The 72,089-nt window shown below is 38.0% G+C and overlaps 2 protein-coding genes, 2 long non-coding RNA genes and 1 other non-coding gene across 5 annotated transcripts; 3 read left to right on the forward strand and 2 right to left on the reverse strand.

Annotated features, from left to right (window-relative positions):
• The first annotated feature begins 23,312 nt into the window (after window positions 1-23,312).
• LOC127103852 (uncharacterized) lies at window positions 23,313-23,906 on the forward strand. The gene has a single exon (XM_051041093.1). The coding sequence runs from the start codon at window positions 23,313-23,315 to the stop codon at window positions 23,904-23,906; it is 594 nt and encodes a 197-aa protein (XP_050897050.1).
• Window positions 23,907-33,143: 9,237 nt separating this feature from the next.
• On the reverse strand, window positions 33,144-34,698 carry LOC127106466 (uncharacterized). The gene is made up of 2 exons (XR_007795400.1): window positions 33,689-34,698; window positions 33,144-33,459 (listed from the first exon to the last, which is right to left on the reverse strand). It is a non-coding gene; the product is annotated as an uncharacterized LOC127106466 (long non-coding RNA).
• Window positions 34,699-35,171: 473 nt separating this feature from the next.
• Window positions 35,172-38,328, forward strand: LOC127105071 (uncharacterized). Its single transcript, XR_007794897.1, has 3 exons — window positions 35,172-35,324; window positions 35,410-36,084; window positions 36,181-38,328. It is a non-coding gene; the product is annotated as an uncharacterized LOC127105071 (long non-coding RNA).
• Window positions 38,329-47,339: 9,011 nt separating this feature from the next.
• Window positions 47,340-48,062, forward strand: LOC127103853 (proline-rich receptor-like protein kinase PERK12). Its single transcript, XM_051041094.1, has one exon. It carries the CDS (start codon window positions 47,340-47,342, stop codon window positions 48,060-48,062), a length of 723 nt encoding a protein of 240 aa, XP_050897051.1.
• A 22,308-nt stretch (window positions 48,063-70,370) lies between these two features.
• On the reverse strand, window positions 70,371-70,477 carry LOC127109336 (small nucleolar RNA R71). The gene has a single exon (XR_007796649.1). It is a non-coding gene; the product is annotated as a small nucleolar RNA R71 (small nucleolar RNA).
• Window positions 70,478-72,089: the final 1,612 nt, after the last annotated feature.

Raw genomic sequence — 72,089 nt, forward strand, 5'->3', positions numbered from 1 at the left:
AATTCATGATCATGGAGTGGTTTTGAGTGAGATTGAACGTGCATCTTGTGGATTTCTGCTCAAGATCGTGCATGCTTGAAGCTTGAAGATGTTCATGGCAAATTCAAATTGAGTTGGATCTACACGTTTCTGAGCTTCAATTTCTTCATCAATCATCTCTACAAGCATCCTGGAAGTGATCTGGATCGTTACAAGTGCTGGATTGTGCAAAACCATAATATGCTCTTCAAGAGGTAGGATTTTCGACCTTCACAATTCTCCAATTCATGTACATATTTGTGTAGATCTTGTGTTGCTGATCATTCTGGTAGAAAAATCGTGTGAAATGGTGCATTATTCCTTGAGTTATGCGCGTTTGAAGTTTGAGATGCAAAAATGTTTTCTGTCGGTTCTCTTTGATCTTGGTGTTTTAAGCTTAGATGTTTGTTGATCCGTGCTCTACATAGCGTGAGCTTTGATTTGGTATGCGTTTTGTTGAAATCTGGACATTTCGGGAATTTCTGGAAATTTGATATGAACATCCATCATCTTCATCATGAAGAAGATGAAGATGCATGCGTAGCGTCGGTTTTCTGGACATTAGTGACGGATCCTGGTCATTTTCCACGCAGCTTAGGGTTTTGAATGGAAACGGTGTTGTTTCATGCCTTGGCGCGCGCATTTTAAATCTGGACCAAGTTCGAGTTCTGGCGAGCGCAGTTTTTCAAATCATTTCATGTTTTAGTGCTTTCCCTCCACTTTGCCATGCCTTGTTCATGTTTGAATTTCATTTTGTATGCTAACTTGTAAAAATCATATTAAATTGAAAAATGCATCAAATCACTCCCAATTTTTTGCAAAATGATCCTTGTTTTGTCTAGTTTTTTATGATGATGAGTTTGAAAGTTGTGCCTGGCTGGAATTTTATTTGCTCTAGGTTTATTGATCATATGTGCATGTATGACCTTGCCTTGCTTTTTCTATCATGAAATGCTTGATTTTAATCCAATGGACATGAAATTTTGCATGATGTTTCTTGACATATTGATGGATGTTTTAGGCTTGGTTTGGTATTTTTCCCATTTACCATTTCTGTTTTATGGACATGTTTGCATGGTGTGACAATTTGTGTCACACATTTGGTTGTCTAACTTGTGCAATTTGATTTCCATGCCAAATGACCTCTAATGCTTCTGATTTTTTGTATGATGGATGTCTGGGATGTCTTGATTGCTCATGAATTTTTCTAGAATTATTTGAATCATTTCCGTTTTGATTGGAAATTTTCATTCTTAATGTTCAAATGTGTTCCTTGAATTGGTCATTGACTTCACTTGCCTATTACATGGACTTGCATATTGATTTTGCTTTGGTCCTTTTTAGGACTTGTTCTTGATTGATTAAATATGATCCATGTTGAATATCAAGTTCTGTTTTGGGTTTTTGATCCACTTTTGACCCTAGGCTTTGAGCTAGTGGTTTGTTACTTACATTTGAGTTGTGAGTTTCAGGTTCAAGTGTGCATCTCCATGATTGATGTTGCTCCTTCATTTGAGCTTGACCATTTGTTGTTATTGGCTAACATTTGCTTGTTTTGTAGGCTTTGAGAACAATTCACCTGTGCTTATGGTTTATGTGTTGCATATTGGGTTGTTTGTTTGATATTGATTGTTGACTGTTTGTCTGGATTGTGTACTGATTGGTTTAGATGTTTCCACAAGTACCTAAGTTGCTTTAAGTTCATTTGAACTTTGCTTTGCTTCCTTGTGGTTGGCATACCACTGAGGTATAATTCCTTGATCTTCATGTAGTCTGGAAGACCTGTCATGTTACTTTGGCAGGCACCTGTCTGAAGCCCTCCTTAAGAGGCAATGTCTGTGGATGTTTAATTTTGTGCCAAGAAGGTAAAGATCTCTTAAGAGGCAATTGGCAGATAAAAGGGATGTGCAATCCATCCCCTGCTATTTAGTTGTGTCATTCACTTTGCTCACACCATATGTTGATGCATTGTGAATAAGAACCCAAGATCTTGTTGTGTTAGTCATGTGGAGAAGAGTTCCTTCATTCTGAACTCCCATACTTTCTATTTGAGTCAAGCTCTCCCAGGCCAGGGATAAGAGCTGTGAGGTCTTACCCTCACTTCCCATTTCATCTGCTTCACCCTAACTCTCAATGTTAGGGTTAAGAGCTAAAAATACCCCATTCCAGTTGGCTTGTTTCTACAGCCTAGCCTTGTATGAGCCAATTGTTTGCATATAGTGTGTGATACTTGTGCTTGTGTTTTGCTTGATGTGCTGTTTAGGATAGCTTGCTTCCTGTGCAAGTTAGGATAGAGACCTCAAAATAGGGATCGTTTGCATGACAACTTCTATCTCCCTAGTAGTCTGTTATCTCCCTAGTCTCTGGTTAGGACAGTTCTTTCCCTGTTAAGGGGAACTACGTCGCCCTGATCCTCATACCAGATGAGGTACATAGGTAGGAGATTGAGTTGATCTCTTTGGGCACTTTCTTTTCTTTTTGTGTGTGTTCGTTATCCTTTTCTGGTTGGAGTCTGATGTAAGTCCAGCGATTGGCAGTCGGTTTCCTGTGTGAGATTTTGGTTTGGAGTCTGACATAAGTCCAGCGATTGGCAGTTGGTTTCCTGTGTGTGTTTGTTGGTTCGGAGTCTGATGTAAGTCCAGCGATTGGCATTCGGTTTCCATGTTTGCCTGTTTGTGTCTGTGTTTGTTTGGCGTGCGTTAGCCGAGCTACGAGTGCTCTGATTCTTCTCTGGTTAGAGAAGATACGTATGCATAGGATGCGACATCCTAGTGAGCACGTTTTCCCCTGTCCCCGAACTACGTCGACTCTGATGTTTGCGCCTGACAAACTACGTAGGCCCAGGATGCGATATCCTGCCGAGTACGCTTCCCCCGTCTTTCATCTGTGTTTCATTCCAGTGTGTGTGCAGTTTTGAGCAGTTTTAGCAACCCTTCTTCTGTTCTTTTGAGCGTGGATCCCGTCGAGTACGACGGATGCGTAGGGGTGCTAATACCTTCCCTTCGCATAACCGACTCCCGATCCCATCAATCTCTAGTCGCGAGACCATGTCCTTTCCAGGTTTACTTCGAGCGTTTCCTTTCCCTCCTTTGGGATAAATAACGCACGGTGGCGGCTCTGTGTCTTTTCCCGCCGGTTTTTCACGTAATGCGACAGCTGGCGACTCTGCTGGGGAAAAAGAGAAGTTGACCTCTTGCTGGTCTATCTTCCCTAAGCGAGTCAATCCTAGCGCTCTTTAGGATGGTTGTGGTTGCTTTTACTGCTTATTTATTGCATTCATTTTTATTATGCTGTGATTGTATATACTTGCATAGATACTTGCATGCATCATACTGTTATCATATTGGATTCTGTACAGGTGGGTTCCTCTGATTTGGGGTGGGTGTTCTGAGTGAGGCCCAATACCCAGGCCTGAGTATACACCTAGGATTAGCGTGGTCTCATGTTTCTTCACATGTTGTACGACATGATGAGGAGACGTGTCACCACAGCCGGACGAGGTTCATTTGAGAGAGTCCTTCCGTTTGGAGTTATTCCATTCAGGTTGGGTTATCTCATCTGAGCTATTGACTTCGGTGACCGTTCTTTCCCGGATCTTTGGTTTCGATAATCTCAAGAGAGCTGCAACGGCATACCCGAAAGGGCAAACCCGTTGAGTATCTTTGCCCGATTGCCGAGACCATTATCTGCCTTAGGATGACCTTGTTAGAATTCACCTGTGAGGGGAGGGTTTGATTCTTGCCAGTACAGTGTCTGCCAGTGATGATGTGATGGTGATTTTGGTACAATGGATTTTTGGATCTTTATTTCTGGACGCCGGAGGTTTGTCCGTGGTATTTATCAGCGGGTTCCGTTTATTTCGGATCCTCGGGTCGAATCCAAGGCTACTTGTTCAGAGGATCTGGTTGTCATCCGTTCAGTGGATTTCCTCGATGATGGTGATATATTCCCCGGTTCCCTTTATTTCGGAACCTCCCAAGTTGGATTTATGGTTACTCGGGCCCTCAGATGATTGTGATCAGTTCAGAGACCGGTCCAGTACAGTTAATCCTCAGATGACTTGGAAGATGGCACAGTGACCTGCCTACATGCATTTTGCATCATTCCCATTTCGCATTCATCTGCATTTAACCCATGTCTATCCGTACTCAGGGTCCATTTTTGATTGAGATTCTGGTCAAGAGACATCCTGATGTCAGAATGTTATAGATGAAATATTATCCGTCTCGAGGAAGCCAGAATCAGAAGGACAGAATATTCCTCATACGGATAGACATTGCATGTGTGAGTCATATTAACCTGTTTTCTGTTTTGTAGGTGTTAGTATCTAATCGGTGCGCATAGCTCTTCCGTTCAGACATCTAAGCTGATGGATCCACCCAACGCCGACATTCTCGAATTGAAAGAGATGATGGGGGAGTTGTTCAAAGTCGTGCAAGGGCTCGCCTTGGGGCAGAAAGCAATTGCTGAGAGGTTGGAGAGGATTGAAAGCTGGATGATAAAGGAGAAAGTTCAGGGAAAGGCTCCGTCATCCGTAGTAAAGAAGCCCTCTGGCAATGGTCAGCCCAAGAAGGAGGTTGAATAAGGTGGTGTGCCTGCCCGAAAGGAACACGGTAAGGATCGTTACCACCCTTATGCTGCCACTGTAACCACTCCTGCTGGTAATCCATCTGTACCACAGCAACAACCACCACCTCAACAAAAGGCACCGAAAGCTAAGGGCCAAGTGAAGAAGGGGACGACGGATCGTCAGTTTGATAAGCCACCCGTGACTTATACCCTTCTGTTTAAGAGGTTGAGGGATCTTGGGTTAGTTCGGCCAAGGATATTGGTTCCTGTAGAACTGCATCGGAGGCCTGCAAACTACGATGAGAATGCCAAGTGCGAGTTCCATTCTGGGGCACCAGGACATAACATTGAGGGTTGTAGAGCTTTTAAGCATGCCGTCCAGGACATGGTGGATTCTAAGGCCATCAGTTTGGCGCCAACACTGAATGTTAACGCTAACCCCGTGCCAGGTCCCGTGGGGGTGAAGGTGATGTCAAAGGACAAGAGAGGAACAGAGGTGACTGAGGGGGATCAGTTAAAAACTTCAGTGTCTGTGGTCCCAAAACATCTGATGAAGAGAGGAGCTTTCCCTAGTGTTGATAATTGTTGTGCGGCTGTCACCATAAAGGGGTGTATAGTGATGGGGGAAACGATCCAGAGAACGATGGAAGTAGAAATGGACGGTGAGAAATTCGAAACACCAAGTCAGGCAGTTGAAACCGTCAAGGTAGAGGATGCCATTCTAGCTGAGAAAGAGAAGAAGTTGTCCATTTCTTCTTACAAACAGGCCATGGAAGTGGTGAGGAACGGAGAAGCCCTAGGCTGGGGAAAGATCATAGACATTATGGTGAAAGCGGATATGTTCGGGATTGGCTATCAGCCAAACCAAGACTCGTCTAGACAAAACAGAGGACGTTGTCAACCGTTCACATTCGTCAGTGCCGGAATGCTGGATCCAGGTCACGCCTGTACAGTGGGTGAAGAGATTGACAGTGACTGCGAGCTTGACTCGTGGATAAAATCGTACGTACCAGGTGTAATATCCCAAAATTTACCCTTCATTTTTCCTGAAAAAAAAAACGAAAAAAAAAAACGAAAAAAAAAAACGAAAAAAAAAAAATAATAATAATTTAATTAATTAATTAATTAATTAATTAATTAATTAATTAAATAAATAAATAAAATAAAATAAATAAATAAAATATAACAAATTATTTTGGACTTGGGTCTCCCTCATTTGAGCCCATTACCCACGAAAATCAGTCTATAAATACTGAAGTTTCAGTAGAGGAAAACACACTTGGAGTTACACTTGGAGTTACACTGGGAGATTCACTTGAGAAAAAGGGAGAGAAGCAAAATACTCTGAGGTTTCCTTAGAACAAAACCACGAGGAAAAAGATAGTGAGAGAAGGAAACCTAGGAACTACTCTGCAGCAACCTCCAGGCAACTCTGAAAGGTTCATTCTGACTCACAGACTTTCAGCTCAAGCAAACCCTGCCATTTGATTTTTCTTCTCCAATCAGGTTTGCCCTATATCCATCATCTTTATGCCTTTAATTTGAATGCTTTAAATATATGAGGTATTATGGGTGAATTTGATACCCTTTTGATGCATGTGTTTGACAAGAGGTTTAGGCCTCCTACCCTTTATTGCTTTTTGTGAATTGAAAGGGCATGATTCATGTGGTTACATTTTGATTTGAGGGCAACTCTTGGTTACCCTATTTTGTTTCACTAACCCTTTTGTTGAGTTTTTGTGAAGGCACATGACTTTTGTAGGGATAACTTGCGTGGTTTCCCACTTTATTTGTGGGATACCCCTAGAGGTTTCATTCCGATTACCTGTACTGACTCACTTTCTTTGATGGTGTTTAGCTTGGAAGGATCCCTGGGTTTCCCATTCCTTTAATTGCTGTAACTTCGGATCTTTATCCGTGTGGTAATTTTTTCCCTTTCTCATACTTTATCGCTTTCTTAGCTGGAAGACCTCGATAGGAGGCAATGTTTGAGCCCCTTGGTGGCATTTTACTTTGAGATACATGTTTTGTGTTTTGTATTCATATCCCCACATGTAGCGCGGTTCCTTCGTCAAGGACTGCCTGTTTGCCCTCGAGCATCCCAAACCCTAAAACCCAAAGCAACACGTTTACTCCTTCTACTACAGGCGAGTAAGTCTCCAAAGGTCGAGCATCCGGTAGATTGCGTAGTGACGTCGTTCGTCCAAAACCCAATCCATAACCCCGTAGTTAGCCGAACTACGGCTTGCTCTGATTCTCATTCCAGATGAGATACGTAGGCATAAGACGCGATGTCTTAGCGAGCACACATCCCCCCAACCCATAGGTCAGCCGAGCTACGAAGACTCTGATTCTCATATTCAGATGAGATACGTATGCAGTGGATGCGACATCCACGCGAGTCATTTTCATTTAACCCCTTTTTTTTTTTTTTTTTTGGTAAACAGCACAAGATAAACTCACACCCTTTAGACAAGAACTACAAAAGTGGATCCCGTAGAGTACTACGAATGCGTAGGGGTGCTAATACCTTCCCTTCGCATAACCGACTCCCGAACCCAAGATTTGGTTGCGAGACCTTGTCTTTTCCTTTCCTCTTTTCAGGTTTACTTCGAGCGTTTCCTTTCCCTCCTTTGGGATGAATAACGCACGGTGGCGACTCTTCTGTCATTTTCTTTCGCCGGTTGTTTTTTTCGCACACTGTATTTTTCAGGTTGCGACACCAGGGAACTGGAAGGCCTCAAGGATCATCACTGTCACTCATCATGAAGAGCAGTATTTCTGTATTTCAATTCTGTTTGCATGAAAGCCATACGTTTTGCCCGAAACGTATTGGTCCATTGTAAGGGCCATCTCATGTGTTTCATTGTGCAACATTTTGCATCATTAATAAATGGATGTTTTTGTATTAAAAGCGATGTTCCCTATTTTTCATTTATTTTTGCAGTTTAAAAATAAAAAATAAAAATGGCAATGTTTATTTTCATTTTTCTTTCCTTTTGATTTGCCTTGTTCCGACCTCAAAAGTGACTATCCTCCTGATCTCATTGGTAACAATTCGGTTACACCTTTGTATGACTTCGACAATCCGATATATCATGCCGAAGAACAAGGCGAAGAAGATTGTGATCTGCTGGAATTAGCCAGGTTGTTGAAATAAGAGGAGAAGGTGATTTAACCGCACGAGGAGCGATTCTAGATTGTTATTCCAGGCACCGCCGAGGTCAGAAAGGAAGTGAAAGTTGGGGGCCGCTTCAGGGGCTAATATAAAGAGCGGAATGGTAGCACTGTTAAAAGAGCATGTGGATACCTTCGCCTGGTCGTATCAGGATATGCCAGGGTCAGATACCGATGTCGTTGTGCACAAGCTACCATTGAGAGAAGACTGTCCTCTAGTGAAGCAGAACGTCGGTGCCACGTATCAGAGTGACTTTGTTTCATGATATGATTCATCATGAAATCGAATGCTATGTTGATGGCATGATAGCAAAGTCCCAAGCAGAAGAGGGGCATCTGGTGGATCTGGCTAAGTTGTTTGACCGATTGAGACAACTCAGACTGAGGTTGAGTCCGAATCAGTGCACTTGTGGAGTGTTGTCCGGTAAGTTGTCGAGACTTATTGTGAACGAAAGAGGAATCGAGGTCAATCCTGCTAAAAAAATAAGAGGAAAAAAGCGATATAAGAAACGCCTGAATCGAGAACAGAAAAGAAGGTTCGTGGTTTCTTAGATAGATTGAACTGCATTTCACGGTTCATATCTCATCTGACAGCCACGTGGGAACCCATTCAAATTGTTGAAAAAAAAAGATCAAACAGTCAAGTGGATAATGATTGCCAAGGGGCATTGAAAGATAAAAGAATAAGTTGCAGGAACCTCTGATTCTGATGCCTCCCGTGGAAGGAACAATTGTTAATCTGGTACTTGACAGCCCTCGAGGGGTCTATGAGGTGTGTACTGGGACCGCATGACGAGTCTGGTCGAAAAGAGCATGCAATTTACCTTAGCAAAGAGTTTACCGACTGTGAAACAATACATTCACTGCTCGAGAAAACTTGTTGTACTTTGGCATAGGCTGCTCGCCGACTGAGACAGTATATGCTGGTTCATACCACTTTGTGGATGTCCAAGATGGATCCGATCAAGTATACGTTTGAGAAGTCAGCATTGACCGGACGGGTGGCGAGAGGGCAAATGATGTTGACTGAATACGATATTCATTATACCTCTCAGAAGGCAATCAAGGGAAGTGTATTGTCCGGTTATCTCGCCCAGCAACCCATTGAGGATTATCAACCGAGGAAGTTCGAGTTCCCTGATGAGGATATCTCGAGGTGCTCAAATCAAAAGATTGTGAGGAACCGATCCCGGAGGAGGGGCCTGACCCTGAATCCGAACAAATTCTGATGTCTGATGGGGTTAATGTGAATGAGTTAGTGCTGCTTTGGTTATGCCAAAGGGGATCCCACATTCCTTTTGCTTCCCGACTGACAGTTGAAGACACCAACAATGGTGGCTGAGTACGAAGCTTGTATCCTGGGTATCGAACCTCGGTGCGTGCATCTACTAGGGCAACGCCTTCCTCGCGGGTGTATGAGAAGGAGCCGGTACTACCATTTGAGGTCCAGATTTCTTCATGGAGAGTCCTGGTGGGCGTAAAATTGGAGAAGGCTGAATGGATAAGGACTTGGTATGACGCGTTGAGCCTGATTGAGGAAAAGGGGCTGGCAGTTATTTGTAATGAGCAGTTGTACCCAGTAAATGAAACGTGCTTGTGGCTGAAAAGTCAACTTCGTGCGTATCATGTGGGAGACGCGTTGTTGAAAAGGATCCTTCCTCCTCAACGATCGTAGGGGCAAGTGGACACACAATTATGAATGCCCATTCGTGGTCAAGAAGGCGTCCTCTGGCAGAGCCTTGTTGTTGACGACCATGGAGGGTGAGGATTTTCCATCCCCTGTGAATGCGAATGCAGTTAAAAAATACTTCGTAAAAGAGACCCGCTGGACGAAAAGAACAAAATAGTCCAGGCAAAAAAGGGCATCCCGGCGAACCAAAAGAAAAGGAAAAGGTTCGGGCAAAAATTAGGGATAAAAGGAAAAATTGTACACCCGGCAAGTCGAAAACCCCACAAGGTCGGCTTGGGCAAAAAAGGGTATCCCGGTGGATCGAAAACCTGAAAGGGCGGTCCAAGCAAAAGAGGGATTGAAACGAACAACTGCGTCCAGCATAATCGTTGATATTTTGGTTAACACATCATGGATAATCTCCGAAAGAGATCGATCGGAAGCGTCTTGTTCAGAAGACAGAAAGTGCGGAAAGTCTTGAGGACATATGGGGTGTAACCGAGTTGAAACCCGATGAGATCACGGTTTCACATTGCCATTAGGATAGATTTTTCCTTTTGTGCGCGATCACCTCTTTTCAGGGATTGCTTCCTGTGTGTTGCTCGGTTTTGAGCCACCTTTTTTTTAGTCAATAAATGCATGTTCAGTCAAATAATTTTGTTTTTGTCTTCATTACCGCTTTGATTGCGAAAACATCCGTTTATTTGTGATAAGAATATTTTCATTTTGAAACATAGAGGTCCCTTCCGATGCATGCTTATAAGATTGGAATCTGGAAATCTTATTCGGAAGTTTGAGTGACCTAGGTGTTGAAATGTTGGCACGCCTGGGGCACGCTTTTATCTAACGATCTCTTGTGCAGGTGCTGTTAGATATCTTCATTCACTTGCAGTTTGTGATGGGTAACATTTTGACAAAAGATCCCTGCAGAGTCCAATCAGGGGCAAGGGATAGAAGAACGGTGAAAAGACGGTGAAAGAATTGCGACTACGATCCTAGAGGGTAATCAAGAAGACTCTTCAAAGTTTGAAGATTGGAGAGTTAGCCCGGATATGAGGAGATCGATTGTCTCAAAGCAAAGAAAAGACGAGAATACTAGGTGATGAATCAGAAAAGACCGGACGAGTCTGGGAGTCCTCAAAAGTGGAAAGTTGACATTACGGTCGGACGATGAAGGCCAGTGTTCGTCGAATCGAAGGGTGTTCCGTGTCAAATAAGCCGTATCTCCCCAGTGGATTTGGGAGTGTTATCTCCACAGCAGATTCGAGATCGGTGTCTCCCCAACGAGCCTGAAGGTTGCCATATCCCCAGTGGAGGTGTCGGTGGGTAAATTGTTCCTAAGGGTGGAGAGATGTTTTTCCCCAGCAGGGTTAAAGATGTTTTTCAGCCAGGTCGGCAGGTGGTCTTTTTCCCAGCGAGTCTGAAGACTGTTAGTTCCCCACTGAGCTTGAAAGTTTGCTATGTCCCCAGCGGAGTTTTCTGTGGGTGGTTTGTTTCTCAGCAGTCGGGTCTGAAGTACCGTGATCCCCAGCAGGTTCTAAGCTCCTTTCCCCAGCAGAGTTGTGTTTGTTTTCCAAGGCTGAGGTGGGTAGTCTTCCTAGCGGAGGTTCGTGTTGATAGGTTTTCCCCAGCGAAGTCCCTAAGCGGATCAGGTTTGGTGAAAATTATCCCCAGTAGAGTTAATCCTGCCCGGGGGTTGGCCGTTATCCCCAGTAGAGATAAGCATTGTTTGCTTCCCTTAGCAGGGTAGTCCCCAAGCAGATCGGGTTCGGTGGAGATCATCCCCAGCAAGGGTTATCTTTCCCCAGTAGGGTGGAAATTGACGTGGTATTGAAATCCTCAGCAGAGTTCCTTGAGCTCCCCGGTGTTGTCTCTGGAGGAGATGTGTTTTTATGCATTCATCATTTAGATAAGCATAGCATATTGCATCATCAGTGCGTAGCATTTCCATGATTATGGAGCATTGCGCTAAAAAAAAACTCATGCATCAGCATTGCAAACATAGACTAGCCCTAAGCCGTGGTGACCATCCGAGAATGGGTTGTAGGAAGAGTTTAGTATCGCGCCATTGGGTCGATTTCAGAATTGGGTTCCCCAGCATGGTTGAGAGGTTGGTGTTTTCCCAACAAGTGACTCCTTAGTTGAGTGGGTATCCCCAGCAATGCTACTCCCCACAAAATTGGTAGCATCTTGCAAGCTTGGATCAATTCCCCAAGCAGATGTGGGTGTGTCTGATCTCTCCATATAGAGTCGACCCCTTAGGCAGAAAGTGTCTACTATTTCCTTCTGCACTCCCCACTGAGTTATATCCTCGTGGATGACGGTTGTTTCCGTTCCCTTCCTACACACATAATGGGATGGGTTTTCCCTATGGAGTTCTTTCCTCATTAGGATGAGTCTTGATTCAGTTGGCCTTTTTGGATCGATCCTAAGTTGGCTTCCTATTGGCTGTCTCTTGTGCCTCCCTGTGGTATAAATGAATAGTTGCTCACTAACTGGCACTCATTCATCTTATCCTCAGCGGATGTTGTTGGCTTCTACCCGCTAACCGGTAGTTGTAAGTCCTATCTTTGTGGTCTTCTACCTACTAACCGGTAGATGTGAATCCTCTTTTCTCCCTGTTGTGGAGTCAACCCTTGTGCTCATCCTAGTCGATGACGGTTACTTTTCCGTGGTTTTCTACCTACGAACTGGTAGATGTAATCCCCTCTTTGCGGTTATCATTATCCAGTTTTCGGTATTGATAGTCCTTCTCCCTTTGGATATTTGCTTTGATTAAGCAATCTTATCTTCAGCGGGTCTTCCCTTCCTTTTGGATAATTGCTCTGAGTAAGCCATTTTATCCTCAGTGGGTCCTCTTTCATTCGCCGTTGCCGGTAATGTTTGTGGTTTCCCCGGTTGATTGGTCATCTTTACATACTTAGTCTGGTATCCCGATGCCTTTCTTTTCGGTTGATTTATCCTTTGACAACCTACAACCCGGTTATGGATAATCTTCCATGCGAGTATATTATCTACGTTTTTAAGGCTATAGATAATATATCTCATGCGCTCTTTGGTTGAACCTTTTGTTTGTTTCCCCAACTGAGTAAGATTCGTATTCCTTGTGGAATCGAATGTCCATCCTTTAACAAGTTTGCTTTCGCTCTCTTCAGGATGTTGAGTGTTTTGGAACACACACCAATTCACGTTTTTCGGTCGATTTATCCTTTAACAACCTACAACCCGGTTATGGATAATCTTCCATGCGAGTGTATTATCTATGTTTTGACGGCTATAGATAATATATCTCATGCGCTCTTTGGTCGAAGTCTTGTCCTTCCCAGTTGAGTAAGATTCGTATTCCTTGTGGAATCGAATGTCCATCCTTTAACAAGATTGTTTTGCTAGCTCTCTTCAGGATGATGAGTGTTTTGGAACACAAACCAATTCACGCCTTGGCTGGTCACCTATTTTATGCCTACAACCCGGTATCCTTGGTGTTCCTTCCTGTCTGCTCCCTATTGCGACCTTGGTCCCATGTGGAGTTAGATTTTCCTGAGTCGAAGTATACCTTTTCCAGGTTTTCCTCAGATGTTTTTGGTTGATTGATATAGCTCACCCGTACACCGGTCTTAGATATTCCTTCTTCCCGAGCTTGTTACCTACTAACCGGTAACACCTCACCCCTTTCTTTGAGTCTTCCCATTCATCCGTTGATGTCTGGTCACCTCTCCGTTGGTGTCGATAAACGTCGAGCTTCTCCCGTTCGTCCGTTGACGTCTGGTCGAGTCTTCCCATTCAGCCGTTGATGTCTGGTCACCTCTCCGTTGGTGTCGGTAAACGTCGAGCTTCTCCCGTTCGTTAGTTGACGTCTGGTCGAGTCTTCCCAGTTCATCCGTTGATGTCTGGTCACCTCTCCGTTGGTGTCGGTAAACGTTGAGTTTTTCCCATTCGTCCGTTGACGTATGGTTTGAGTCTTCCCAGTTCATCTGTTGATGTCTGGTCACCTCTCCGTTGGTGTCATTAAACGTCGAGTTTTTCCCATTCGTCCGTTGACGTCTGGTTGTATATCCTCTTCCCAGTTCATCTGTTGATGTCTGGTCACCTCTTCGTTGGTGTCGATAAACGTCGAGCTTCTCCCGTTCGTCCGTTGACGTCTGGTCGAGTCTTCCCAGTCATCCGTTGATGTCTGGTCACCTCTCTGTTGGTGTCGGTAAACGTTGAGTTTTTCCCATTCGTCCGTTGACGTTTGGTTGTATCTCTTCCTCCCATTCGTCCGTTGGCGTCTGGTCGAGTCTTCTCAGTCATCCGTTGATGTCTGGTCACCTATCCGTTGGTGTCGGTAAACGTCGAGCTTCTCCCGTTTGTCTGTTGACGTCTGGTCGAGTCTTCTCATTCATTCGTTGATGTCTGGTCACCTCTCCGTTGGTGTCGGTAAACGTCGAGTTTTTCCCATTTGTACGTTGATGTCTGGTCACGTCTCCGTTGGTGTCGGTAAACGTCGAGTTTTTCCCATTCGTCCGTTGACGTCTGGTTGTATACCTTTTTCCCATTCGTCCGTTGACGTTTGGTTGTATACCTTTTTCCCATTCGTCCGTTGACGTCTGGTTGTTTCTCTTTCTCCCATTCATCCGTTGATGTATGGTTTGAGTCTTTCCAGTCATCCGTTGATGTCTGGTCACCTCTCCGTTGGTGTAGGTAAACGTCGAGTTTTTCCTAGTCGTTCGTTGGCGTCTAGTTGTGATTTCTTTGTTCCCATTCATCCTCTTTCGATGTCTGGACGTGGTTCCTTTTTCTGATAAAAATCAAAATCCCCAGTGAAGTCGTTGGTAAATGTCTTGTCTGGTTCGGTGATAAATCCAAATACCCGGTGGAAGCTGCCATTGGTGAACATTCTTTTCTTTGATCATCCACCGCAGAGTGCAAATTTCTACGGTTCTTTGGTATTCAATCCATGTTTACCTTGAAGGTCTGACAGCCGTTGCTCTCATCCGTTCAGGTTCCCAGTTGATTGAATAGGGGCAGCTGTAGCACCTCAAATTTGCACCCCCTATTTGTACATACATTTCATTTTTAGGTCATTAACATTGCATTGTCATTGCATATCACATTGCATGTCATCAGTCAAAACTGATCAGGAGAATCCATCTGTGCAAGAGAGCAAGGGTTTTTCCATGAGACAAAGGCCCTATGGTTGTTCCAATGAGCTTACACAACCCAAGGTTCATTTTGATGCAAGTTGGCCAAGTGTTGAAGGCTCAAAGTCCACAGTGCATGACCAAGTCATCTGAGGCCCATAAAAGTCAACTGAAAGTCAACTGAGGGCTAGGGAGTGGAGAAATGGTTTGAGACACTTCATTCATGTCCCAAAGAGGTTTATTCATCATGTCAAACTCATACCTTGAAGATTTTGAAGCCAGATCAAAATTTTCCCAAAATGGAAAGTGACCTATAATTTCAAGTTTCCAAAAATGGCAAGTTTTTGGACCAACTTCAACTCAACTTTCCAACATCAAAGAAGCTTCAAATGAATTTTTGTCCAACATGAGAGTTGAAGATCTTTCTCTCCTATTTCCAAAAAGTCCAAGATCATGAGCATCTGATGAATGGTTGAGGAGATATGATCAAATCATTGCCAAGTGTGCATGGAACTTCAAAAGGGCATAACTTTTGACTCATAACTCCAATTTGAGTGCTCCTTTTTGCTAAATGTTTCTCATTTCATGAAGTTTCCAAAACATCCATCACATTGCATGAAATGTTATCATATGATCACTTGCTTGTTCATGAAGTTTTTGAAGGAAATTTGCCAAAATCAAAATTGGTTGATCACATGCATGTAATTCCAATTCCAATGTGTGCATGGAGTAATTTTGAGTGGATTTGGGCCTTGGTATGCACTGTTCACGTGTGCATCTCATATATGGAGTGAAAATGCAAATTTGTGCATGCACCTTATATCCTTCTAATCTCATTTAGCTTTGGCCTAATCATGATTTCAGGTTGATTAAGAGGACATATATAAGGTTAATCATAACTGTATTGATCACAATACACAAGTTCAGATCTAGAATTGGAGAATTGATCAAAATTTTCTCTCACAAAGATTTTCAAAATTCCTCACATAAATCTCATTTCTCTTGGTGAATTCATGATCATGGAGTGGTTTTGAATGAGATTGAACGTGCATCTTGTGGATTTCTGCTCAAGATCATGCATGCTTGAAGCTTGAAGGTGTTCATGGCAAATTCAAATTGAGTTGGATCTACACGTTTCTGAGCTTCAATTTCTTCATCAATCATCTCTACAAGCATCCTGGAAGTGATCTGGATCGTTACAAGTGCTGGATTGTGCAAAACCATAACCTGCTCTTCAAGAGGTAGGATTTTCGACCTTCACAATTCTCCAATTCATGTACATATTTGTGTAGATCTTGTGTTGCTGATCATTCTGGTAGAAAAATCGTGTGAAATGGTGCATTATTCCTTGAGTTATGCGCGTTTGAAGTTTGAGATGCAAAAATGTTTTCTGTCGATTCTCTTTGATCTTGGTGTTTTAAGCTTAGATGTTTGTTGATTCGTGCTCTACATAGCGTGAGCTTTGATTTGGTATGCGTTTTGTTGAAATCTGGACATTTCGGGAATTTCTGGAAATTTGATATGAACATCCATCATCTTCATCATGAAGAAGATGAAGATGCATGCGTAGCGTCGGTTTTCTAGACATTAGTGACGGATCCTGGTCATTTTCCACGCAGCTTAGGGTTTTGAATGGAAACGGTGTCGTTTCATGCCTTGGCGCGCGCATTTTAAATCTGGACCAAGTTCGAGTCCTGGCGAGCGCAGTTTTTCAAATCATTTCATGTTTTAGTGCTTTCCCTCCACTTTGCCATGCCTTGTTCATGTTTGAATTTCATTTTGTATGCTAACTTGTAAAAATCATATTAAATTGAAAAATGCATCAAATCACTCCCAATTTTTTGCAAAATGATCCTTGTTTTGTCTAGTTTTTTATGATGATGAGTTTGAAAGTTGTGCATGGCTGGAATTTTATTTGCTCTAGGTTTATTGATCATGTGTGCATGTATGACCTTGCCTTGCTTTTTCTATCATGAAATGCTTGATTTAAATCCAATGGACATGAAATTTTACATGATGTTTCTTGACATATTGATGGATGTTTTAGGCTTAGTTTGGTATTTTTCCCATTTACCATTTCTGTTTTATGGACATGTTTGCATGGTGTGACAATTTGTGTCACACATTTGGTTGTCTAACTTGTGCAATTTGATTTCCATGCCAAATGACCTCTAATGCTTCTGATGTATGATGGATGTTTGGGATGTCTTGATTGCTCATGAATTTTTCTAGAATTATTTGAATCATTTCTTTTTTGATTGGGAATTTTCATTCTTAATGTTCAAATGTGTGCCTTGAATTGGTCATTGACTTCACTTGCCTATTACATGGACTTGCATATTGATTTTGCTTTGGTCCTTTTTAGGACTTGTTCTTGATTGATTAAATATGATCCATGTTGAATATCAAGTTCTGTTTTGGGTTTTTGATCCACTTTTGACCCTAGGCTTTGACCTAGTGGTTTGTTACTTACATTTGAGTTGTGAGTTTCAGGTTCAAGTGTGCATCTCCATGATTGATGTTGCTCCTTCATTTGAGCTTGACCATTTGTTGTTATTGGCTAACATTTGCTTATTTTGTAGGCTTTGAGAACAATTCACCTGTGCTTATGGTTTATGTGTTGCATATTGGGTTGTCTGTTTGATATTGACTGTTGACTGTTTGTCTGGATTGTGTATTGATTGGTTTAGATGTTTCCACAGGTACCTAAGTTGCTTTAAGTTCATTTGAACTTTGCTTTGCTTGCTTGTGGTTGGCATACCACTGAGGTATAATTCCTTGATCTTCATGTAGTCTGGAGACCTGTCATGTTACTTTGGCAGGCACCTGTCTGAAGCCCTCCTTAAGAGGCAATGTCTGTGGATGTTTAATTTTGTGCCAAGCAGGTAAAGACCTCTTAAGAGGCAATTGGCAGATAAAAGGGATGTGCAATCCATCCCCTGCTATTCAGTTGTGTCATTCACTTTGCTCACACCATGTGTTGATGCATTGTGAATAAGAACCCAAGATCTTGTTGTGTCAGTCATGTGGAGAAGAGTTCCTTCATTCTGAACTCCCACACTTTCTATTTGAGTCAAGCTCTCCCAGGCCAGGGATAAGAGCTGTGAGGTCTTACCCTCACTTCCCATTTCATCTGCTTCACCCTAACTCTCAATGTTAGGGTTAAGAGCTAAAAACACCCCATTCCAGTTGGCTTGTTTCTACAGCCTAGCCTTGTATGAGCCAATTGTTTGCATATAGTGTGTGATACTTGTGCTTGTGTTTTGCTTGATGTGTTGTTTAGGATAGCTTGCTTCCTGTGCAAGTTAGGATAGAGACCTCAACATAGGGATCGTTTGCATGACAACTTCTAGGCTCGAGTCGTAGTCTCCCTAGTAGTCTGTTATCTCCCTAGTCTCTGGTTAGGACAGTTCTTTCCCTGTTAAGGGGAACTACGTCGCCCTGATCCTCATACCAGATGAGGTACGTAGGTAGGAGATTGAGCTGATCTCTCCGGGAACTTTCTTTTCTTTTTGTGTGTGTTCGTTATCCTTTTCTAGTTGGAGTCTGATGTAAGTCCAGCGATTGGCAGTCGGTTTCCTGTGTGAGTTTTTGGTTTGGAGTCTGACATAAGGCCAGCGATTGGCAGTTGGTTTCCTATGTGTGTTTGTTGGTTCGGAGTCTGATGTAAGTCCAGCGATTGGCATTCGATTTCCATGTTTGCCTGTTTGTGTCTGTGTTTGTTTGGCGTGCGTTAGCCGAGCTACGAGTGCTCTGATTCTTCTCTGGTTAGAGAAGATACGTATGCATAGGATGCGACATCCTAGCGAGCACGTTTTCCCCTGTCCCCGAACTACGTCAATTCTGATGTTTGCGCCTGATAAACTACGTAGGCCCAGGATGCAATATCATGCCGAGTCCGCTTCCCCCGTCTTTCATCTGTGTTTCATTCCAGTGTGTGTGCAGTTTTGAGCATTTTTAGCAACCCTTCTTCTGTTCTTTTGAGTGTGGATCCCGTCGAGTACGACGGATGCGTAGGGGTGCTAATACCTTCCCTTCGCATAACCGACTCCCGATCCCATCAATCTCCGGTCGCGAGACCATGTCCTTTCCAGGTTTACTTCGAGCGTTTCCTTTCCCTCCTTTGGGATAAATAATGCACCGTGGCGGCTCAGTGTCTTTTCCCGCCGGTTTTTCGCGTAATGCGACACTATTTACCTCAGATATGTCAGCTACCATGTGCCACAAGTCTCTAATGTAGTTACTCATATTACCTCTAACTAATATGATAAAATCCTGCGGGAAATCCGTCTAGCCCTGGCGAATTCCATAAAGCCATATCCATAACAACTTTTTTACCTCTTCAGTATGCAACTCTTCATTCAAGCAATTGATTGTGTGACTATCCAATTATGGGAATCTGCACCCAATCTGCAGTTTCAATCTCAGTTGTATACATGTTTTGGTAATTTTCTTTGAACATCAGTTTGATGGTGTCCGCATCCTAAATCCATTTTCCCTCTGAGTCTTTGAGCAAATGAATGATTTTCCTTCTTATACATTGGATAGTTCTAGTATGATAGAACCTAGTATTTCTATCACCATCCATTAACCATTTTGTCTTTTCTCTTTGGAACCAATCAAGTTCTTCCTGGTACAGAATTTTAGCAAGGTTGAGCTATAAATCATTCTCAATTTTCCTAATTCCTGCATGACATCTACCATCTTGCATCACTTTTTGAATTCCTCTAATCCCGCCCATAATATACTCCTTTTATTTTTGGATACTTATGATGCTGTGAAACTTCCATTGTATAGCTTGGGAGCGAATTTCCTCCAAGTTTGCACATAGACTGCTACCTTCTTTCCAAGCCCTTTTAAGCCTATTGTATTTTCTAAAAGCCAAGCGCATTCAAACTTGAAAGTGTGGCCATCATCCTATGATCTTTATCAGTTAGTGACACCAATTGGGTGGTGGTCAGAGTAATCAAGTCTAGTTAGAACTTGAACACGCGCATCTGGAAATTGAATTCTCCAAATATCTTTACTCAACGCTCTATCAAGCTTTTCATAAAATCTCAATCCCCCATGTATAACCGGACCTCGCCATTAGTATTTCTATCCAGATGACCAAATATCCATGGCACTGCAAGCATTCACTCTGTCTTGGAACAACTTGCGCCGTCTATTCGATGCCAGAATTTTGCCTCTATTTTCGTGATGTCATTGAAATCACCCGCAATCAACCAAACTTTATACATAATATTCGCTACCTCGTTGAGCCTCTTCCGTAACATCCCAGTTTTTGAATTGTATTGTAAATTAGTTTTACTTTAATTTAATTATTATGTGCTATAATTGAATTAATATGGATATTAGGGGTGTGTCACCTTAAAATGAAAGTGTGGAGAGTAATTAAAGATTGATAAAGGTGGACTAGAATTATTATAGTCTATTTTAATAATTAAATAATAGTATTTTAATTAAATTATTTAATTAAGATGTGAAATAGAGAGATCAAAGTGAAAATTATCTATAACTATATATAAAGGGGATAAGAGAGTTTGGAATGACCTATTTTTCTTCCAAAATTGCCTTTTAAATAACTTAATTTTTTTCTACCAAAATTACCCCATAAATGAAAAACTTCACAACATTTCAAATTAAAAAAAGCTGAAATAAGGATAACTTCTCAACATAATTTCTCACAATTTGTACAATATTTTTTCTTCTCTATATGAGTTTATTCACCAAGTTTATTACACAAATAATTTAAATTAAAATCAAAACTAATAAAAAAATCGTTTTTATTTTTGACGCGCGTGTTCATTACAAAAAGCGGATAAACGGGCACGAGAGTTCCCGTTTAGACGCTAGCTAGAAATAGAGGGGATGAAAGAGAGGGGATGTTAGTACGTGAGAGGTGAGTTTGTAATTTCAACTAGATTAGCCCTAATGATATAAATTAGGAACATAACTTAAATTTAGGAGTTTTTATAAGTACGTAGAAACTTTGGAAAAAAGGCTAGAGGCAAAGGGAGAACTTGGAACTTTGGGTGAAAGGAGAACATTCAAACCACTCCAGGTTCAAATTTCTTGCTAGTAATTGAGGTAAGGGGGGAGAATTGATTCAATAACGGGTATATGCTTAAGGATATAATTGAGGAGTCCTTAACATCCAATAGGATTTGTATGATTGTGCCTATTTTTTTTTATTATATGTTAATCTGAAATTTGGTAATCAATTAGGGTTGCAATCTATTTTTCATGATGAAATTCATGTAAATGTGTGTAATTTATATTTTGATGAGTCAATATATTTTCATAAGTTTTTTGGAATCATGATAAAAGTGGTGAATAATTGATGATTATGCTTGCTTATTGATATGTTGATTTCTTGTTATTTTCTAATCGATTTGAGTACATGGAATGGAAAATCAGAGTTATGATGTGAATTCTGTAGCAGAAAATGTAATTCTGCATTCTGTAGGTCGATGATGGGCGCCATGGGGGTAACCCATAATGAATCCCATGCTTAATTTTGGAGCCAGTCGTCATGCAGGTGACGTGGTTGTGATTTGATGTCCATCGTGAGCACCATTCTTGTGACGGGTAACCTGCCACGAGCCTTAAGTTGGCGTAAATACCTGTTTTGATGGTGAAAATGGAAGATTTAAATTTTTCGACTTTATGGGTGTTTTAGGGTATTGTTATACTCTATTAGTTGCTATTTCAAAAGATATTGGTATGATTTATCAATTATATGTGATTTTTATCGAATTCGTAAAGTAGTTGATGAATGATGGATATGTGTATACATGATGATGATGTTGGGATGATTTTTGTGAATTATGAGATGATATGCGGATGTATGAGCATGATTATGTTTTTAAATTGTGAGTTGTTGTGGATGATAGTTCGGGAGGGGAACTATTATCATTGGGTCAATGCATGTTTTGTTTATTGTCGGGAGGAGAGTTTAAACATTATGTATTATTGCATTGACGTTTTGTGTCATGCATTTATTATTATGTTATTGTTGATTAAAGAGGCAAGTTACAACCCAAACATGGTGGATTGGTAACTTGTCACAAATCTGAGTAGGGTAGATTTGGGTTCGAGCATGGTGAACCTGGTTCGTGAGTGAACCAATTCATGATGATATGGTACCACATGCATATGAGTCTAGTTGAGGTTATGAGCCTCATTGCATAATTTAAATGTTGAACATATGATTTTTGTGTATGTTGATGGATTGGATGTGAGAATGATGTTGTGTGATGGTTGTTGAATGTTTAGATGTTAAATTTCTATCTTTTAGTTTATACTATTAAATTAATGATGTGAACTCTCACCCCCTATGCTTTGATGTTGTCCACCTTGGACATCTTGCAGATACTCAAGAGTAGAGTTGTTGTTGTGAGTGGGAAATAGCTCTTGAAGTTATTTTCATTAGTTATCGCTTTTATTATGAGTCGACATGCTCTGATTATGTAACACTGAGGACGGACAATATTTTCTTTATTATGGGTGTTGTTGACGTATTTTTTTTGTTGAAGTTTTATAATTATTATGATGGGTTGTTTGAAGTTGTTAAAAGTGGATATTGAAAAGTCTTTTTGAACCATTTTGTGAAAGTTAAGTCTTTATAAGATCCAAATTGAAGTTAACATATTTTATTATTGTGATTTATGTGATTCCACTACAATGATAACCTAAGTGAAGGTGAGCATGCATGCGATGGCAAATGTTGTATGTTGTTTAATTTCCACTGCGTGTTTTCAAAATGTCTATATATTGTCGAAGGATATTTGTTGGGGACACATTAAACTGCCGAGTAATACTTTATTTATAAGTTTCGGGGTATAGGGTGTTACATAGTGGTATCAAAGCAGGTCAGTCCGTCTGGCCAGAGTTTTTTCATGATAATTGTTCCCTAGCATGCGACATGTGTGTGTACATTGTCGATGCATTATTTTTTCTAATGTCTATTTGATGTTGTGCAAAAGGATGGAAGAAACGATCGTGTAATTGTTGATGATTTGGAGTCAGTGGTTCAGGGCTGCATGGATAGAAGAATCAGGTTGGTGATAAGTTCTGCGGCTTGGGAAAGTTTTAGAGGAATAATCCACCGACGTTCAAGGGTAGGTATGACCTAAAGGGTGATCATACATGGCTGAAAGAGATTGAAAAGATCTTTCGAGTAATGGCATGTACTGAGGAGCAGAAGATATTGCTTGGTACTCACATATTATATGAGGAAGTTGAGGATTGGTGAGATAACGCACGCCAAAGACTAGAGGTTACTGGTACTGAGGCTACCTAGACTGTATTCAAAGTGCAGTTTGTGGAGAAGTAATTTCCTGAGGATGTGCGTAGCAAAAGAGAGATTAAATTCCTTGAGTTGAAGCAGGGAAATTTGACTATTTTAGAATACACTACATAGTTTGAGGAGCTGGTGAAATTTTATCTGCATTATAATAATGCTCCCATAGAGCGATGCATAAAATTTGAGAGCGGGTTGCATCCTGAGATCAAACAAGGTATCAGTTATCAGGAGATCCATCACTTTTCTGTATTGGTGAATAAGTGCAGAATATATGATGAAGACAACAGAGCTCGATCTGTTCACTACAAGAGTATTAGTGAAAATAAAGGGAAGGGACAGTTCTGAGGAAAGCCGTATTTGACTACTGCTGACAAGGGGAAACTGAAGGCTACACTTGAGAAGAAACCAAGTGGGGGGAGCTCCTACTTCGGTCCATTGTTATAGGTATGGTATGATAGGTCACTATGCCAATGAGTGCTCAAGTGCTGAGAAGAAGTGTTACAAGTGTGGGAAGACATGGAACTTCATTACTGATTGTAAGGATAATGGTGTGACTTGCTACAATTATGGTGAGCAAGGCCATATTAGTACTAATTTCCAGAAGCCAAATAAGGCTCCATCTGAAGGATTTTTTTTTCATTTTTCAGGGACAGAGACTACTAGTGCTGACAGGTTGATTCGAGGTACGTGTTTTATCAATAGTACCCCTCTGATTGCTATTATTGACACGGGTGCAACACATTCTTTTATTTCGCTTAATTGTGCTAAGAGATTGGATTTAAATTTATCTTCTATGGTAGGAAGTATAGTTATTGATACCCTAACCAGTGGTTCAGTAACTACTTCATTGGTGTGTTTAAAGTGTCCTCTGACTATTTATGGTAAGAATTTTGCGATAGATTTAGTCTGTCTACAGTTGAGTAATCTTGATGTTATCCTTGGAATGAACTGGTTGGATTTCAACCGTGTTTATCAACTACTTTTACAATATCGTTATATTTCTAGAGATGGGAGGATATGGGGAATTAATGTTTATATCTGCTAAGCAAGTAGAATAATTATTGAAAGAGAAGGCACAAGTGTTTGCTATGTTTGTTGCTTTGGGGATCGTCATGAAAGCTGTAATGGGAGAGCTTCCAATTATGGGTGATTTTCCCAAAGTGTTTCCTGATGATTTCAGCGATTTACCTCTAGAATGCCAGATGGAGTTTGCTATAGACTTAGTACCTGGTACTAGTCCTGTATTGGTGGCTCCTTATAGAATGTATGCTTCAGAGCTGAATGAACTGAAGAAACAATTGGAAGAGTTACTTAAGAAGAAGGTTGTCCGACCTAGTGTTTCACCGTGGGGAGTGCCAATGCTGTTAGTTAAGAAGAATGATGGTAGCATGAGGTTGTGCTTTGATTATCCACAGATGAATAAAGTGACTATCAAGAACAATTATCCACTTCCGAGGATTGATGATTTGATGGATCATTGGTTGGCGCTTGTGTTTTTAGCAAGATTGATTTAAGGTCAGGATATCATCAGATTCGAGTGAAACCAGAAGATATTCCGATTACTGCTTTTAGAATGAGGCATGGTCATTATGAGTATCCAGTGATTCCATTTGGTGTATCTAACACTCTTGGAATGTTCATGGAGTACATGAATCTAATATTGCATTTGTATCTATATCATTTTGTGGTTGTATTCATCGACAATATTCTGATATATTCGAAGTTAGATGAAGATCATGCAGAACATATGAGAATTATAATGCAAACCTTGTAGGATAAGAAACTATATGCAAAGTTATCTAAGTGTGAGTTCTGGCTGATGGAAGTGAGTTTCTTAGGTCATGTGATTTCTAGTGGAGGTATTATCGTTGCTCCGTCGAAGGTTGATGTTGTGTTGCAATGGGAAACTCCGAAGTCTATTACCGAGATCAGAAGTTTTCTAGGTTTGGTTGGTTACTACAAAAGGTTTATCAAAGTTTTTTCGAAGTTGGAGATGCCTTTGTCTCAGTTGACTCGAAAGGGTCAAGCATATGTATGGGATGCTTTATGTGAAGAAAGCTTTAAAGAACTTAAGAAGAAGTTGATGTCTGTTGCAGTATTGATTCTGCCGAATTTGAGTGAGTCTTTTGTTGTATATTATGATGCTTCAATGATGGGTTTAAATGGTGTACTGATGTAGAATAGAAAAGTTGTGGCTTACACTTCTAAATAGTTGAAGGTTCATGAGAGGAAATAACCTACGCATGATCTAGAACCAGCTGATGTTGTGTTTGTACTTAAAATTTGGAGGAATTACTTGTCTGGTTTAAGGTTTGAAGTGTTCAATGATAACAAGAGTTTGAGGTAGTTGTTCAATCAAAAAGAGTTGAATATGAGACAAAGGAGATGGGTCAAATTTCTGAAAGACTATGATGTTGGTTTGAATTACCATCATGGTAAAGCCAATATCGTAGCTGATGCTTTGAGTAGGAAGTCGTTGTATACGTTGATGATTATGGTTTGAGATTTGGAGTTGATTGAACAATTCCGAGATCTGAGTTTAGTATGTGAAATGACTCATAATAGTATGTAGTTGGGCATGTTAAAGCTGACCATGGTATTCTTGAAGAGATCAGAGAGGGTCAAAAGATCGACTTAGGATTAGTTGACTGGTTAATGTCGATTAATCAGGGTCAAGGTGGTGAGTCCAGAATCGACGAGAATAGTATGATAAGATTCATAGATAGAGTTTGTATACCAGGTGTGCCCGAACTTAAGAAGAGTATTATTGAGGAAGATCACAAAAGTGGCTTGAGTATTCATCATGGTGCTACTAAAATGTATCAAGACTTGAGTAAGATGTTTTGGTGGCCAGGAATGAAGAAGGAGATTGATGAGTTCGTGTATGCTTGTTTGAATTCCCAAAATTCAAAGGTGGAACATCCGAAGCCGTTAGGTTTGATGCAGTCGTTGTCTATTCCTAAGTGGAAGTGGGACAATAATTAGATGGGCTTTATGTCTGGTTTGCCGAAGACAGTGAAGAATTTTGACACCATTTGGGTTGTTGTGGATAGGTTAACTAAATTGGCACATTTCATTCCAATTCGACTTAACTATCCATTGGATAAGCTAATCAAGATGTATATTGAGAAGATTGTCAATTTGCATGGGATTCCATCCAATATTGTATCTGACAGGGATCCGAGGTTTACGTCGAGGTTCTTGGGATAGACATTTACTGTTGATTGAGTTTACCTACAACAATAGTTTCCATTTGAGTATTGGAATCACACTGTTTGAGGCGTTGTATGGTATGAGGTGTATGGCACCTTTATGTTGGTATGAGTTAGGAGAGGGTGTTATGGTTGGACCATAGATTGTCCAACAGACCACTAGAAGATCAATGTGATCCAAGTGGATGATGTACATGTGAGAGATAACTTGAATGTCGAGGCATCACCCATGCAGATAGAGGACCAGGAAATGAAATAGTTACATGGTAAAGAGACTACCTTGGTGAAGGTAGATTGAGGAGGACCAACTGGTGGAAACGTGACTTGTGAGCTTGAGAGCCAGGTGAGGGAGTCGTATATGAATTTGTTTACTCAAGGTAATTTTCGAAGGTGAAAATTATTTAAGTAAGGGAGAGTTGTAACACCCCAATTTTTGAATTGTTATTTTATGTGTTTATTCGTGAATTAATTTTATTTTAATTTAATTATTATGTCCGATAATTGAATTAATATGGGTGTTAGAGGTGTGTGACCTTGAAGTGGGAGTATGGATAGTGATTAGAGATTGGTAAAGGTGAGCTAGAATTATAGGAGTCTATTTTAATAATTAAACAATAGTATTTTAATTGAATTATTTAATTAAGATGGAAAAACAGAAGGTTTAGGGCCAAAGTGGGAATTATGAGAAATAAAGGGGAGGAAGGAGAGAGGATGTTAGTAAGTGAGAGGTGAGTTTGTAAGTTCAACTAGATTAACCCTAATGATTTAAATTAGGAACATAACCTAAGTTTAGGAGTTTTTATCAGTTCATAGAAACTTTGGAAAAAAGGCTAGAGGCAAAGGGAGAACTTGAAACTTTGGGTGAAAAGAGAATATTCCAAGCAATTTAGATTCAAATTTCTTGCTAGGAATTGAGGTAAGGGGGAGAATTGATTCAATAACGGGTATATGATTAAGGGTAGAGTTGAGGATTCCTTAACCTCTAATATGCTTTGTATGATTATGCATGTTTCATTGTGATTATATGTGAATTTTAAATTTGTTAATCAATTGGTGTTGTAATCAGTTTTTCGTGATGAAATTTGTGTACATGTATGTGGGATAATTTATGCTTTGATTTGTCAATATGTTTTCACCATTGGTTAGTTTGGAAGGTTTTTGGAATCATGATAAAAGTGGTGAATAATTAATGACTATGGTTGCTAATTGAAAGATATACGTTGAGTGATGTTAATACTTTGATTTCCTTTTGTTTTTTGATCGATTTGAGTACATGGAATCAAATATCAAAGTTATAATGTGAAATCCATAGCAGAAAATGCAATTATGTATTCTGCAGGTCGATGGCGGGTGCCATGCCCGTGATGGGTAACCCGCCATAAGCCTTAAGTAGGCTTAAATATTTGTTTTGATGATGATAAATGGCAGATTTCAATTTTTCGACTTTGTGGATGTTTTGTTGTACTCTGTTAGTTGCTGTTTTAAATGATGTTTCTATGATTTATCGATTAAAAGTTTTTTTTATCGAATTAGTGAAATAACTGATGAATTATGGATATGTGTATACATGATGATGATGTTCTGATGATTTCGGTGAATTGTGATGATGATATGTTGTTGTATGAGCATGATTATGTTATTAAATTGTGAGTTGTTGTGGATGATAGCTCGGGAGGGGATATATTAACGTTGGGTCAATGCATGTTTTGTGTATTGTCAGGGGGACTTTAAACATTATGTGTTGTTTCATTGACGTGTTATGATATGCATTCATTATGTCGTCAGTGTTGATGAAAGAGCCAAGTTGCAATCCGAACATGGTGGATTGATAACTTGTCCCGAATCCGAACAGGGTGGATTCGGGGTTCGAGTAGGGTGAGTCTGGTTCCTGAGTGAACCAATTGATTATGATATGGTACCACATGCATATGAGTCTAGTTGAGGTTATGAGTCTCATTGCATAATTTAAATGATGAACATGTAATTGTTGTGTATGTTGATGGATTGGGTGTGAGAATGATGTTGTGTGATGGTTGCTGAATGTGTAGATGTTTGAATACTACCTTGCAGTTTATACCATTAAATTATTGATGTGAATTCTCACCCCATTTGCATTGATGTTCTCCACAATGGACATCTCGCAGATACTCAGGAGTAGAGTTGTTGTGAGTGGGAAATAACTCTTGGAGTTATTTTCATTAGTTTTTGCTTTTATTATTAGTCGCCATGCTCCGATTCTGTAACACTAGGGGCGAACAGTGTTTTCTTTATTATGGTTGATGTCGACATATTTGTTTTGTTGAAATTTGATAATTATTATGATGGTTTGTTTGAAGTTGTTGAAAATGGATATTGAAACTTCTTTTTGAATCATTTTGTGAAAGTTAAATCTTTATAAGAACTAAGTTGAAGTTAACTTATTTTATTATTATGATATATGTGATTCCGATGCAATGATACCCTGAGTGAAGGTGAGCATGTGATGACATATGTCCTATGTTGTTTAATTTCCAAATGCATGTTTTTAAAATGTCTATGTGTTGTCGAAGGATTGTCATTGGTGACACCTTAAATTGTCGAGTAATCCTTTATTTATTAGTTTTGGGGTTTAGGGTGTTACACCTTCCATAATTCCTTCTTCCCCTCTTCTTTAGGACCTGCTGAAACTGCAGTTAAAAACCAATCACAACCAACACCTGCACTAATTTTAGTATGGAGAAATTGAAAGTGGTTCTTAAGGGTTTTTATTTGAACATTCCCAGGTTTCCATCCCATTACTATGCCTCCTGCAAATCCTCTTAATTTAGAAAATTCATAACCAATAAAACCCAATTGAAGGAAAGCTTTGTTGAGTTTACACGGGTCTGATCTAGTTTCCATCATTATGAAGATGCCAGGTTTCCTCTCTTGAATATAGGAGTTACAAAATCTCTAGAATGCTTTATTTTCGACGCCTCTACAATTCCAGAACATGATTCGTTATTGATCGACTTCCTTAAAATGTATTGTGAAATTTCTGGTACTCTTTGTCTTTGACTTGCCGTTTCCACCACAAATTCCATCTCTGATGCCATAAGACCTCCATCTTCCTCTACTTCGTTACACTCTTGCTCCTTGTTTTGTGTCAGAAAAATTCTTTCATAAGATTGCTCTGAACCTGGATCAAGGTGCATAGAGTTACTAGTGATTTCAATTTACCCTTGGGTACTAAGTCCCTTTGGGCCCAGTTGATCCAATTCATTTTGTTGATGCTAAGATACTCCACTATTGCAAACCTTTTCTGCCACTTGTTCATCATCTAGGTTAAAGCCACTGAAAAGATCCTCCTCAATGCTATCCACCATAAGTTTTACCAGATTTTATTTGGTCCTGCCACGTGTTTTCCCTTTTATCTTATCCTTGAAAATGCCATATGATGCTATTTCTAGGTAACTGCCAGTGCTTTTTACCTTTTTTTCCACTCATCCATTTATTGTCTTTGCATTGGTTCTTTTTGTTATCATTTTGTTAAGCATTTTCATGTGTGTCCCTTGCTTCATTATTGGTTCTCTCATTACCATCAGATCGTACCTCCTTTATGTTATGAATAATCTCCCTCGTGGACCTCATTATTGACCTCCTTGTTCAACTCCACGAATCAAGATCCTGAGCATTATACCTCAGCATTTCCTTCCACCTTTTTCATTCGAACTCCATGCCCTATCATTTGTACCACCTCCTTATCTGTTTCTTGTCTGCCTTTCCTTGGTATCCTTATGTTTTGCACTATCCTCAAATGACCTTTCATTCTATCCTATTTCTCAGCATTGTAATCGCCATTAAAATTATTTCATGGATTCCCTACACCATTCTTGCCACTACTTTCTTCCTTTTTTCCCGAGCATCCTTCGGCGTGATAGGCAAAATGTCAACAACTGAGACATAACATGTGAAGCTGTTCATACTCCATCTTATAGTATCTCCCCTTGATCTAGAACATTTTCAGGAGATGCTTGGTTAAATCGACATGGATTTATATCCTTGGATATTTCCCTCGTTCTCTTGTGAGTGTAGTTTTATCGACTTGGACTGCGTTGCATATTTTTTTCCGATGAAAGTTAGCATGCGATGGTCGTAGTATTTAATTGGTATCCCAGTAATTCTGACCCAAACTATAACTTGTTTCACTGCATCACTAGATGGACAAAAGTTAGGGCTCATTTCCCTTACAATGAGGTAGTGATCATAAATTAACCATGGATCCTCCTTCAAAGCAAAGGTTTGATCCTCCTTATTTGTGAAGGTGACAAGATGGTAATCTTAGCCAAGATCTATGATATTTAAGACCTCTTTCCTTGCCCATATATGTTTTAATATATTCTCTAAAGCTTTGTATTCTATCCTTATTCCCAGAATTTTGATGATCACTCCTCTCTCCTAAGGTTTTACGATCCTTTGTTCCTCTAAGGATGATAACACGAACTCAGGACAATCATAATCCCTAAGTTTATTTTCTTCGATTTGTATTCCTTCTTCTTGAAACTCTATTTCCTCTCTCATTAATTTCTTAGTGTGATAGTACAACGATGCATCATCGTCTTCCCAGACGTCTCCCCCGTAACCATACTTTTGTGTGTGTTTCCTCCCATGCTTCTATCTTGATCAGCTTGTTATTACCCAACCTCTTCATTTCTTTGCACTAATGAAGTCTTTGTATTGTGTAGCATTCTCCCTTGTTTAATGTTTTTTGTGCTCAGCGCCTTCAAGTCTTCTTCCTCAGCTTGATTCTTTTGGTTTGCATAAGCAAACCTTAGGAATGGATGACTCATAAGAAAACTCTAGCAGAGCGTCAATTTGTGTTCTATGGAAACTAATAAAGATATTGATTATATAATGAATCTAAAAAGTAAAATTTTTCTTACAATATCAAAGAGAGTAATTTTTAAAACATTCAAAGATTAAATGTAACTTTTAGTCTTTGTATCTATTATATTTATTAATATATTTATACATATACTGTCTATCCATAAAATAGAAAGTTATCAAATACGTAGTAATTTTGGAATGGATTCTTTACAATAGCTCCTATAGATAATATCCTTCAAGAACTCACAACATATCAATATCACTTCGTCATCACTTTTGGTTCATTTATCTTGCATAGAGATATGGCTAAAATTTTAATCTTAGTGTTAGTCTTACTCTAAGTTAGCTCTTTCATGGGCTCTGCTAAAGAGGTTTATACTCACAAAAATACCAAAAACATCATCCATCTGCCCAAACTTCATCCCATGTTCAATCACTATCATCTCCTTCTTTTGATTCTCTTAATCTGGATCATCATCACAAGAAACATCCTTGACATCACCCATCATCCCTAACCCTTTACCATTGAAAATCAACATCTAATTCATCTATTGATTCTCTAGATATAAATCATCAACATAAGAAACATCTTTCCCATCACCAATCAACCCTAACCCTTTTGCATATTCAGCCACCATATTCATTCCTTATTGGTAATCTTGATCTAGATCATCATCGTAAGAAACATCATCACCATCACCCATCATCCCCAACCTTTTCCCTTGTTCAATCACCATCTTCCTTTTCTATTGATTCTCTTGCTTTGGATCGTTATCACAAGAAACCCAAAAACATCATCACTATCAACCATCAACTCCAACCCCTTCCCCAATTCAATTTCCATCTACTTAAGTTAGTAGAGACATTGAAGAGAATATAAATAATGGTAAGCATAATCAATTTTATATTCACTTTGCTTCTGCTACACAAACCATTTTTTCAACGCCGATAAGTTTTCCAAATCAACTAATTTTTTATACCGGTCAAATTATTTTTGGAAGGTCTATTCACCTCCCTATAGAACGTTGCATTATCGTATTATCGCCAACATTATTTGCTTCAAAGGCTGACTCATCACCTTTGACATGTTCAACATACCTTTTCTTGCCCTAAATCATAAGTATTTTGGGACAAACTGAAGTTACTTCTCATATGAAACGTATACATTCTATACTAAGTAATAGTTATAATTATCCTTTATTTATTTATTATGAACATGATTTAGTTAGTCATATATCATACCTTTAACTTTAATGCTATTACTCTATTGGACTTCGAGGCATTTCCATTAAATTATGTCATTACCATATCGTAAGGTACCCAATCTTCTCTCGACTTCTTCACCTTCTTTATCATTAATACTGTTGTACTCCAAAATTTGTCCTCCCCTTTTCTCTTTTCACTTGACCTATGACTTGAGGTTCATCGGTACATATTCATGCTTCATTCATATACATACATACTAGCATTGGTCAATCTATAGATTCAAAGCTGGTGATTGATGAGGACTCATTATATGGATTCAAAACCCTAATTCATTGGGGAAACGACTCTTGGCTTACATTGTTTCCTTGCCCGATTTGTTATTTGGTTCAGGGTTAAAATCAGTAATCCTGGGTCTTTTACTCGAGTCTTTAGTGCATTGGTTACTAGCCTTCTTTTACACAAGAAATCCATAATTCACGCCTCTTGGTTGACTACGGTCATTGGTTGACTTTTGGGTCAACTAGTTGGCCAAAGTCAACCATTCATTCCCGAATCCATATTGTCTCGTTTTGGGTAAACATTGGTCGTTGTCTATGCCTTTTCGATCACGATGCTTTTAACTTCAAAATGGTTTCTAATGTTAAACCAAATTTCAATCAATTTTAATTGGATTTGGATTTTTTTAACTTAAATCTTAATTGAGCCTTATTTCCAATTTAATTTTAATTAAACTTTGATTTCAAATTGTGGGTGGAATTTCAATTTAATCTTCGATTGTCTTTTAAATGGATCTTAATTTCAACCGATTCAAAATTCAAATGAATTTTAGATTCTCTAATTTGATTTTAATGGTTTCTAGTTAATTGTGATTGATCTTAATCATAATAGGATTTTCAAGTTGATTCATAATCAATTTTGGATGTCAAGATTATTTTCATTTATTTTTATTTGGGTTGATTATTTCAATTTTTTAAAGATTAGTATTAGAATTTGTTCTAATGTCCATTAATGCATTTAAGTAACCAATCAACATAATAAGTATCCATTTAACAACCAATATGAATTTCAAATATTTATAACCATTATTCATTAATACAGTACAACGTCCATTAGATCCAACCTACACACATGAACCATTGCATCCACCTGTTATATAAAAAAAGGGAGGTTTCTGCTATCAAGAACTTCGGTGAAACCATTTCTCGAAGGGCTTGTGAAGACTATTGCTAGGGTTGCATATGTCCTGGCTGATGAGCCTGACGCCGTCACACTTTATCCCGATCACAATCTTGCTGCGCTCCTCATAAAACTAGAGAAAAGAAACCATGGAATGACCTGCATAATTCATTTCCATGACAGAAGTTCAAATAACAGAAACACAATATAGGGAATGAAAACCATCTAATTGAAATTGCAGCTTTCTAACTAACCCTAACAGATTTCTTAACTAACTCACTGAAAATTTAACAGAGTCATAACATAATCGATTTTCTTAACTGATTCATTCTGAGAATAACTAACAACATCTGATTCTGTTAATAGGAAAAACTCACTATAAATGTACCTGTATGCTTCTGGGGCGTTGGATTTTCTCTACTGCATCAAAACTTCCATTTTTGCAAAAACCTCCACGATCTCGTTTCCATCTTCAATCTCCACCACCTTCATTCTGTTACACACCTTCAAACCTCCATCTCCACCTCTTCTCCAACCATTCGGTTTTGCACAACCTTCACCTTGATTCTGCAACCTCTATCTGCAGAATTCCACAATGCGACACAGAAGTAATCAAAACGCAGAAGAGTTGAAGAGTTGAATAAGAAGAAGGGAAATCATACCTGTTATCTATCAGAGTTTCTAACTGAGCCTCAGAGCTTTGTAAATCTTGGCCGAACCATGGAGCTTTGATGAGGAGCGAATGATTCCGGAATCCTACGCATCGACGAGTGCATTCGAGCTCCGAGTTGGATTTAGCGGCGGAGTTTAGGTGCGACAAAGAGAAGAGGAGTTATAACCTGATTCAAGCCCATCCTTTTCAGTTCATTATCATCGACGGAGCAACCGCGTCGAAATCACTTCAAACCGGTGAGTTCTTCCCTTGCTCCATTTTAGTTTTTGTCTCGATTTCGTTTCTGTTTCGATGCGTTGAAGACGATAAATCCCGATAATTGAACCTCAAGCATAGTCAACTTCTGCTTGAGTCTTGTTTTAATTTTCTGAGATGAGAGGATGTTGAATTCCAAATGTGACGCTACTCTGAGTCACGATCTGCAATGTAATCCGTAGAACCATAAGAAGACGTGAACCATAGACGCTCCTTGTTGCTGCGATTTAATTATCGGCGTTGATATTGCAAGCTTGAGTCGATTCAGATGATTGAGCTGGAATCATGGCCGCTCATATTCGTTTCAAATGGAGAAATGGCAAGCTTGACTGGGTGAATGTTAGGGTTGAAGATAGGAGATTCGGCGGCATATTTTCGGTTTTGTTCGAATAGGAGAGTGTATCGCTCCATTAGGATATCCATTAAGATACTGGATTCACCTTGGATTATTTAGGAAAACTTTAGCCCGTATTTCTATAATTGTACCCACACCCTTACACTTAAATTTTTTTGACCAAAATACCCTCATATAAATAGCGTATATTTTTATTTCTAAATTTTTTTACCATTTTCGTCTAAAGACTTCCGGAAAGCAAATTTTTCATTTTTTGGTATTGTAAACCGGAACACTCATAGTAAGTCTTCCGGTTCACATAATGTATACCGGAACACATGTCTAAAAAGTTCCGGTTTGTTACCTTTTGGGGCACTGAACCGGAAGTCTTTTAGAAAGTCTTCCGGTTTGGTTTGTTGTATACCGGAAGTCTTTCTTAAAGACTTCCGGTTTGGATGGTCTAAACCGGAACTCTTTTAAAAAGTGTTCCGGTAGTCATCATTTTTTTTTAAATCACCGGAACTCTTCTTTGAAGTGTTCCGGTGCGTATTTTTTATTTTATAATTTTTAATAATTTTTTTTTAAAAAAAATTTGCAGTGGTTCGAAGATGAGGTGCAGATGGTAGGATTCCAGTCCGCACGTTAGACCGGGGCGCATCTTCATCTGCAGCTAAGCCGGCTGGATATCCAGGAGGACCGTACGATACGTCTCTTTTGGTGAAGTACGAGCATCATGTTGCTCGACATTTATGGTTCGGTGAGGTAAATAAACGGGATATATTTGAAAATGAATAATAGTTGAATGTTTTATATTGTGTTTTCTAACATGTGTTTTAATTGTTTTTAGGAAAGAGGTCCAAAGAAAGAGTTGAAGGTTGCTGGACATGGACTGAAGTTGACATCTAGGGTTCCATTGGCTCTTCCACCATAGATGGAGAGTTGGGTATCTAGATCTGGTTTATCTTCACTTCAGAGAACCAGTCTGAACAAGATAGACACAAATCTTGTCTCTGCATTTGTGAAAAGATGGCATCTAGAGACATCTTCATTTCACATGTCGTTAGGTGAAATGAACATTACTTTGGATGATGTCTCATGTCTGCTTCACTTGCCCATCAGGGGTATCTTCTGGAGCCCTCAGGATGTGACGGAAGAGGTAGCTGTTGAGCTTCCTGTTGACTACCTAGGAGTGTCACAGGGTGAGTCACAGTCACATGTCCGTAGCTGCAGGAGTTCGTATTACAAGTTGGAGTGGTTATACGATTTATTCGTACATCATAGAGCTGCTTCCAACTGTGCATATGCGACCAGAGCATATCTATTGATGTTGGTGGGTTCCACCATATTTGCCGATAAGACCTTTACACTTGTAGAGGCACGATACCTCCTCCTGTTTACGGACTTGGATAGATGTTCAGGATATAGTTGGGGAGCAGCTGCACTAGTTACCCTATACATATATCTTGGAGATGCGTCCATGTACAGTTGCAAATAGCTCGGTGGATATCCTACTCTCCTACAGGTATATAATTTAATTTTGTTTATTAAGTGTTGGATTCATTTTATAAAATATGTTAACTTAATTTTATTTATTTATTATGTTTGTATTTTGTAACAGTGTTGGATTCACGAATACTTTCCAACTGTTGGAAAAAGAGGGGAGAATTGGAAACCTGTTGATAACTGTGGTCTTCCCCGAGCGATGAGATGGTCGTATAGGCAAGGAGTCCTGAAGGTTGATGATTTACGACCTATTTTGGACGAGCTGACACCTGCCGACGTCATATGGCGTCCATTTGAGGATCATAGAGCATGACGTCTATTTGATGAGATATGTCTTTACAAGGGCTGTTTGAAGTGGGGTGAAACAGTTGTTCCATACTTGCCTGACAGATGTTTACGTCAGTTCGGGTATAGGCAGTATGTTCCATCCCCACCTCTTGATTGTATGATGGCGACGGATATTGATGTTGATTGGATTAGTTACCATCAGAGTGTTATCGATGTGATCGATCCATCTACCCTGGCCACCACTCCATCTGATGTAGAAGATGGTTATCTGGAGTGGTATTATTGTGTTTTGCATCCACGGTTGGTCCCTCCCCATCGTGACGATCCAAGAGAGGTACCAGTTCCTGTATATGACGTCGGACCATCTGATCCTGATTGGGCTGTTAGAGCGGAAGCTGTTGGTAATGAGCCGTAGCAATATAGTGGTAGCATGGCACGAGATCCACATGTGCTTGAAACTGAGATTGAATATTTTCCATGACAACACTTGTTTCTTCTTCTATCTTCGTCTTTAGGGACCCGGAGTGGGGTTTCTTTGCTCCCTTAGCCACAACAATTGTGTCTTGGATTTTACCGATCTTCAAACAGTTCTCAGTCCGATCACCAACAAATGACCAGGTATGAGAAACCTGAGGAGGCGCTTCCAACCATCCTATTAAGATAAGGCCCCTAAAGGGTATTCATGAACATGCCTACCAGTTCCCTTTCCAGAAGAGGAGGTTGAACCTTGGCAACCAAGTCTCTCCACTGTTGGGCATACTCCTTGAATGATTCACCTGATTTCTAAGTGAGGCTCTAGAGTTGAGTCCGGTTGGGAGCCATGTCTGAATTATACTGATAATGTTTCAGGAATGATTTAACTAACTCCCTCCAAGTTCGTATATGCGTGCGTTCAAGCTGCATATACCATTCAAGTGAATCCCCCACTGAGGCTATCTTGAAAGAAGTGCATTAAAAGTTTCTCATCCTAAGAATGAGAAGCCATCTTCATGCAAAAGGACCAGATATGGGTTTTTCGACACCTAACCCCTTTGTATTTTTCGAAGACTTGGACCTTGAACTTAGCAGGAATCTTTACACCAAGCACTAGGCATATATCTCCAGTCTCCAACCCAAAGGCACTAGATCCTTAGATAGCTTTTATCCTCTCCTCTAGATCACAAAGCTTTGTCTCCATTTCAGTAGTCGATGGTCCAAAGGCGTCATAAACTAAATTAGCTTTTGGAGTGAAGAAAGCATCGTGATAATCATATATCTCAACTGACAAGCATGTTGAACGTATTACCAACATTTTGATACATGGGACCCCCCCTCAAGAGGTGGCCGAGTCACTATTTATGCACCAGTACCCCCTAGTGGATTCAGTGGAAGTGTTACAACAAGATTTGCAGTAACGACCCTCAGATTGGCCTATCGTACTTCTTCTTCAAGTGCAAAGTTCAAGTCAAAGAATGAATAATCGGTTATGACTCAAGACTTCAATTGACACTGTTCGTTGGTTAACACTACAAGCTTGTGCTTTTAGGGGCCACGACGAAAGTAGCAAATCAAGAAATCAAGGTAACTTTCTTGAGTTATTGAAACTTTTAGCATCCTATAATGATGAAGTTGCAAAAGTTGTGTTGGAAAATTCTCCACAAAATTGCAAGTATATTTCACATCAAATTCAAAAAGAGCTCTTACAAGTATACTATTTACGTTTTATTTATAATCTTTACTTTACGTTAGCGGTCATCCCAAATTTTTTTATCTGACTCCACCAATGTCATCAATCTCATAATATTATTTAGAAATGACTAATATTTTCTAACCGACACATGATAATATGGAATTCTAACTAAAAGCTACATGTGTTGATCATGAGAAAACATTTGGTTATGATATATGCACTATAATCGAACCATCATGTTATCCGTGCTGAATTTTATCTTTTATTGATTTCAACATTTTTCGTAGTTCATATCAAAATAACTTATAAAACCCTATTTCAGTAAAAGATAAATATTTATAAAACACTGTTTATCGCACGAGTCCTTGTACATAAAATATAAAATACTTTTGATATCTAATCAAATATTGTAGGCAACACTAACATCAATCCACATATATCTTGAATGCCATCATCAATATTGGTCTCAAATTCATTTGTAATAAAATTGTATTTATCATCTTTATAGTCTATCTACTTAGTATCTACGTGCTTTGTTACCGTACTTATCATGTTTATCCAAGTGTTTTAGTACATGGCATTGTTGTCTCCTCGTTGTTTTGTTGTAACATTTTCGAGTTTATCGTGATCTTCAAAAGTATGGCATGTCTTGTTTCTATAATTTCAAGTTTTCAAAGAAGATGTTTTGATGAAGACAATTAAGATGGTAAAATCATGTTCAAATAAAAAAGAATGAAGAATCGTCTGAAAAGATTAAGTTATGGATGATCAAACAAAAATGGTATAATATGCTATCTCATGATTATATATCTCAAGTGCTCAAATTATCATAAAAATAATCATAACATATCATATAAATTTCATAACATTACATGTTTTTATGTTTTCATCTCAAAAATATTTTTGTCATTACATATATCTTATACATACTTTCAATGAATGATGAATATATTCTACTAATTGAAAGGCATGTGACGTACCTCAAAATATACAATCATTCGCGAAGTGCATCGCACGCTCACGAAAAAATATGTTGGAACAAAGTCGCCACCGAACTTTATTAATACAAATGAAGGAAAAGAAAAATATCAATAAAACCTTTAAAAACGAAAATGGTCGTCGCAACCATATTTGGGTTCGGGAGTCGATTATGCAAGGGGAAGGTATTAGCACTTCTCACATCCGTTGTACTAAATGGGAACCTTTTAGTTATACTTGCGATTGAATGTTAACTTATGTCATTTGTTTTCTTCGAGTTATTAAAAGAGAAAAGAGAAAAAGAAAGGGGTCGCAAAAAAGTTTTTTTATTATTGTGCCTGACGAGATTACGGGTCTTGCTTCTACGTATCTTTTGGTGCGTTGAAGAACTCAAGGCTACATAGCTCTGAGTAGAAAATGTTTGTTTCAATCACGGAAAAATGTTACTTACCCAAAACAGGTGAAGAGCAGGCATTTGCATCACATTAAATTAATTTTTACATATTAACATTCTCGGGAAACCTTCACTTATCTCAACTCACACGACTGTGAACGAAGCTTTGTTTTGCATCATGCCAAGACAAAATATCTTTCGTTTGAAAAAGGTTTTGAAGATCACACAGCGGCGAGAAAAAGAGTTTGATTTGTTGGATTGTTTTATAAGTGAATGACGAATGATTGAATAGAAACGAGACATCAATCTCAAACCAATCATTTAGGGTTCCCACGGAATTCTAGACTCCTATGGTCCTTTTTCATTCAAATTATTTAAGAAAATTATTTGATGGACAACAAACGTTTGATAAGTGTTAGAACAAGATTTTGATTCTGCAATTTATCTCTAAGTTTTGATGATAACAAAGAGTGAAACATTTTGGTATCTTAATAAAATTTTCTAAGTGTGCAGGACTCTAACAAAAAATAAATCTAATGAAACAACACCTGACATCACACCAAGGCGAGAATAGCTAAGTCAGAGTTAAAGATATCTTATCTGACGCTGAAGATAAGCATGTCTAAAAGAATCACTCACATAATCTGTCATCTGAAGACTCTGGAAACTCTGCATCTAAAGACATATGACAACTCTAAGGATCCTTACATCAGAAGAATTTCTAATTGAAGATCAGTCAAGACCCTCCGAAGAAGACACAACAGACAACTATCTGAAGAATACAAGATATGAGAAAAGAGTCTGAATTTCGCGCACTCTGAATCACGCCCAACATATCAGAATCAAGAACTTAACAAAGAAGTATTACAAGTATGGTATGAATCTCCATATGGAAAATATTGAATACTCTCCAAAAACTGCTATGGAAAGGACAATAAAATTAATGTCATTAAGTCCCATAATTGGCAAGATATCAGCATCAATGCTCCATTCAACGGTATCATCTCCAAGCACTATAAAAAGGCCTAACTATCATCATACCAAGATACGAAGCTATTACACAATAATTCTGCACATCCAAATTAAGTCATATACAAAATTCTTGCTTTAAGTCATCACACACGAGTTATTGCTCTAAGTGTGATCATTGATCATTGTTCTTACTATGTTCATATTGCTTATCTAGAAGCACTAAACACTTTCTTGTAATTCTAAAATAGTCATTATATATTTCCTCAAGTGACTTGTGAAGTCTGTAGACTTGAGAGGGCTAATAGATCATTATACTCTTAGACGATTGTTGTAATCTTTCTAGATTATTGAATTAAGTCCTTATTGAAGGAAAAAACACCTTGGCCAAGTGGACTAGAGTAACTTTGTTTTTCAAGTTTACGAGGATAAACTTTTGTGTTGTTTGTTATTATCTTTGTGTGTGTAGCATTGTTAAAAAAATTATTGTCCGTGAAAATAATTCAAACCCCCATTTCTTGTTTTTCTCTACCTTCAATTGGTATTAGAGCTTCGGCTCTAATATTGACTTTTGAATCTAACACTTAACTGTGTAGAGAGATCCATCGTGAGAAAAATATCATGGCTAACACAAATGAAAGAGATAGCTACAACGTTAAACCTCTAGTGTTCGATGGAAAGAAATTCGACTATTGGAATGATAGAATTGAAAGCTTCTTCCTAGGCTATGACGCTGACCTATGGGACATTGTTATAAACGGTTATGAACCACCTATATCTGATACTGGTATTGTCATTACCAGAAGTAAAATGATTGATTATCAAAAATGTGATTTCAAGAATCACCACAAAGCCAGAACTATTCTGTTGAATGACATATCCTACAATGAGTACGAAAAAATCACCAAAAGGAAACAACGAAAGAGATCCTTGATTCCTTAAAGATGACTCACGAAGGAAATAATCAAGTCAAAGAGACTAAGGCTTTGGCCTTAATCCAAAAATATGAAGCCTTCAGAATGGAGGATGATGAAGCTATAGAGGTAATGTTTTCTAGATTCCAAACTTTAGTTGTAGGACTCAAGGTTCTAGACAAAGGATACACAACTGCAGATCATGTCAAAAAGATAATCAGAAGTCTTCCAAAGAAATGGAGACCTATGGTTAATGCCTTAAAGTCATCCAAGAATCTGAACAACATAAGCCTGGAAGAACTCATTATCTCCCTTAGGAGACATGAGATAGAGCTAGAGGAAGACGAACTTCAAAAGAAAAGGAAATCAGCGGCTCTGAAGTCCAGATCAGAAAGACGAAAGCCAGAAAGGAACAAAGCCTTTCAAGCTGAAGAAAAAGATGATGATGACTCTGAAAATGAAGATTCTGATGATGAATAAGAGTTATCTCTTTTATCCAGAAGAGTCAAACAACTCTGGAGAAAAAGGAATAACAACTTTAGAAGATCCAGACAGAAGGGAGATTGTTCTGAGTCAACTTCCAGAGGCATACCAAACAAAGAGGTAACCTGCTATGAATGTAAAAAACTATGACACTACAGAAATGAATTCCCAAAGCTCAAGAAAGATAGTTCCAGAAAAGAAGGATTCAAGAAAAACTCCTTCAAAACTAAGAAGGGGCTCATGGAAACCTAAGATGACTCTGAATCTGACGCTTCAGAATCAGACTCTGAAGAGGAACAAGCAAATGTTGCATTCATGGCTACCACATCCGGAAGTTCAACCGAAAAAGAATCTGACTCCGAAGAGGTATTTTCTGATTTCTCTTGCTCTGATCTGGAAGCCTGATTATTAGAATCTTTAAGCTCTTATCATAAGCTTCAACATAAATTCAAGATCCTAAAAAGGGTCCATGAAGAAACTGTTGAAGAGTGTGATAAGCTTGAGAAAGAAGTTTTTGAACTTAAAGGAAACATTTTTGTCCTTGAAAAAGAAAATGAATTTTCAACCAAAAAATGTTTAAAACTTGAAGAAATTCTTTCCAAAGGTCCACCAACTTCTGACACCATCATATACAAATATGAAAAAACTTTTCAGAAATTTTTGAAAAATGGGCTTGAAAGAAGCAAAATGGCTTCAATGATTTATGGTGTTAGTCACAATAAGAAAAAAGGAATTGGATATGACTCTGATGAAGATGAGCAAATACCTTTTGTAGAAGACAAACCCAAATCTCCTTTTTCTTATCATTACACACATGCATAAACACAAAGATTTAATAGTGCCAGAAAACCCAAATTTTCCAGAAACTCTGGGAGAACTAATCATAAAGGACCCAAAAGATTCTGGGTACCAAAAGATAAAATAGTATATGTTGCAGATATCTTGTGCAACAGAGTTAAAACACCAAACATGGTACTTGGACTCTGGATGCTCGCGACACATGACAGGAAGAAAGCATATGTTTTAAATCCTGGAACTTAAAGACGCTGGCTTCGTAGGCTTTGGAGGAAATCATAAAGGAAGAATCAGAGGATCTGGAACGGTTAGTAATGGATCTCTTCCCCTATTTCTGATGTTTTTTACGTAGAAGGATTAATGCATAACTTGTTATCCATAAGTCAATTAAGTGATAACGGTTATGATGTAACCTTTAATCAAAAAACGTGCAAAGCGATTAATCAGAAAAATGGCACAGTCCTTTTCACTAGTAAGAGGAAGAACAACATCTACAAAATTAAGCTTTCAGATCTAAAAGATCAAAATGTAAAATGTTTAATGTCTGTAAATGAAGAGCAATGAGTGTGGCATAGACGCTTGGGTCACATTAGCATGAGGAGAATTTCGCAGCTAAATAAACTTGAGTTAGTCAGAGGCCTACCTAAGCTGAAGTTTTCTTCAGATTCTCTTTCTGAGGAATGTTATAAGGGAAAATTTTCTTAAATAACTTTCAAAAATAAAAATTTTGTTTCTACCTCTAAGCCTTTGGAACTTCTACACATTAACTTGTTTAGACCTGTTAAGACAATGTCAGTAAATGGTAAAAAGTATGGACTTGTCATTGTTGATGATTATAGTCGTTGGACATGGGTAAGATTCCTAAGACACAAGGATTAGTCACATTCTGTGTTCATGAGTTTCTGCTCAAAAGTGCAAAATGAATTTGACTCTAAAATCATTAGAGTCAGAAGTCATCATGGTGGCGAATTTGAAAACAAAATTTTTGAAGAGCTTTTTGATTCTAATGGAATATCCCATGATTGAGTTGTAGAAAGGAAGGATATGACTCTCCAAGAAATGCCCAGAACCATGATCAATGAAACAAACATAGCTAAGCACTTCTGGGTTGAAGCTGTGAATACAATGTGTTATATTTAGAATAGAATCTCTATTAGACCTATTCTAGAGAAGACTCCTTATGAATTGTGTAAGGGAAGAAAACCCAACATTTCCTATTTTCATCCTTTTGGATGTCCTTGTTTTATCCTAAATACTAAAGATAATCTGAACAAGTTTGACTCTAAAGCACAAAAATGTATTATGTTGGGATACTCAGAACACTCTAAAGGTTATAGAGTATACAATACATAAACACTAATTGTGAAAGAATCAATACATGTCATATTTGATGATAAGCTTGACTCTGAAAAGTCAAAGCTAGTTGAAAATTTTGCAGAATCTGAAGAAGCAGAAAAGGGAACGTCAGAAGCACCTAAAGACACAATAAATTAGAAAAGATCAAGAAATACAAAACTTTTTTGAAGAATTGATTTTGGGGAACAAAAACGAACGTGTCATAACGAGATCAACATTCAAAGATTCTGAAGAAACCCTTCTGGGACTAGTATCTGTGCTAGAGCCAACATCCTGTGAAGAAGCACTTCAAGACAAAGAATGGATTCTGGAAATGGAAGAAGAACTTGATAAATTTGCAAAGAATGATGTCTGGGATCTTGTACCAAAACTCAAGGGAACCCACGTGATTAGAACCAAATGGGTGTACAGAAACAAACTCAATGAAAAGGGTGAAGTGGTCAGAAATAAAGCATGACTGGTGGCACAAGGTTACAATCAACAAGAAGGTATTGACTACAATGAAACCTTTTCTCCAGTCGTCAGGTTAGAATATATCCATCTACATGTATCAGTTGCTGCAGATTACTCCATCAAACTATATCAGATTGATGTCAAAAGTGCGTTTCTGAATGGATATATTTCAGAAGAGGTGTATGTTCATCAGCCTCCTATTTTTGAAAACTCAAAATGTAAAGAACATGTTTTTAAACTGAAAAAATCTCTTTATGGTCTGAAACAAGCTCCCAGTGCTTGGTATGAAAGACTAAGTTCTTTTCTTCTGGAAAATGATTTTATCAGAGGCAAAGTCAATTCCACTCTATTCTGTAAAAACATCAAAAACTACCTTATGATATGTCAGATATATGTTGATGACATAATTTTTGGTTTTGCTAACCCCTTTGTCTGTAAAGAATTTTCTGAGCTAATGCAGTCTGAATTTGAAATGAGTTTGATGCAAGAACTAAAGTTCTTTATGGGAATTCAAATCAATCAAACATAAGATGCTACTTATGTATATCAAAGAAAAGACATAAAAGACATTCTGAAGAAGTTTGAAATGTCAGAAAGCAAACCAACAAAGACTCCCATGCACCCCACTTGCATTCTGGAGAAAGAAGAGGTAAGTCAAAAGGTTTGTCAAAAACTCTATCGTTGTATGATAGGTTCTCTTCTTTATCTGACTGCTACACATCCAAATATATTATTCAGCGTGTGTCTCTGTGCCAGATTCCAGTCAGATCCAAGGGAAACTCACTTAACTGTTGTTAAGAGAATCCTAAGGTTCTGAAAGGAACACCTAACCTGGTATAAGAAAACATCAGAGTATATGCTTTCTGGGTATTATAAAGCAGATTATGCTGGATACAGATTGGAACGTAAAAGCACATCTGGGAACTGTCAACTTCTGGGAGGAAACCTCATCTCATGGGCTAGCAAAAGACAATCAACCATTACACTCTCAACTGCAGAAGCATAATAAGTCTTAGCTTCATTATGCAATACTCATATGCTCTGGATGAAAAACCAGCTTGAGGACTTTCAGATATATGAGAGTAACATCCCTATCTTTTTTGACAATACTGCTGCCATATATGCTTAAGTAAGAACCCTATTTTACATTCCAGCGTGAAGCACATAGAAGTTAAACATCATTTTATCAGAGAATATGTTTAGAAAGGGGTAATAAGTTTAAAATTCATAGATACAGGCCATCAATGGGTTGATATCTTCACAAAACCATTAGCTGAAGATAGATTTTCCTTCAATCTGAAACATTTAAACATGGCAGATTGCCCAGAATAATTTTGAACTCGTGCTTCTCTTTTGATCTGTTAAAATAGACTTTGACTTAATCATTGTTGGTCATCTGGTTCTGATTCTGATACTTCTACCAGTTAGATGTTATCTGGATTAGAATCTCTCTGAGTCAGAAACCCTTTGGTATTCTTGATGTCAGAAACATCAACACGTGGTTTCTCAAACGTGTGACTTTGGATCTTCTAGACAATTGTCTAACTCAGAACTCAAGAGCCAAGTTGTTGAGATCTCCTCGAGCACTATGCATATTCTTGAGATTAGACAACCACCATTAACTGCAATTAATTCTCCCCAAGCGTGTCAACTCAAAATTCTGAACTAATTAATTTTGATGTTTTCTATTCTCCTTAAACGCTGTTGTTTTTCATGCTAAATGTCGTGTATATATTTTTTTTCATATTTCTCATTTCACACTTTTCACTCACAAACCAACACAAACCCTCTTGCGCTCAAATTCTCTGCAACTTCTTCAATATTCTTCAACCTTCATCAACAACAACAATCTTCATCTTCTCCAAATGGATTCTCGACAACAACAGGTCTACAACTATTCTCAACAAAAGGAAGCAACTGAACAACGTACTGAAGTCCCACAACAAAAAACTCCTCAAACTGCTAGAACCTCAATAACAACTTACAAGGAACCTCATGTTCTTGATCACCCCCTCACATTAACCTTGCAACGCCATTTGAAAAGTTGGAAGTTCTCTGTGAATCTCTAATGGACTTTGACAACCTAAAGCGTAATGGCATTGATCTCACTGTAGAACTTGAGAAGTAAGGCCGAGGACATTATTTCCAGAGGCTCTACGGTCCTGTCGAAACCTTCCTCGTTAAGGAAATCTAGAGATTTGTAGATTGTGATGACCATTGCATTGTTTCTTATGTCCTGGGCGTTAAAATGGTCATCCCTGAAAAGTCTATCACCAAGCTTCTGGACATGGAGAGAACTGAGGGCAGAAGGATCTATAATATCAACCCTAGGGAAAAATACATTTCTCAGGAGATAGTCCCCACAATCTTCAAACAGAATACAGAAGGGAAAACCTCCAAGAACAAGGAACTTCACCTGAATTTGGGGGTCTGGTTGAAGATTATTCTTGGCACCATTCACCATCGTCCAACTTCAAACTCATTTGACTACATCAATACAGATCAGAAGTGTATCTTGTATTGCATCCACAAGGGGTTGAAGTTGAATCTGCCCTCCCTGCTTTCAAGTATCTGAGGGATTCAGTTAGGGATACAAGAAAACATATGAAGCCCATAAACTACACACCTCTAGGAAGACTCATCTTTGACGTCCTGATAGAGAGTGGGATAGTGGACCATTTGATCTTCATCAATATGATGGAAGACGTAACTCTGGATGTTGGTAAGCTTCTGAATTCTAGAAATATGAAGAGCATGAGGGTCATTGACAGAGTCTTAGTCAAACCCACTCTGGACACCTCTTGTGAGGCTTTAAGGATCAAAGGAAGATACCTCATGCAATATATCTTTTCTCCAAGATAGATCCCCTAGAGGTTATTGCTCATTACCTCCAAGACTTGGCGTATTAAGGTGTTGACATCTCAAATTTCTCTGTGGATTGAATACCATAACATCCACCCAACTTGATGAATAGGATGAGAGAGCCCTCTGAGAGGAAGTCGAAGAAGAAAACTCTGAAGCTGGGAGAACCTTCAACCAGAACGCATGTGCCTCTAGACTCTTCTGCCTCTAGTAAGTCTCATCTCCCTGAAACTCCTTTATCTTCTATTTTAAAGCAAATATCTTCCTCTCTACCTCAACCATCTTTTACCTATACTCCTTCTAAACCCACTATCTCTATCCCAACTCCCTCCGAACCTACTATCTCTATCCCAACTCCCTCTGAACCTCACAACTCTGAAACAAACCCTTCCTCACCCCCTTTACAAAAATTCGACCTCACTACCACAACACTTCCTATATCTGAAGCCTTACTTCTAAATGAACCCATTTCACCTCCCTCTTCAACTCCCTCATCTCCACCATACTATGACCTTTCCTCTGACGTTGATCAGACAGATATTCATGACCCTTCATCTCCAACCCTGGCTCAACTCCAAGTCACAACAACCTCTGAACATACCATGTCCATCCCAGACACCTCTGAACCCACACCATCTCTATCAACACCTCCTTTAGCACCTTCATTAACCATAGCAACTTCTGAACCTACCACCGAACCTTATGAAAACACTCCAATTCCCTCTGACCCTATTAATCCATCATCTGAACTTGAACCAACCTTCTTAACCCTGGAAGAGTCATTTGCTTTATTTTTAGAATGTTCAGTTGTGAAGCTCAGCACACTGTCTGAATAATCCAGCCTAAGTGATAATCCTTCTGAAGTAAGGACTTACTGGAATGGATTTCTCAGATGGATGATATCTGAGGTTTTCAAGTTGAAGGGGCTCTCTGAAGAAGTCAGAAATAACTATATCAGAAGTGCTAAGGAGAGACTAGAGGCACGTCTGGACAAGGAAGCTGAAGAGAAAGCACGCTAGGAAGCTGAAGAAAAGGAAAGACTAGAAGCTGAAGAGCATGCGAGAAATGAAGCCAAAGAAAAAGTTGTCGCTGAGGCTGCTGCTACTAAAGCTAAGGCCGACACTGAAGAAGTAACACACATTGCTGCAGAGGAAGCCGCTAAGTCAAATGAAGTTGCTCTGACTCAAGGTGAGTCAGCAACATCTGACATTGCTCTATTGATGCTCCAGACTCTGGAAGAACTTTAAAAGGAACAACAACTTGTGAGAGCCAGACTCGACAAGCAAGATTCAGTTAACTCCAACATCCAGAATCTTCTCACCCAGCTGCTTCAGAGGATGCCTCCTCCTCCAAACTCTTAGGCACCTTAGGCTTTATATTTTTTTATTTCTTTAAGTGTTTTGGCCTCTATGGTTTTTCTTCTTTGTACTTCTCTCATATTATCTAAATGAAATTTTGTTTTACCCTATATGTTTTTCTCTGTTTTGTCTTTTTGAGTCTGACAAAAAGGGGGAGAAATATATAAACAGCCTTCTGATCAAATAAATATCTGACTCTCATAATCCACTGCTTACATCCTAAAACTCTAAATATATTGCGCAATCTAAGTTTTCTTGCAGGAAGTATCAAATTAAACATATAAGAAATAAGCTAAGCAACATAAGAGGCTATGGTAAGAAACTATAAACTCTCTAAGTATCAGATTTAGGGGGAGCTTGTTAATCTCAGGGGGAGTCATATTAGATCTGACTCTGAATTTATTTTCCTCTAAATATTATGAAGTATCATTGTTTCACCATCAGTCTGAAGTTTTGTCATCATCAAAAAGGGGGAGATTGTTAGAACAAGATTTTGGTTCTACAATTTATCTCTAAGTTTTGATGATAACAAAGAGTGAAACATTTTGGTACCATAATAAAAATTTCAAAGTGTGCAAGACTCTAACGAAAAATGAATCTGATGAAACAACATCTGACATCACACCAAGTCGAGAAGAGATGACTCAGAGTTAAAGATATCTTATCTAACGTTGAAGACAAGCATGTCTAAAAGAATCACTCAGAGAATCTATCATCTGAAGACTTTGGAAACTCTGCATTTGAAGACATATGAAAACTATGAGGATCCTTACATCAGAAGAATTTCTAATTGAAGATCAGTCAAGAACCTCTAAAGAAGACACAACAGACAACTATCTGAAGAATACAAGATCTGAGAAAAGAATCTGAATTCCGCACACTGTGAAGTATGCCCAACAGATTAGAATCAAGAACTTAACAAAGAAGTATTCCAAGTATCATTTGAATTCCATATGGATAATATTGAATACTCTCCAAAAACTTCTATGGAAAGGACAATAAAATTAATGTCATTAAGTCCCATAATTGGCAAGATATCATCATCAATGCTCCATTCAACGGTATCATCTCCAAGCACTATAAAAAGGCCCAACTATCATCATACCAAGATACGAAGCTATTACACAAGAATTCTGCACATCCAAATTAAGTCATATACAAAATTCTTGCTTTAAGTCATCATACATGAGTTCTTGCTCTAAGTGTGATCATTGATCATTGTTCTGACTGTGTTCATATTTCTTATATAGAAGAACCAAAAACATTCTTGTAATTCTAAAATAGTTGTTGTATATTTCCTCAAGTGACTTGTGAAGTCTGTGGACTTGAGAAAGCTAAGAGATCATTGTACTCTTAGATGTTTGTTGTAATCTTTCTAGATTATTGAATTAAGCCCTTATTGAAGGCGAAATCACCTTGGCCGGATGGACTGGAGTACCTTTGATTTGCAAGTGAACCAGGATAAACTTTTGTGTTGTTTGTTATTATCTTTGTGTGTGTAGTGTTGATAAAAGTTTTTATTGTCTGTGAAAATAACTCAAACCCCCCTTTCTTGTTTTTCTCTACCTTCAATAAGAACAAGCCACATATCTTGGAATCAATTGTTCAATGGTTCCATCGGATTGCAAGATTCCAACGGCCATTTTTAGTCCAAGTTTATTAAGTGTTTTGGGAACGAAAGAAAGAATGAACGATTATCCCAAAACACGTGCCTCGGGACCGATCATTCGAGGGTTCCACCAGAATACTAGATTCCAACAGTCATATTATTTCTTGTTTGTTTAGAAAAATGTTTGATATTACGCTTGATTTAGGAAAATTCACTTGATATTGGTCGAGGTTTGATTTGTGTTAGCAAAAAATGATTTGAGAATGGTGAGAATTTGAAAACTAACTTGATATTGATCAAGTGTTTGTTCTTGTTTGAAAGGTTGATTTTATTTTTGGTTTATCATTTTAATTAGTTAATTTTATCTAACTAAGGGCAAGAAAAAAAAAGAAAAAAAAACAAATAAGTACAAATTACAATCAAAGGGATGATAATATATTTTGTCAATGGGGAGTAAGAAAGCGAGTAAAATGCAAATCCATCAAACAAGTAAATGTACACAAAAAGATCTCACTGTAAGAAGATTCAAGAGAAAGCCACGAGACTGAAAACTAACTGAAATCCAGAGTCCTAAATGTAGCCCTAAGTTAAGCTAATGTAAAGTGGATTCATGTAGGAATCACTCTATAAGACGGCGGGCCAAGCGAATCTATGCATCCTACTGATTTTTGAAAGCTAACTTAAACTTTTAGCTCGAAAATCGTAATGCAACAATAAACCAAGCATCAAATCAAGTATATTATTATTATTACAACAGTATCACAAAAATATCACATCATAATTATCATAATCCAAATGAAATAAATGCAACTTATCATGAACCAATAAAAATAAAAACAACAAAAAAACCATGGGGTGTACATTAGCAATAGGAGGCATATATTAAAAAAACATTATAGGCCTAAAGTCCAAATTACACATTTTAAACCTAATTAACATAAAAGAGAAAATATCTGCAGAAGAGAGGAATTTGTGCCATTTTTCCTTCACTAACCACTTTTTTTCTCCGTGAAAAATGCTATGATAATAAAAAACAAAAACAAATTAAATTAAATTAAGAAGAAAATATCTGCAGAAGAGAGGAATCTGTGCCATTTTTCCTTCACTAACCACTTTTTTTTTTAATTTTTTTTATCACAAGCCAATCAAATGGTGACACCTGTCATGAAAAAATACTAATAAAAAAATGAAATAAAAGTGTAAATTCTCACTCTAAAAACATTTTTTACAGATACAAATTCTTGCTCCCATCTTCTTCACCTCATGCTCATTCTTTACCTTTTAAAAAAAACACTAAACTCATATCCCTCTCAATGATTCCAAAAAATAAAATTGTATCTCCAAAAATCAACAACTACACAAATCCAATTAACAAATGAACAAAAAAAAGTAACATGGAAATATGAGAAAGCTACAACGGAGTATGACGGTGAGTAGGCGGTGACGGAAATCATGGTGGTCGTGGTTTTATCGTTCGTGAGACCAACGAAGAAGTGTAATTTCAAAGGTTTCGACACTAAATCTGTTGTTGGAATATGTTAGATGTGGTGGGATCAGTGAGAAAGAAGTACGAGTTAAGGTGGTTAATGGTTGAAAGAGAATGGTGGCGAGGTCGATGATGTCAGTCGTGCAGGGAGGAGATCACGGCGTTTTGTGGACGTGGTCAGAATCTGCTTCACTGCATTTTGGTAATGATTCCGGCAAGATTTTCAGTGATTGGGGAGAGCTTATTTTCCATTCTTCTTGATTTTCGACTCACTAATATGTTATGGTTGTGTCCTATTTCTGGCTCTTGTTTTATTTTCTCTGTTTTGGTCATGTTTTTATGGTTTGCAGAAGTTGCGTGAATAATGCTGAAATTTGTTATTTGAAAGAGAATGGTGGTTAATGAACTATATGGTTTAGTGACGTATGAAGAAGTTGATATATGTGGAGGTGTTATGAAAAAAAAGAAATGATTTGTGTGTGGTTATGGTGTACAGCGGGTGAAGGAGGTAAGAGATTGAAATGATTGAAGGGTAGGCTGCCTTCAGAGAGAAGGTGTTGATAGTGTTTTAAGTGCAAGGGTGGCGGTTGAAGTGAAGATGAGAAAAAAGGGTGGGTAAAGCAAGTGATGAGTTCTTCGAAAAAGAAGAACAGAAAAACGTTGCTCTGCTTTTGTTTTTGTTTCTGAGAGAGAGACCAAACTCTCTTTTTATTATTATTTTTTTCTCACTTTTGTCTCAGAGAGAGAGAGAGAGACGTTGGGGTCCAACAAATGGCGATATATCCTTAGGTACTAGTGCATCGCGTGTAGGTCTTTTTTTGGTCTCTTGTCGTGTCCCTCAAACATTGGTATGAGTATATATATATTGAGAACTTTAGGGTTTATCAACATTAAACAATACCAAAACGCCCCTCCTTTATGTTTTTTAGAGTAAAAATGAACTTGAAACCAATAAATCAAATGAAATTTAAACAATTTAAATAACTAAAATAAAATCATAAAAATATGCACAAACCTATTTAATCATTTTGAAAATTTTGAAAAATAAATAAAAATAAAATGACTCAATATGAATAAAAAATGGACGCAAAAGTGTCTGAAAATCAAAATAAATGCACTAAAGTGATCAGTGTGAAATAAATTTCTCGGAAAGATACATGTTTTAATCAGATCTTGAAATAAAAAAGATCGATTAAAAGGCTCAGATTGATCAAAATGCGATTGAAAAAGTAGTTGAAAAAAGAAAATGAGCACGTCAGGTTAAACTACGTGAATCATATATTAATAAAAATGAAGTATGCAAGCTTGATTTTTGAAATTTTCCGCCCGCTAATTTTATGTGCATTTGAAAATCAGTTCGATCAGTGTGTCTATAAATCCAAAAAATTATTCTGGTCAATATTTTAGGCATTATGCGAGATAAAATGCATGCTATGGTGTTTAAATGATGCAAATGTATTGATGAATGTGCTGGTTTATTGAATAAGGGGAAAATTAGGGTATATAGTTGCTCCTATTTAAGTATCTTCAACTAGAGAATATGAAGAATGTTAATCTTCGTATGATCATAGTCGAAGATAGTTAAATACTAAAGGACCCATATTTTGTCCCTTGATGAAATTTTATAAGATGTTATGAATGTATGAATAACTCTTTTTTATTTTGGTTTTCTATGGATATGATGTGAAATGAACCCGAGCATGATGTTTTATGATGGATGAAGAATGGATGGGGAATGATCGAGATATCTAGTAGTGGTGATCCACCAGAAATGATAAAGACAAAGAGTTGAAGATTCAATGGTGATAACAATTTATTGGAAAAAAGATACTAGGGAGAATGCAAAGGGGTCCTGGAAATACATCAGAATACAAAACTCAATCTGGAAAGACATCAGATAGAATGAAACACATCTGGAAATACATCGAATAGATATAAGGTGCATCTGGAAATTCATTAGAGGCTAAAAAGAAACAAACTCTGGAAATGCAGCAGAATTTCAAGAGAATACATGGAAATTCATCAGATAACAAGAAAAGGGGTTCTGGAAATATATCAGATTCAAAATTCAATATGGAAATACATCAGAGAGACAGACTCATCCGATAATACATCGGATAGAAGAAACCAAATTCTGGAAATACATCAGTATGATTAACACAATATCTGGGAATACATCAAATAGGCAGGGAAACATATGGAAATGCATTAGATATATTATGGAAATACCTCAAAATACAAGACTCGATTTGGAAATACATCATAGAGGTAAAGTGATAATATGGAAATACTTCAGATAGGTTCTGGAAATACCTCAGAACACAAGACTCAATCAGGAAATACATCAGAGAGATAAACACATCCGGTAATACATTGGAGGTGAAACAAATTCTGGAAATACGCCAGAATGATAATGGAATATATGGAAATATATTAGATAACACAATATGGGTTCTAAAAATACGTCAGAAGAAATATTTAGTCTGGAAATACATCAGAAATACAAGGGAGTATATGGAAATACATCATATAACAAGAAAGACGTTTTGGAAATACATCAGAACTTAAAGACATGTCAGGAAATTCTTCGGATAACAAAAGAAACAAATTCTGGAAATTCATCAGATAACACAAAAATGGTTTATGGAAATACCTCAGAACACCATACTCAATATGGAAATACATCAAAGAGATAGACACATCCGATAATACATCAAATAAATTCTAGAAATGCCTCAGAATACAAGACTCAAACTGGAAATACATCACCTCTGGAACTACATCAGAACACATCAGAACAAATATTTAGAAATATCTCAGATAACACAAAGAGGGGGTTTAGAAACATGTCAGAACACAAACAACATGTTCGAAGTTCATCGGATAACAAAGGAAACAAACTCTGGAACTACATCAGAATTACAAGGGAATATCTGGAAATTCACCAGATAACAATGAATAGGGGTTATGTAAATGCATCAGAATAAAATAATCGATATGGGAATACATCAGAGAGACAAAGGAATAATCCTGAAATTCAACGGATAATCCAAAAAGAAATTGAACCTCATGGACAAAAATATTTTTTGATACATGCCAACTGAGTTGGACTTTGAGGTCAAGGGATATATGATCAACAACGAGACCTGGGTTATGCATGATTTGAATTTTATTTTATGCATAATATGTGAATGATCATGATATGCAAATGATGACTCTATGCAGATTGGAAGTTTACAGAGGCTGTTTATGGATGTTCTGATTCCTCAACACTGAAATCTCAACCAAGTATTTTCTGTGATAGGTGTATTTAAAGGAGAAATCTATCAAGCTTGACAGTTATATCTAGCCACAGGGATCCTTTTGGAGGAATGATGTGTCACTAGCATGATTTCCCGACACTCGTCTTGGGCTCAACCGTTGTTGACGTATGGCAAAGTTTGTTTGAGCAGCTTAAAGCCATGGAGATGATATTCCCCCTCTATGGCTCATCTTGCCCTAGTATGTTAGGTATTTAAATATGTTCACCTTTAAAGGAGTTTAGAAGCAACATGCCATGAGATGACCTCGAGATGGTTGGCCATAATGTTTGAAACTTGTAGTGGTTTGGCCCTAATTAACAAAATTTTGGAATGGTAGGCTTCTGATTAACCGTCCTATGGAGGAATGGATTCATTGAGATTTTTTAGGTGGCTTTCCCCGGTCTGAGTCTCAAAGAGAATTGCTTTTTGACTACCCGAATCTTGGGGTGGTTGGCTCGGATTGACTAAAGCTCAAAGTGATTTTCCCCTGACTGGACTTCTTTCACATGATCAAGTTCCTCAACTGACTGTGCATTTGTTGGAATCTCCTTGATGCCAAGCGTTAACTTACAAATAAAATTGTTCATTCAAAAATTATAATTATAATGCAACGTTCATGCAAACTTTTGAAATCAAAATTTATGGATATCAATTTGGTGAAATTCAATGAACGAGTCAATGATAAGAATGCAATTATGATCTAACCATTTATAGTGTGCAAGGTGGTATGATCAATACAAATAATTAATAAAGATATTTTGGAGTCAGGTTAACGCAACCTTGTTGTAATATGCTTTCAAAATAAACCATGCCTTAATTAGGTATTTTAAGGGTTGTAATGTGGTCTGGTTCATGATTGTTTTTTAACAAAAGGATATAAGGCTCAAAATTAATTTTAACCCACCCCTTCTTTTTGATGAATTTAGTCATATGTTCAGTTTATTGACACACTCATTCAATTCCCAAGAGAGTTTGAAGGCGTAAGGGAAAAGACGAGGATTCAAGATAAAACTTTCTTGAAATGGCAGTCATCTTATTTTGTTTTTTTGTTGAGGATTAGGTTACCTCTTCTGTTTTTAATCCCTAATTTTTGCCTGGACCGCTTTTGGAAGCTTTCGGTCCACCGGGATACCCTGATTTTTTCCTAAGTCTTCTTTTGTGGTGTTCAACTTAGCGAGTTTTTCTTTTTTGAATTTTTTTTAAAGATTGTGACTGCCATATTATTGGTGGATGAGGATCAACCAATATAACTTTCTCTTGAATTTTCACAATTTCTTCGACACTTTAAGTTGTGTGCGTATGATAGCATATGGTTGATATCCTCAGGTGGGATGTTTTCTCTTGTAATTTGAATTCAAAGTCAGATTAACTAAACAAACTACCATACCCCTGGTTAAGATTAAGAGTTTTTAAAATCGAAAGAAACACCAACTTCTAGGCTCAAAGTGATTGACTAGGGACTAACTCCTTATCTCTTCAATTTTTGGGGATTTGAAACAACGCCTTACGTCATCAACAAAACTTTAATTGAAAGCATAACAACAACAATTATGGGTATTTTGTTTTCATCCTCCTCATTCCAGTCTTTGTTAAAACAACAATTTGATAAAGACAAGTGAATGGGATATATATATATATATATATATATATATATATATATATATATATATATATATATATATATATATATATATATATATATATATATATATATATATATATATATATATATATATATATATATATATATATATATATATACATGCATAAATGAAAATGAGTAAATACGAATGGATTAATTCAAAAGATGCATACATTTCATTAATCTTACCAATTAAAAAAACAATGCTTAAAAGAAAATAAACAATCAACTTGAAAAGAAATTATCAAAGGAAATGCTGAAACAACCAAATGATTGTCAGCTTTAGGGAATTAACTTCTTAAGCTTAACTCATGCCTCAATCTCTATGTACTTGGAAAGGGTTGTTTCCAACATTTGGTCCCACATCTTTGGAGCTCAAAATCTTTCGGTTGATTAGCTCTTGAACCTTTGCTTTCAAAGCATAACATCCTTCCAACAAATGCCCTGGTGCTCCCTCATGGAATTCACAATGTGCATTGAGGTCATACCCGGGGGTATGGCTCTAGTATTGGAGGAAGAGACCTAGTAATAACCATACCCTTATGAATCAGAGAAGGGAATAGTTGACCATAGCTCATGGAAATTGGGTCGAAATGATTTCTTTCCCTCCTATTTCGGTTCTTATTAGCTGGTGTGTTGTGTTTTTTAGGAGCTTGGGGCCTTGGCTATTAATAAGGATGAACAACAAGCACTGGTTGATAATGACGAGCGGCAGACACTGGTTGATATGGAGGAGCTATCGGTTTCTGCTGGTACCCTTGAACAAAAGGCCACTGATAAGCAGGAGGAGTTGCTTGTTAGTAAATGGGTGCAACAACAACTACATATGGTTGTTGATAGGTGATTTGTTGCTTCTGCTTCTTCCATGAATGGATTCTTCTTCGATTAGCAGACACAAAATTTATTTCACCTTCCTTTTTCTTCTGAAAACCTCTAGAAAATTTCTTGGCATTGTTATTGGAGGTTTCAACATCAGTTATCATCTTGCCATTTTTCATTCCAAGCTCAACCTTTATACCCACGACAACTAGATCAGAGAAATATGTTAATACTCTACTCACCATTGTTTCATAAAACATAGGCTTCACAATGTCCATGAACCAATCTACCAATTCCTACTTGGCAAGAGGTGGTTCAACTTGCGAGGCCACTTCTCTCCACCATTGTGCATATTCATTGAAAGACTCATTGTCTTTTTGGGACATGCTAAGAAATTATTGCCTATTCGGAGCCATATCTATGTTATATTTATAGTGCTTGACGAAGGAGTCAGATAAGTCTTATAAACACACAATACAACTTTGGTCAAGACTCAAGTACCATTTGGAGGAAGCAACCTTCAAGCTATCTTGAAAATAATGTATCATAAATTTGTCATCCTCGACATGTGGTGCCATCTTTCGATAGTACATAATGAGATGACTTTTGGGGCATGAGTGGCCCTCATACTTTTCAAAATGAGGGGTCTTAAATTTCGTGGGGATCATAAGACCGGATACCAAGCACGTTTCTATGGCAGCAACACCAAATACTTTGTTGCCTTCTTAGAATGTCTTCCTTTATTTAGATACTTTAAATGCTTCTGTAGATAATACCTAAATCGGGCTTTGAATATTTAAAAAAAAATAAAATAGGCCAGATAAACCTTCATTGAATCTTTAAGCTTTCATTTAAATACTAGTCTAACCTCTTAAAATGCCTTTAGGATAATATGACATAAACATACACAAACATTAGTGTGATGGCCATTTGTATTATGCATTTTGCAGTATCACATCCTTCTAATTTGTTCATAAGGGGAAATTTTACAACCATTGCTAAGTAGAATTTATTTTTCTTTTAATAAGACGTCAAAGGTTTGATTTGCCTTATTTATGTCAAAACCATGAGTTTTTTTTTGTTAGTGTTAGAAGTTACTTTCAAATTAAAATATTTGAAATTCGAACATTTACATGTTGGCCCTGATTTTTATTTTGCCACACTTACGCTTCTCTAACTTAATTTATATGAATCCTCTTTTGACTCCTCCTTATGATCATCTATAGCCAGATCATGGTTCCTTTCCTTTTAAGGAAAACTTTATATATTATTTAAGCTTTGTCTTTTGAGGTTTAATTTATCTATTTCCTTGGAACCATCGTCCAATTGAGACATATAACGTAATTGTTGGCTTACCATTTTCTTTGGAACAATACAGTTCAAGTTTGCAACGACCATCTGAACCTTCTCATAATTAGGAATAATAGTCTAGTAACATGATTCCATAGGAATGAATCTACTTATGTAATCATTAAGTGATTCATTATTTTTTGTTTGAATGCTAGTAAAGTCTATAACTTTGAATTTTAACAATGATAACATGATGTTGGGATTATATTGCATAAAGTCATTAGTCATGAAAAAGATAAAAAAAAGTATAGCCTATTCACATATTCCACATTGAAGCCATGTCTATGAAGTACCCTTTAGACAACATCATCTACACGTTGTCCCCCAATATTTTGTCTCACTAGCTAAATTAAATCATCAAAATTTTGATTTTCATTAACAAAAGCCACATTTTTTGGAGGGGGGAGGGGTCTGTGTGATTTATTCAAGAAAAAGGCACGTTAGATGTACCTTGAGCGATACCATTATTATCACCCTCATTTAGGAGTTCTTAAAGGTCTCCTATTCACTCCTTTTTCCTAAAGGTCTCCTATTCACTCCTTTTCTCTTTTGATGTTTAATTTATCTATTTCCTTGGAACCATCATCCAATTGAGACATATAACGTAATTGTTGGCTTACCATTTTCTTTGGAACAATACAGTTCAAGTCTGCAACGACCATCTGAACCTTCTCATATTGAGGAATAATAGTCTGGCAACATGATTCCATAGGAATAAATCTACTTATGTAATCATTAAGCGATTCATTATTTTTTAGAATGCTAGTAAAGTGTATAACATTGAAATTTAACAATGATAACATGATGTTTGGATTATATTGCATAAAGTCATTTGTCATGAAATATGGTTTCCAAATGACCCATGTTAGGGTTTAAATTAGAAGAAAAAGTGGTAAACCAAGTAAATGCATCCTTATTCAGTGAACTAAGAATTTTTTTATTTTTAAGTAATCATCATTGGATAAGTCACCAAACTCTATTTGGTATTTAAACACATGTTTTTTAGGATTCTATTGCCACACTCAGGAATTTGATGGACTTAGGGGTTTTTGTTCTCTCAAGAGAATTCAATTTGCAAGACATTATTGAGAAAGATAAAAAAAGTATGGTCTATTCGCATATTCTACATTGAGTACATGTCTATCAACTACCATTTAGACAACATCATCTACACCTTGTACCCCAATATTTTGTCCCACTTTCTAAATTAAATCATCAATATTTTGATTTTCATTAACAAAAGCCACCTTTTTTTGGAGGGGGAGGGGTCTATGTGATTTATTCAAGAAAAAGCACGTTAGATATACCTTGAGAGATATCATTATTATCACCCTTATTTAGAGGTTCCTAAAGGTCTCATATTCACTCATTTTTCTAGCTTGTAATTGATATTTGGACATTGTTAAATATGGAGGCAATCTGATGAACATGATAACTGCCGTTCATATGTTGTTTGAATGATTGGAATGTAGTGTTTGTCATTGGAGAGTGTATTTGATTTCTCATAAGTCCCATTTGATCAATTTGAATTCCAAAATGTATGTTATAATATTGTTCTGAGAAGTTTGTCACCATGTTTAAGGTCAAATGGAAAAATGAAGCACCAACTTTCCACCTCGATAACTTGGACGAGCTTGCCCACTATTTGGCTGCAGAAGATGAAGCTGACAGTCATCATTGGTTCTACATCATCATGAAGTTCTTGGAGAGCCAAGAGTAACCTGAAAACACATCAATCACCGACAATAAGTATCTTCGGAAGCTGTCATCCAAGTTCTTTTTAAGCGGAGGGGTACTATACAAGAGGAATTATGATCCGCTTTTGCTTAGATGTGTGAACAACCAAGAAGCAAACTAAATTATAATGGAAATCCATGAGGGATCCTTTGGGACCCATGCCAGTGGACATACCATGGTGAAGAAAATCTTGAGGGCCGATTATCATTGGATGATTATGGAGGTTGATAATTACCGCCACGTCCAAACATGCCACAAGTGCCAAGTCTATACCGACAAGATCCATGTGCCACAAATGCTACTCAATATCCTAACATCACCTTGGTCTTTTTCCATGTGGGGAATTGATGTGATCAGACTCATTGAGCCAACTGCCTCGAACGGACATTGGTTTATCTTGGTAGCCATAGACTATTTCATCAAATGGGTGGAAGCAGTCTCATATGCCAATGTCACAAGACAAGTAGTGGCTCGATTCATAAGAAAAAAAATCATTTGTCATCATGGGGTCCCCAATAAAATCATTACCAATAATGGATCTAACCTTAATAACAAAATGATGAAAGAGCTTTGCCAAAGCTTTAAAATCGAACACCATAACTCATCGTCTTAGAGGCCTAAGATGAATGGTGCTGTCGAGGCAGCTAACAAGAACATCAAGAAGATCATTTAGAAAATGGTGGAAACCTACAAAGATTGGCATGAAATGCTCCCGTTCGCATTATATGGCTACCGTGCCTTAATATGTACCTCCTTTGTGGCAACTCTCTTCTCTCTAGTGTATGGCATGAATGTAGTCCTGCCCGTCAAAGTAGAGATTCCTTCCTTAAGGATTTTGACGGGTGTCAAACTTGATGAAGCCGAGTGGGTATACGCCCGATTTTACCAACTGAACCTCATTGACGAGAAGTGCTTAACAGCTATCTGCCATGACTAGCTTTACCAAAAGTGCATCAAGAGGGAACACGGCAAGAAAGTCTTCCCCCGCAGCCTCAAGGCCGGAGGTCTCGTGTTGAAGAAGCTTATGCCAATTCATACTGACACTACGCCAAAAACTGGAATAGACAGCGCACCTTAGAGGGCGCTTTATTACAAAAGCGCTCTCTAAAGTGAAGCGAAAAAATAAGGAGCAATAGACAGCGCACTTTAGAGGGCGCTTTTGTAATAAAGCGCCCTCTAAGGTGAAGCGAAAAAATAAGGAGGAGATAGAGGGACAACAATACATGGCGCTTTTTAGAAAGCGCCCTCTAAGGTTACCCTTAGATGGCGCTTTTAGAAAAGCGATGTTATAAGTCCATGTGCATTTCCAGTTTATAAAGCGCTTCTGGAAAGCCTTAGAGAGCGCTTTCATAAGCGCCCTCTTAGGCCCCCTTTAGAGGGCGCTTTTTTTCCACAAGCGCCCTCTAAGGTCCCCTTTAGTAAACATTAAAATTATAGCATACTGCGCGTTTTGTTATTTCACTCTCTGTTATTTTCGTTCTTTTTCACGTTAGGGTTCTCACTGCTACGATTTTCGCTACTTCTAAGGCGTTCTCCTTCCACCTCTGTTAGATCTACGACGTTTCCTCCTTCTACCAATCAAAGGTACACGATGCAGCTTATGAGTGTATTTATTCTAGCATACATTATTACTTGCACTATTGCTTTGTTTTAGCTTTGCCCCATTTCAGTTTTATGTTATTGTTGTCTATGCTACGTTTGTTTCGACCTATAAAGTTTCAATATTCATAGTCATTTAAATAGTTTGGGTTTATTAGGCAATTGACGGTTGGTTCTTAAATTGCTGAATTTGATATCGCTATGAATCACATTCAAAGACTGTTGTTAGGGTTCGGTTATGGTTGCATTATAGAGACATTAGAAACCTTTGATTTCGCGGCTTAGATTGTAGTTTAACAACATTTTGTAAAACCCTAAAAAAGTTTCAAATTTTTGACTATTCAGGTAGCAATATCTAAAACACCTTCTACCAATCAAAGGTACACTATGCAGCTTATGAGTGTATTTATTCTAGCATACATAGCGTAGCTAGTAACTTAAGAAGTTTAGGTATGGATGTTATTTGATAGAGTAAATGGAGACATGAATTCCCTGCATAGAGACTAACTCAATAAATCGAAATTGTTTTGTCTCATCCCATTTTTGGTTTCTCTTCTGAAATTGTTTTTTGTTTATTCTAATTAGTAATGGATAATACATGGATGTCTTCCAATCGATTGTCGAGAGAGTACGAGAATGGGGTATCAGAATTCGTTAAGTTTGCCGTTGCGCACGCCGAAGACCCCAGTAGAATGATATGTCCTTGCTTGGGTTGTTGTTGTGGGAAACGGGTTGATGCAGTTCAGTTGACATCGCATCTAATGAGGCATGGAATTGATCGAAGTTATACATGTTGGAATTTGCATGGTGAGAAAAGTAACGAGAATATTGAACCGGGGGATAGTACGACCTATGTCTCAAACTATAGTGGCGCAGATACATACGATTGTGATCGAGTTGAAGAGATTGCAGAAGCACTTGAAGGAGATCTTAAGGATTGTCCCGAAATGTTTGAGAGGTTGGTAAGTGATGCAGAGAAACCTTTGTATGATGGTTGCACTAAATTCACAAGATTGTCTGCGGTATTAAAGTTGTACAACTTAAAGGCGGGCAATGGATGGTCGGATAAAAGTTTCACAAAGTTATTAGCCCTTTTGAAAGATATGCTTCCTGAGGATAATGTTCTTCCCAATCGAACATATGAGACCAAAAAGATGTTGTGCTCTATTGGCATGAGCTATGATAAGATACATGCATGTCCAAACGATTGCGTTTTGTTCCGAAATGAGTATGCATCGTTAAATGAGTGTCCTAAATGCGGTGTCTCGCGATATAAGAACAAGTTATCTCCAGCAAAAGTCTTGTGGTATTTTCCTGTTATTCCGAGATTTAGACGCATGTTTCATAGTGAAACCGATTCAAGACACTTGACCTGGCATGCAGATGAAAGAATTATAGATGGAAAGTATCAACATCCGGCAGAGTCACCACAGTGGTTGAAAATTGATAATGATTATCCTGAATTTGGAGAAGAATCAAGAAACCTTCGCTTGGCATTATCTACTGATGGAATGAACCCACACGGTATCCAGAGTATCTCACACAGTACATGGCCTGTGATTATTATGATTTATAACCTACCTCCATGGCTATGTATGAAGCGTAAGTACATGATGTTGTCTATGTTGATTTCTGGACCTAAACAACCAGGGAATGACATAGACGTGTACTTGAAGCCCTTAATCGAAGATTTAAAGATTTTGTGGGAGACCGGTGTGGAGGTTTATGATGGATATAGGAAAGAAAGTTTCAACTTAAAGATTTTGTGGGAGACCAGGGTATAGCATAAAAGGTCAATGTGCGTGTCCTATTTGTGAAGATAAAACAGATTGGAAGCGCTTGGAGTTTGGTCAGAAGAATGTCTTTCTCGATCATCAGAGATTCTTAAATTCAAATCATCACTACCGTGGATGGAGAAAGGCGTTCAATGGAGAGACAGAACAAGGCAGAGCTCCACCTATATTGACGGGTGATCAAATTTTTGAAAAGGTGAAAGATTTGGATACTCAGTTTGGCAAGCCTTTTGCCCACACACTTGTCAAAAGTGGGTGGAAGAAGAGGTCAGATTTTTTTGAATTGCCGTATTGGAAGTCCTTGTATGTGAGACATTTTCTTGATGTTATGCATATTGAAAAAAATGTATTTGAAAGTGTTATTGGCATGTTACTCAATATACAAGGAAAGTCTAAGGATGGCCTTAAGGCAAGAAAGGACTTGATAGCGATGGGAATAAGAACTGAATTAGGACCCTTGAAGAAAGGAAAACGAACATATCTACCGCCTGCTGCTTATACTCTATCTAGAAAGGAGAAAAAAACATTGTGTAAGTTTCTAAGTGAAGTTAAAGTTCCAGTAGGGTACTCTTCAGATATTAGAAGACTTGTGTCTATGAAAGACCTCAAGTTAAAGAGTTTAAAGACCCATGATTGCCATGTTATAATGGAACATTTTCTCCCAATAGGTATACGTTCTATTCTTCCAGAAAAAGTAAGAAGCTCTATAACTAAGTTGTGTTCTTTCTTCAAGTCAATTTGCAGTAAGGTGATTGATCCTACGATCTTACCAATGTTGCAAAAAGAAATCGTTATTACTTTGTGTGAGCTTGAAATGTTTTTTCCTCCATCATTTTTTGACATAATGGTACATCTAGTTGTTCATCTTGTGAAAGAGACACAATTGTGTGGACCAACTTATATGAGATGGATGTACCCTGTTGAACGTTATATGAAAATATTAAAAGGGTACGTGAAGAACCGAAGTCGACCAGAAGGTTGTATGGTTGAAAGATACATTGTTGAAGAAGCGATTGAGTTTTTTACTGAATATTTGTCTAATGTTCAGTCAATCGGACTCCCCAAGTCTCAGCTTGTCGAAAAGAAAGAAGGAAAAAATCTAATTGGAAATAAAATCGTGGCAGTATCAAGGGTCGAACGGGATCAAGTGCATTTGTATGTTCTGCACAATGAGAATGAGGTTGAGCCGTATGTTGAAATTCACAAGGATGTTCTACGAGGTTTAAATCCCAATAGAAATGAAAATTGGATAGTACGAGAGCACAATCGATGTTTTATACCTTGGTTTTAGGATCATATTTATTCAAAGTATTATTCAGATCCCGCTTCAATAACAGAAAGGTTGAGATGCTTAGCATATGGTCCAAGTTTCCATGTTTTTTCTTATAGCGCATACGCGATAAATGGATACACATTTTATACCAAAGAACAAGATGATAAAAGTACTATGCAGAATAGTGGTGTCACCGTGGTAGCTGAAGCAATGCACATATCAAGTGTGAAGGACTTAAACCCCAAATTTGCAAATCTGTCGTATTTTGGTGTTATCGAGCGCATTTGGGTGTTTGATTATGAGAAGTTTCAGATTCCAATATTTGGTTGCAAGTGGGTTGAAAATAATAACGGCATTCGAATGGATAAGTCAGGATTTTTGCAAGTGGATCTTAATAGGGTGGGATACAAAGATGAGTCTTTTATTCTAGCCTCTCAAGCTAGACAAGTGTTCTATGTCAATGATCCGAAAAGTACGAAATGGTATATAGTTCTTTTTTCCAACAAAGTAATTGATGAAAACACTAGAGATCAAGGTGATATTGATGTTGAGATTGAATCGTTTACCAGAAATGATCAAGATGAGAATATTATATCAAATGATTCATATATTAGAAATGATCATAATGAGGATATTTGGATCAATCCAACCGTCCGTGTTGTTAAGAGACATGTAGAACATATTCCAACTAAGAAAAGAAAGAGAACTTAGTGAAAAAGGTACAGGTCAAATGATTTTAATTGTTTTCTTTATTACAGGTAAAATGGCTTTTATGATTTTAATTGTTTTTATATTTGTCATCTGATTTTAATTGTTTTCTTTATTACAGGTAAAATGGCTATTATGAAGTCAATCATTCGTGCAAGGGGCAAGGGATACTTGAAAGTATCAATTGATATTTGTTTAGATGGAGATGTTCCATTGTCGTCAAGCCTCATTCGCGTAGATGATGATGCTGGATATTTGAAAGTATCCCTCTACGACAATGGAACATGTCCATCTTAACAAATATCAATTCTATCTTCAAAAGATAAGGGACCAAAAGTATAAGGGGATTACGCAGCAAATCGAGTCAATTGCATCAAAAAAAAAGGTATAAACATAATTATATGATATTTATGCATAGAAAATGTTAATTCTTGATCTTATACTTCACCTAACTAATTTTATGATATTTTAGGTTCATGCTATTGATATTGAACAAAAAGAGGTTGTTGCTAAGAAGACTACGGCTAGCAAAAAAAACATACATCTCAGAGATGCTTTTGCTACTAAGTTTTATTTCTTTTTAAGTTATGAATTGGTTGTATATTTAGAATCTTTAGAAGTTAAACGATTATATATCAGTGGATTGTTGTATATGTATGGATTTTTGTATATAAGGCTTGTTGAATGTAATGTGTGAAAAAGGGCTTCAAATTATACAGTTTTGGGTGTACTGCTTCAATATACAGGTTGTCTAAAATAAATAAAAAAATATAGCGCTTTTTAAATTTTTTTTTTAAATAACCACCCACTTTAGAGGGCGCTTTCCAAAATAAGCGCCCTCTAAACCCTTTAAATTTCCACTTTAGAGGGCGCTTTCCAGTAAAAGCGCCCTCTAAACCCTTAAAAGTTTCCACTTTAGAGGGCGCTTTCCAGTAAAAGCGCCCTCTAAACCCTTAAAAGTTTCCACTTTAGAGGGCGCTTTCTTTAAAAAGCGCCCTCTAAAGTGGCCCTTAAAGGGCTTAAAGAGCCACTTTAGAGAGCGCTTTCACCAGGAAAAAAAGCGTTGTCTTTACCTATGCCAGCGCCAGATTAGAGGGCGCTTTAAAACGCTGTTATAGGCCAAAAAAAGCGCCCTCTTTTCCCTTATTTGGCGTAGTGTGACCCAAGGGATAAATGAGCGCCGAACTACGAAGGCCCATATGTTGTAAGAAAGGTCTTCTTTGGAGGAGCCTTAATCCTTGAAACTATGGATGGTGAAGATCTTCCATCCCCCGTGAACGCGGATGCAGTCAAAAAATACTATGCTTAAAAAAAAGCCCGACAAGTTGAAAACCTGAAAGGGCGACTTATACAAAAATGGGTGTCCCGGTAGACTGAAAACCCGAAAGGGATGTCTAGGAAAAAATTAGGGATTCATAAAAGCGAGAGTCTGCATCTCGTAAAGAATCTTTCTTCACTCCTCAGCAAATCAATTTAGTCGCTCTCCTTCGGAAGCAAGATCTAAGGACAATCAAGGACATAAGGACTATAGCAGAACTATAACTTGGTGGGAATCCAAGTTATTCCATTACCATTATATTTTTTCAATTTCCTTTTGCAATCACCTCTTTTTAGGAGTTGCTTCCTTGTACAAATCGCCCATTTTTGGGATCATTTTATCAATAAAATCAACTCCCTCATATGTGCTAAATATTTTTACTTTTCCTGCTTTGTTTGTGAAATGTGACTTTTCTTAAATTGACATCACATTGAAAAAATTTCGGTAAAACAAATTTTACTAAAAAAAAAATTTAGGGAAAAATATCGAATTACTTCTCTTTCAAAAGTAGCTAAAGGTAACCATAGTCCAACATACTTGGTACACCTAAAAGCGCCACACAGTCCCTTGGACTTGGCCCAATCAAGAAATTCCCCGGTATAAATCCTCAAATATGGCACCTGTTGCTTGCTTAGACATCAGGAATTCCAGTCTCCAATGTTGGGAAGTCAATCCCCACTCCCCAAACAATTGCTAAACCCAATCATCATTGGTATTCCTAACAAATATTCCCCCACAAAGTCCAATCATACTTGGCATAACTTACAAAACTTGCATTCACATATTCCCCTGCAAAAGCCTGAACATGCATCAGCATCTTGCATACATAACATTGCATCATAAGTATCTTCTAAAATTGACTCTTCAATTGGTACTTGATGACACTGAATTTCACCGTGTTTTCGACTCTGATTTCGCATGCATTTTAGTTGTTTTATTATTATTTTGTTATGTTATTACTATATTTTTCTTTGTTTTCAGATTTTCAGTCTAATCAGAGCCCCGATCGAGAAAAGGAGTGAAAATGAGATAAAAAGACTAAAAATCACCATTTTGCACTTGTGGCTCCCACTGTGGCTGGCGCCATGGTTCCATCCATGACGTGTCATGGATCAACTTCCCTCAACTGCCAAGTCTCCCACTATCTCCACTTGGGTGCCACAATTTACCCTTATGGCAGGCGCCATCGTGTTGTGGCGGGCGCCACAAGAAGAAAGAAGTTTCCCTCCCAAATTCGAATTGAAGGGCATCCTTGTCATTTCTATTATTTTTCTTGCTTATAAATAGAGACTCGATTTCATTTGTTTCATCATCCAAACTTAGAACAAACTTAATTACAATTAGGCATATATTTAGTATTATAAAAGTGGTAACCGCTTCACATCGGAATGTTGCCACAACTATATAATCGAGTATGTAATCGAGTTTGGAGCACTTTGGAAGGAAGTTAATCCTGCCGCCATTTTCATTTCTGTTACGCACTTTATTCGATCCTCCGATTGGAGCAGGTTTTATTACTTTACCTTTGTCTACTTTACTTTCCCGCACTGTCTTTACTTTAATTTATTTCCCGCACTCGCACTACTTTAATTTATTTCTCGCACTCACACTACTTTGTTTATTTTCCTCACTCACACTACTTTGTTTATTTTCCGCACTCGCACTACTTTTATTTATTTTCCGCACTCGCACTACTTTCATTTATATCTCGCACTCGCACTACTTTTATTTATTTCTCGCATTCGCACTACTTTGATTTATTTCTCGCACTCACACTACTTTTATTTAAATTAAAATGCACCTTTACTTTACCATGTCTAGCTAAACCTATAAAGGTTAGAATGTAAGAATCGTAATTGAACCGATAATCCGTACAATTGTTTGTAGAAACACTTAAGGGCTATTTTGACTTTCAACTTAAGTTTTCCCGCACTTAATTTCCGTTGGGTAAGATCGAAAGCCGTCCAACGTCCTTTTAAACTTAGTTGTTTTTAACTATTTCAAATACAGCGAAAGCGCTTTGTTTAGTTCATTAGGAGTTTTTAACTTAAGAAGAAAAGTGATTTTAAAACTATTTTCGGACGCGTTTATAAGTTTAGAGTCTGGTTCGTGAGAACCTCTTTTGGTTAAGGAATCCAGGTCAAAATACTTTTCAACTTAGTCAAGATACTATATTTCTTAAAAATAGGTTTACTAGTCTAACGCAATGCGCGCCTTTTTATAAGTGACAATAAGAGGGTTTGATTAGGGAGTACAACTCGGTTTTGAATACGCGAAAGTGACAGTTCCCGTTAAATTGGTTCTTTTCACAGTAGGAAACACTGCCCATAAGTAATTCTATTAGCAAGTACTTGGATTATTAATTGATTATGTGAATTACATTCGAACCTGTCTTTATTAATTGAATTTAATTTAATACTTTACTTTTCATTGTGCACTCTTAAAACCCCCTATTTCGATTACCTTAGATAAACACCATAACAATAGATAACGATAGATTGACACTTGGTCTCTGTGGATTCGACAATCTTTTATATTACTCTGACGCGTTCGTATACTTGCGAAAAGCACGCATCAAGTTTTTAGCGCAGTTGCCAGGGACCGATTTCGTCAAATTTCGTACCCTGTTGTTATATCGTTTAGACTTAGGTTGTTACCTGCCGGTCAATGCAAAGAAATCGTAGCACCGGAAGCTTAGTATACCCTCTGGCGGAACCTGAACTTTACGCTCGCGCACATTTATTTTTCCATAGAATTAGGATAGCTATGGCCGAAGATCAAAACCAAAGACCTCTTAAGGATTTCACCCAACCATCCAACGAAGAACCTAGTTCTAGTATAGTAAACCCAACAATCCCAGCTAATAATTTCAAACTTAAACCCTCCCTGTTATAACTAGTGCAACAGAGATAATTCACAGGTCTTGCTACTGAGAACCCAAACCAACATTTAAAAATCTTTCTCTAATTAGCAGACACTTTTAAAACCAATGGAGCTTCTCCTGAGGCAATCCGTTTAAGATTATTCCCTTTCTCCCTCAGAGATAAAGCCCTATCATGGTTAGATTCCCTTCTGCCCAATTCCATAACAACTTGGGATAACCTTAGAAAAGTGTTCCTTGCTAGATACTTCCCCCCAAGTAAGACCGTTGTTCTTCGAAACCACATAACCAGATTTACCTAGAACCAAGGAGAATCGTTGTTCGAAGCTTGGGAGAGATATAAAGAGCCATTAAGAGCATGCCCACATCATGGTTTAGAAAATTGGTTAATCATTCAGACCTTCTATAGAGGACTTCACTATAACACTAAGATGACCATCGACGCTGCCGCAGGAGGTGCATTGATGAACAAACCTTATCCTGAAGCTAGTGCCCTGATCGAGGATATGGCTCAAAACCATCAATCATGGGGAGTCGAACGAGCAACAGTTGAGAAGAAGGAATCCCAAGGAGGAGTACATGAGTTAAGCTCTATAGACATTATGCAAGCTAAAATGGACGCGTTGGCCCTCAAGGTCGAGCATATGTGCATAAACTCGAATACTGCAGCTGCAGTTTCGCCGGATTGTGAGATATGTGGAACCAAAGGACACCAATCTGCAGAATGCAGTCTCTTAAAGGAAACCCACTCTGAGCAAGTGAACTACACCTAAGGGAACCCATATTCGAATACCTATAACCCTGGATGGAGGAATCATCCGAACTTTTCCTATAAGAACAATAACCCTATCCAAAATAATACACCTCCGAGATAACCAGGTCACCAAGCCCCAAGACCGAATCAACTTATGCAACCTGTGCCACCAAAGCCGAGCCTTGAGAAAATTATGGAAAATTTTATCACTGCTCAAACCCAACAAAACAAAGAGTTCATGAACCAGAACATTCACGTTAATGAACTGATTTCCTAGTTAGGAACCAAGGTTGACCAAATAGTTACTCATACTAAGATGCTTGAAACCCAGATCTTCAAGTAGCTTTAAACTAAGCCCCCCAGACTACACCTGGAGGACAGTTCCCTGGACAACCTCAATAGAATCCGAGAGGACAAGCCAATGCCATTACCCTACGAAGTGGGAACGCTTATGATGAACCACCAAACCCAAGATTGAGTTAACCCAAAACTTCTAAGGAATATACCGAACCCACAGACGAAGTAAAGGAACCAGATGAATCTGAAAAACAGGAAGGTCAAGAAAAAGGAGAAGAACCTAAAGACAAAACTTATGTACCACCCCCGCCATATAAACCACCGATACCATATCCGCAAAGACTCAAACAAACCAGATCAATAACCAGTATCAGAAATTCATTAAGGTTATAGAAAAACTTCACGTAGAAATCCCTTTCACAGAAGCCATCACCCAAATACCTTCTTATGCAAAATGTCTCAAAGACATCCTTACCAACAAACGTAGACTCGACGATCCGAAACCCTTGGAATGCAATTTTATTTCTGAGAATAAGTTAGCCAAAAAAGATAAAGATCCTGGAAATTTCTCCATTCCTTGTCTCTTGGGTAGTCATGTCATCGAAAAAGCTTTTCTAGACTTAGGAGCTAGTGTGAGCTTAATGCCTTTAGCAGTTTGTGAGAGGTTAAACTTAGGAGAATTACAGCCTACTAAGATGTCACTTCAGTTAGCTGATAGATCTGTTAAGTATCCGATAGGAATATTAGAAGATGTCCCTGTTAGGATAGGTCAGTTATTTATCCCTACTGATTTTGTTGTCATGGACATTAAAGAGGACAATGATATACCAATCCTTCTAGGTAGACCGTTCTTATCCACTACATGAGCCATAATAGATGTCAAGAGAGGAAAGTTGACCTTTGAGGTAGGTGACGAGAAAATAGAATTTATACTTTC

Source organism: Lathyrus oleraceus, chromosome 7 (genome assembly GCF_024323335.1).
Source record: "Lathyrus oleraceus cultivar Zhongwan6 chromosome 7, CAAS_Psat_ZW6_1.0, whole genome shotgun sequence".
Classification (NCBI taxonomy): domain Eukaryota; kingdom Viridiplantae; phylum Streptophyta; class Magnoliopsida; order Fabales; family Fabaceae; genus Lathyrus; species Lathyrus oleraceus.

Coding starts and splice junctions, on each gene's coding strand:
- LOC127103852 (XM_051041093.1), top strand. CDS start 23,313: ATGATAGGTCACTATGCCAATGAGTGCTCAAGTGCTGAGAAGAAGTGT.
- LOC127103853 (XM_051041094.1), top strand. CDS start 47,340: ATGAGAGAGCCCTCTGAGAGGAAGTCGAAGAAGAAAACTCTGAAGCTG.